The 72,089-nt window shown below is 43.1% G+C and overlaps 1 protein-coding gene across 1 annotated transcript; it reads right to left on the minus strand.

Annotated features, from left to right (window-relative positions):
* Positions 1-3,745: 3,745 nt before the first annotated feature.
* Positions 3,746-39,158, minus strand: BARX2 (BARX homeobox 2). The gene is made up of 4 exons (XM_049800252.1): positions 38,927-39,158; positions 7,913-8,210; positions 5,316-5,400; positions 3,746-4,052 (listed from the first exon to the last, which is right to left on the minus strand). The coding sequence occupies exons 1-4, from the start codon at positions 39,123-39,125 to the stop codon at positions 3,801-3,803; spliced, it is 834 nt and encodes a 277-aa protein (XP_049656209.1). The 5' UTR covers positions 39,126-39,158; the 3' UTR covers positions 3,746-3,800.
* Positions 39,159-72,089: the final 32,931 nt, after the last annotated feature.

The raw sequence follows: 72,089 nt of genomic DNA on the forward strand, positions 1-72,089 counted from the left end.
AAGATTAAGTTTGTTTGTGCAGGCTTCCTCAATACTGACTCCAGGTTGCAGTACACTTCAGCTACACTTCTGAACAAGGGTGCCTAAAATGAGACTTGCAATGTTCTTTTTGGGTCTCAGGAGCACGAACCAAATACAACTCACAGCCCCAAGAGCTGGGCATCACCACAGCCCCCTTTTAAAGGCTAAACTCAAACAGCCAGGCTTTCCCCAGCCCAGCCCTGAAGCCTATCTCAGCTCAGCCCAAAGCAAAGGGGAAGAGCTGCTCAATTCTTTGCATTTCAGTGACAAGACCAAAAATAAACCCAACGGAAGAAAACCTTAAAACAAGAGGAAAAGGAGCACTTGCCTACCAAAGGCTGGGATCAGTACGTTCAATTCTACTAGAATCTGTAGAAGTTTTTCTCCAGCTGCAGATGTAACACAGAACAGACGACAAGTATGAAAAGATTTAGCCAAGAAATAATTCAATGCTTTTACCCTTTCTCCCCTGCTGTTTTCTTTCTATCCAAACACATGCATTCTGAATGTGCTTTCCATGAATATTCAAGAGATTTATCAGGAAAGTCAGTGAAAGTAATTCAGTGTGTGCAAGTATCAGAGAACATTTCAAGAGCTAATTTTGCACTTAAAGAATCACATTGAAAAATACGATGCTAAGATTGCTACTCATCCAAAAGAAGAACAAAAACATCTTCAGTGTCTTACGGACTCATTAAAAACTAGCCCAGACAGCTAGAGTATTGCATTTTTACCCAGATTGACTCATAAGTGATTAGAATGGGATTAAAAAAAAAAAAAAGTCACTGGAACTGTTCCCACTGTAAAGTGGGGTTGAATCAGAAACAATTATTTTCATTTGGGAAGTGGGAAATGTCATTTTGTAAAATTTATTTCATTCTTTGCAGGAAAATGGCCAAATTTGCTTTGCTTGTGATTTAGAAACATATCTTTAAAATTTTTTGAGATCTTGTATTTTCATACATTCATTATCCGTTTCATTGGATAGCACAGAACCACCACACACCGCTTCCTGTTTCAGAGCAAGAAAGTAATTTTTTTTTCCTGTTTCTACTTTTCCTTCCCCCCCCCGCCATGTAAATCTATGAAAATTCCTCAAATTAGACAAATCCACTGGGTGCCAAATGCAAAAAAATCCCCCACAAAACCCACATGCATTATCCATTTTATGGAACACACATAGGTTAAAAGCAAGGCTATACAGTGAAATTTCCAAAAGCTATGTTTAAAATACACCTCTGAAATTTTTTTGAAAAATTCACTAGAAGGTATTTCCACTTTGAACTCAGAGAAGTTAAAATATCTTTGATGCTTTCCCCGACGGTCAGCTTTTTATGTTGCTGGAATGATCTGCACAGACAATTTGATTTAATGAACTATTCAGGCTTCCAAATAAACCTAGTTGAGACTCTTGCAGACTTTTTTGCAATCTGATGGTGAAACTCATTAGACAAATTATTTCCAGTAAATTGCTCTCTTCACCCTCACCGAGTACTACTGCATTTAAGACTTGTGGAAACATTTTATTTTGAGATAACAGTGCTGCTGCTACTATCCAAGAACAATAGAGGACGATTATAGATTTCATAGACCATCTAATTTAATTCCTGTATAAACAGGCCATAGGCCTTTTTTAAATTAAATGCCATTTCAAGTCTGATAGATATGGCTGAACTAAAGCACAGTTCTGGAAAGAAAAAGAACAACAAAAAAAAAGAAGACATCCACAGATAAAGAATGTGCAACAACATACTGCATCATAACTCCGGCCAAGCGCCAAAATCCTGCTCCACCACCCTTGCCTCTCACTGTGCCTGTCATGAGTACGTCAGGGCTCAGGGGAAAGAACAATGGTTCCGAGACAAAGAAATTTTGATGCATTTTAATGGCAGAAGAAAGACTTTGTAGCTCACAGCCCCCGTTTTCAACACAACAGGCAAGAGGGAAATCTTTTATCCCATTTCCATCTCTTGGTGCCATAAAAACCAGCTAAATGGCATCGAATGCCTGGGATTTTCAAAGTTTCTTGCAAACGAGCACTGCCCAACTCTGGTAAATTTGTTTTAGGTTTAGGTGCAAACCTGTAGATGCCTTTTCAAAGCTGATTACTATGTATTAAAGACATATTGAGAGGAGCAATGTCCCACCCTGGCTTCGCTGAAGTCGTCTGGAGTTTCGCCATGTATTACCTGATGCAGATGCACGTGCCATTGCAGAGCTAATGAGGAGGTGGTATTAAAGCCTTCCAAACACCACTGAGCAAGAAACCGGGGTGGGGAGGGGGTGGGGGGAATAAAAGAAAGTATTTCTCCCCACTCAACACTCCGTGGATAAGTCACTTGAAATCTATGCGTGTGAATCGTCACCACCGCCCCCAAAAAAGGGATATGAAGAAATCATCTTCACAGGGTCACAAAGACCCATTTATTAGCCGTCCAGATGTAACTGCGGGAGGGGAGGTGACAGAAAATAGCTGTAACGCAAGTGCTTTCATTCTGACACATTCATCAGGACCCAGTGACAAGGTGGCATTTAACAACACCCCTCACCTACCTTAGCAAGGTGCTACAAGGAAGTTTGCAGAGTGCTTGCTGCACAGTAGTGTTACGGAAAGTCTGATGACTCCCGCTTTCTCCGGGATTTGTCAGAATAGAAAAACCTAGCCCAGAAAAGTCTCTGTCTAGCATTCTGAAAGAGAAACAACAACAACTGTTTTATTTATATATTTGATTTTTAATTAAAAAATAAAGGTTATCTTAATACATCTCTTGCAGCCTTTGGGCAAAATGCATCCTTAACAAGACTTTATGAAACATGATGCACATCTATTCTTGGCACACATCTTAAACAAACGTGAACTTTCTGCAGCAACTTCTTAAATCCGTCATTCTCCCAAAACCCTGAAAACATTTAAATGTTCTTTAAAAAACCCTAAAAAATTAGAAGTGGGCCCAAAGCAAAAATCCCAGATCCAAGCATCCCAAAGCTTTTGGAACAGACTCAAATCCAAACTCTCATCTCATTCGAAGTTTTATCCTGGATCACTGCAAATTCACAGACACGGCACCCAAACAACCAAGAGAGATGAAATCTGAATGCTGACCCGGGTATGAATCTCGCTTCGGAAGCTTTGATCTTTACACTGGGCCAAAGCAAACCTATGGGTCTGAACTCCTTCCTAAAATTGTTTAAGTTGGGCCCATCCCTAACAGAAATAAGTGCTGGTTACACGATGAAATGGTGCTGTCAGAGCTCCCCATTTCTTAGCTGTCCCTGATCTGAGACCAGACCAAGTCCTCCATCCATTTGCACTACTTTAAAAGGCAAGGATAAAGTCAAGCGAACACACTGAACCCTCCAACACAGTCATATCACTACATATTTGCCTTCCGCAGCGTGAAAGGAGCCCTGGACTTCTCCATTACTTGCCAGGAGCTGTCTCAGGTTTCTAGACGTGGTTTTCTCTGGAAACACGTTCAGGCCTCCGTCACTATCTGTGGGAAGGCTTACGCACACCGCCGGAGGGACGGGTCGTCACCACTCACATGGGATGTCTTTGTTCCAACCGTGGCCCGTGATGGCTGATTCCCAAAGGCACAAAGTGACCAATCTTTAGACTTATACACAAGGTCTACATATATATATATATATTTATATATATATGTACACACACACAATTACATACATATTTAAATATATATATATACATATATATATTTGGTTTTGGTTTTTCTCTTTTATCTTTTTTTGCTTTTCTTTTTCCCTCCTTTCTTTCCCTTCTAACTTATTGGTGTAGTCTCCTCTGAGGAGGGCTCTGGTATATGTTCTGGAGGCTTCTCTGTCTCCAAAGAGACTTCTGGCTTCTCCTCTGTCAGTTTAGGCTCCTCGGGGGCTTGAGGTCCCTCCAGCTCCTGACTCTGCGCCTGGCTGTTCATTTTCTCTTCTGCTTCGATTTCCTCTGAGGTGGGAATGGAGTTTTTCTTTGGACGGCCTTTGGGCTTTGTTGGAGCTTCCTGTCCACCCTTCAGCACCTGGAGCAAAGAGATGAACCGTCAGGATCAATCTGAACTCCGCTGCTGGGAGACATCCTTTAGAGAAGGATGAAACTTGGCTTTGACCTCAAAGTTAATCCATGACTTGGTCACCATTTCAGCCTCATAGAAATGTCCTGCATTCATGGAGTGAGTTCACCCATTTTCTCATGTAAATAAAATGAAATGCAAACATTACCAGCAAGGACACCCAGAACTCTGGAGGTCTCTAAGTCAGTTCCGACAGGAGGCCCAAAAGCAACCTAGGTACACAGTCTTCAACACTACAGATAAGATTTTATGCAGAATTCAGTTCCTTTCCTAAGCGTGTGCTTTATTCAAAGCCCAAGTAAGAACAGTCATAAACCTTAGCCAGGATTTTCTCTGACTGCCTTTCCTCCAGTCTTTTCGCTTTCTGAAATAGCCTTTTTTTTTTTTTTTTTTTTTTTTTTTGTAACACCTGTATTAAAATGCATGAGACCCCTCTCATCTGAGTAAAGGGTGGGAGTCAGCAAGACAGGTCTGTTCTCATGTTTAATTCCCTCTCCCTTCACACCATCACTGCAGCAACAAGACACTTCCAACCAAAGATCTGTACCCAAGCTAATCCCAAATTTGTCTTAAGTGGCAGTAACTTCTGCAGCTATCACATACATTCAAAGATACAGTCTAGAACCGTGTCTCCTCTCCCAGATCGGAATACACAAACATCTCCACTGCAGAGTGTCACAGCATCATGGCTCCCACCAGGATTTATCGGACAGTTGTCCTTTCTAAAAGCATTTTAACTGGAAAAAGGCCATGAAGCTGAGAATAAGTGAACGAGGTGAAAGGAAGATCTGAAAAGCAAGTATTAATGATACTAGCTCTCAAAACTGCATTGGTCTCCATGGAGCAGCACAATCTTTTTTGTCTATACACATAACCAGTCCCACAAGCATTAAGATCACAGGAATGCCAAAAATGCAGGGGAGGTATTTTGGTTCTTCCCTCTGTTAGGTTATCATTTCTTTCATCCTTTTGCTTTGTATTCTTCCTACTGCCTATGGTCCCCTCTAGCCCACCACCACATATGCTGCAGTATGAACATTTAAAAAAAGAAAGAATACGTCTCTTAAGAAAAGTGATCAAGAATAAAACAAAATTTGGTATAAATAGACACAGGTCACTATAGACACTAATAGACACTATGCTCAGCTTCCAAATCTGTTCTTCTGAAATCAGTTTTTAAGGACCATGGAGAAATGGTAACAAACCACTTACCATTTTCTTCCACTTCATCCTACGGTTCTGGTACCACGTCTTCACCTGGAGCTGAGTCAGCCCCAACGACTGGGCTAAGTCAAGCCTGGGAGACAAAACAGACATTGAAAGGAGTTTACAGAGGCCAAGAAGAGCTCAGATGCCAGGTGCAGCCACTCCAACACTGTAAGAGCATCCAACAGTGGCACCACCAGAAAAGATGGCTATGTGTCTCTCTAATGTGTTGTTTCAAGAAAAGGTCAGATAGAAGTGGTAAATACTGTGAATTTAGGATGTGAAGATAGATGTTCTTACAGAAGAAGCAAGAATATTTAGGAGTTTGCAAGCCATCTGTTCTCCTTCCTCCTCTGTGACCGCTGGGCAGAGGAGCAAGCCTAGAAGTTGCAGAAGTTTGCCTGCCCTCTTTGAAACACAAGCCTGCTGTACTCCGACTGCTGACGCTCCACGTTTGTATGTGAAGCAGGAAGCTACTGGTACACCGCATCCCCAAAAAACAGGTCTATGGTGTCTGAAGCAAACACATAAGAACCAAGACACCCAACGTCAGTCTGCCTTTGAAAGTGCTGCTCTTTGGATCATATTTCTTCTTCACTACTTACATAATGGGGGTAATAATACTATCGCATTTCTCACAGAGTAGTAGTACATCTAAATTTATTAATTTCTTATGCTTTCTGCTATTATAGGCAATTTAGGCTTATAAATGAATATGCTATTTGCGTGTTTAGCTTAAGGGTATATGTGGCAGACAGCCCATAATCCTGATTCATCCTCCACAAATCTCCAACCTATGCAAGTTCATCTGAAACCACTCATTATTTCTATATTAAAACCCAGGATATGAAGCAAATGCAGCTCAGAGTAACTCTTTACCCTTTCCCACAGGTGATAGCACCACACATCTGGCAGTTTTGTAATGGAGTTGCACAACGGACGGAGTTGGAAATCCTCAACCATGCCAGGCAAGTGCCTCACAGAGTCACGCAAGTCCCACAGGTGGGACAGCTCAAACTCAGAGTCACATTCCGAGGTGTTCTGGATTGTGTGAACTTTTTGGCAAATGTTTCCCTGCCTTTGGATGTGGAAACACATTTGTCAAGGCCAAGTTTTTCATAATAAAACTTCTGTTTCAGCTGGGTTCCTAGGGCAATCAGACTCACTCTTATATTGACAAACACCTATGTACCCCACACCAGCGCTCTGTGCTCAAACTCACACTCATGGATTCATGCTTTTCCCCACTTTGGATTCACTCTAGACCTACAAGCTTGATTTGCCTGCTGCCTATGCCACTACATAACATCTGTGAGATAGCCCATTGACTTAAAGATACCATTACTGTTATTTGAAAAGCAGAATCTAGCAGAGGCATTATCCTGTCGTACTGCACTCCCTTACTACTAATAAACCAGGTGCTTCAGTTGCCCTCCCAGCCATACAGTCTTGTGCCCAGGCCAAAAGCTGCAGGAATGAATGCCGATCACAATCCACTGCTTCACCATCACGTTTCCAGCCATGAGTTAACAGAGAGAAACACTGCTTGACTAACTCTTCTTGCCTTAGTGCACATGTTTTATCACACTTTGAATACCTTCAACCAGTTACCACCTCTTGCCACGCACATTAGCGTAACCACCATTGCCTAGAAACCCGAGGAAACAAACAGAGGGGAAGTGGTACACGGACAGGAATTGCTCATCAGCCTCAAATTTATACAAAGCCGAGGAACAGACATACGATAAAATTAATTAACAGCCTTGAGTGCTTCGTCAATGGTGTCAACCATCTGGTTATGTGAAGCTGCGAGGGGTCAGTACAGGCGCATTAGGAACTCTGAAACTGTATGAGACAGGCTGGCCGTGCCCATGAAATTTGGTCTAGGTGCAATCCTTGGCTTTGGTGACAGGCAGTACGAGCAGAGAATGCTGATCTTCAAAACCAATTTAAATATTGGGAAACTGCCATCTGTGTCGCTCAAGGTCTGGTGTACTTTTCAAACTCTCTCTAGGTTTACAAACTTCATAGGAATTGGACAGGTCTTTTTCCTGCAATTTAAATTTGCAGAGTATGATTCAAAGCCTTTAAAAAAGCTAAAGCCTCTCCTTAGTTTGGTTTGTCCATTTGGTACCAAGTAGTCCCTAAGAACTTGCTTTTTCCTTCACAAAGATGAGGTACTTGCCTGTGCCTTCACAAGGGCAAGGTAGCCTTCAATGCTATGCAACCCTGGCTCTGTTTTCCAAGCTGATGGACAGGCCACCGCCTTCTCGCTGAATCGCTACCCAAGTTTGCCAGACGAAAGCTAGTTCAGCAGACAGCTGAAGTTACGGCCAACCTCTCAGCTGCCACGACAGAGAGCCTTCTGCTCTGTACCTTGCCTGTCTCTGAGCTTGGATGTCTGCTAGCAAGCACACATATCACCATGTGACACTTCCATTGATCTAATCTATTTGTGTCACCTTTGATCCCAGGACAAATTCAATCTGGTCATCTGCCCAATGGCAGAGGCATCCCCACAGAGCTAGAAGGCAGCACACTACAGCCAGGAAGCGTGCAGCCCTTTTGCTCATTCCTTCTCCTAGTCCAACAGATTGACCTACCTGTCAGGGGTAGAGAGATACTTCTGCTTCTGGAATTTCTTCTCCAAGCCCATCAGCTGGAGCTCCGTGAAGATGGTCCTACTCCGGCGTGGCTTTTTTAACCGAGGCGTGGGCTGCTCTGCCTCTGACTCACTGCTGGCATGGGTCTCGCTGGCAGGTGTCTCTGAGCTCGTGGTCCCCAAGGAGGTCTGGGCTGGCAGCACGCGGGAGCTGGTGGCAGCTGGGACGAGGTGAGGGACCACAGAGGGCTGCCTGGTGATGACGGAGATGAGAGGATATGCCCGCAGAGAAGGAGACCCTGGCAGGGATGGAAGCAGAGGTGGATAAAGGCCAGTTCAGTGGCAAGAAGGTTAAGTAATGGGAGCACTGGAGAGAGTAAGGGGCGAGGAATACCTTTCCTGACTTTGCCATTCTCTTGTTAAATGACCACCAGCAGTCAATTACCCTCTCTGGACCTGTTCCTTCTCCCAGATTGCATGTGTTTAGCTTTCCTTGGGCTGGGAGTCTTGATGTGCATTTCCCTAGCACAGGGAAAGGAGGGCCTGTGTTTCCAATGCTGCCTTTTTTTTTTTTCAGGTTTTTTTTTTTTTAGGAGCTATTACAACACACACCATTGAAGTCATCTGTCTAATTGCCACAAGAGATTAAACTCAACAAACGATGAAATCTGTCCCCATTCATGCAACTCTGCTTCTCTATGGACACGGGGACAGGGTTCACTTGAGATAGTTACCTAATCTCCCTTTACAGGCGACAGGCAATGGAGTTCAAGTCACAATTCATCTCATCCTCTAGTAGGTAACTGAAAGAGTCAGATGAATCACACTTTCATCCTCCACTGTCTACACTGACCCCATTGACTATGCAGGCAGATGAGGATGAATAGATCGGAAGCAGAGTTCTTCACTGACTTTTAACTCCACATCTTGTATCAACCAGTAGATACCAGCCCTAAAAAACAAACCAGCAGTTCCGCTCCTACCCTTTCAGGTCAGGGCCAGTCTGGGATGACAAATCTAAATGTTCCCAAACACTAGAGGAAGTCCTGATTCACATCAGACCTTCTGGATTTACGGCTATAGACAGATTTCTGCTCAGCCTTAGCCCCAGGAAATCAAATGTTCCTTTAAAACTCGGGCAGGGGAATAGGGCCACGTATGAGAAACGTACAGTCATTGCGAGATGGCACTCTATACAACTTTGCAACCAAACTGCACAGTCTTGGGCAAGTCACTTTCTTGCTCCGTACCTCAGTTTACCTCATTTGCAAAATGGAAACAATCCTCCTTACCTACTTCACTGGTGGTAAAACATGGATTAAATTTTAATGTACATAAAGTATTCTGAGATCTTTAGATAAATGGTACTGTGGAAAGGAACATATTACACCAGCAGGCCTGATTGTGAAACTCTTAATATGAATCACCACTAATGAAAATAACGAGCTGTAGACCTCAGTGAGTCTATTTCGGTGAGTAACTCATCACAGTGGAAGAAAGGAGTTGCCAGCCTGGCCTGCTGATGACCTGTATTCCTTACCCTCCTCCCCGGAGCGAAGGGTTGTGATCGCATAAATCAGGTCCCAGGTAAGCTACAGTGCACAGGGTACATCAAAGTATCGCCCAGCTTGTTGATGGTCACTTCTCTTCACGGCTGCTGCAAGCTGTGCAAAATCCAGCCACTTACAAAGCAAGCTTGGAAAACTATTGCCAAAACACCGTAAATCCCAACAGACTGGGACTTAAGCAAGACTGGGACTACAGACTGGGGTTTAGGCAGACTGGAACCTAAGCCTTGCTTTCTCCTCCACATCTCCGCAACACTAAAAATCAAAATATTGCCATTAAATTTAAATTATTCTACTTAAACCACCAAGGAAGTACCTGAGAGATGAGATCAGAATTGCTAAGCCAACCTTTGGCTTGTCTAAAGTGTTATCTACCGTTTCTTTCTGTGGATTTTTTTCAGCTGAAGACTGTGCTGATCTACAGCATCACCAAGTAACCTGGCAGAAATTCTGCCTTGATTCACAATGTCAGTGGCTGTTCAAAGATCATAAATTCGGATAGAGCTCGCTGTCCTTTGCTTTACACTACTAATTCTGCCCTCGCTGATATTTATGCACCCGCTGACACCAGCCAGCCACACAGAGGGTAAACCAGATCCTGCTCCCATAGTCTATGCCCTCCTCGCCAGCACCCACTACAGTTAGTTTCTGCCATCGTGGGAGAGCAAAAGCAATGCCGACCCACCAATGGAACAGGTGACTTCCTCTGTTTCAGCCAAATTTGCCGAAGAGAATCAGCCCCTCTTCCCTTCCTGAAGGGCACCTCCGTTGTGAGAGTCCTGTGCAGGAACCCTGAAGCCACCTCCACCGTAAGAGATAATCCTGGGTGAGCGATGAGGTGTGTTGATGGTTTTCATCTGGCGGCAGTCCTGGGACTTAGCCCTTCTGCACTACTGGTCTCGTTCACAGAGGCTCTAAGAGAAGAGGCTTCACGGATCCCAGTTCCAACCTGCTCTCAATAAGGAGACTGAAAACTGATGCCCTAGCTTACACAGCATAAAGGAGTGGATCCAGTCTTATTATAGACCCTTATCCTGCTGTTAGGGGGTCCTGGTTCAAGCCTTCCCATCACAGAGCTCCTGCTCCCCTGCAGGTTCATTCTCCAAGCCTTATCTCATAGCCTGAAACCCCATTCCTGCCCTTGCACATGGGCGGCTTCTGGCACCAGATCACTGGTTAATTGATACTTTTACCCTTGTACCCCTGTATATTTCCAGCAGGGCTCTCCATAAACCACAAGATTACTACGGAGTAATAAATCACCAGAGCTCAGAAATCCCTGCAAGGCTCCAAGTGACTGAAACCTCTGGACGAAAGCATTTGTACAGGAACTCTCTTCAAGGGAGGTCAGCAAAAGGTATTTGGTATCAGAGCAATCAGGGATATTTGCTTTCCCGTATGGCATGGTAGCAGCATCTGGGACTGCTTGGAGGTGGGGGAGGCTAGCTACAGTGGTCCAAGAGCTTAAGATCTGCCTCCATCAAACAGAGGAAAGTCTCTTCAGGCTATTTTTCCTAATAATCAGGTAGGATCAGGAATAAAAGAACTGCTTTCCTCCTTCCAAGATCAGCAGTGAGAACTTGGCTATTTTTGCAGGGTAAAACAGCAGTTGGTTATTAGAGAAGCAGATGACATTGGAGTTGTTCAGGTCTATGTTTTCAAGTGCTGAGCACCTGAATGAGGGGATACGTTTTCCAAAATGTTCAGCATCCAGCAGCTGTGACCTGGCCAAATGCTCAGAAAAGCTCAGCACATGCTTATTTTTGGTGCCCACGTCAGGACACTTATTTACTTACGGCACTTCTGAAACTGCTGTTCTACTTTGGTGCAAGTAGTGGTTTGCAACTGCTGAGTTGCTCCGAGCTCCAGGTGGTGAACAGATTTGTGAGGCTGTTGACACCGAGTGTCTTAGATTTGTTTATCATTTGTGCTCATAAGAGAAGCCTTTGCTTACAGTTTGACACCAACAGTTGCAACAGTGCTTTTAGAAACCATCGTAAATAATGAAAGCATCTGCTGATGTTCAGCCCAGCCATATACAAGACTTCTCAGCTTTCTGCCCTCAGCCTGATGAGGACACAGGATGGTTAGGGCATAGAGTAAGGACAGCATTTAGAGAAAGACATGGGGTTCAAGGCTGCAGATATTATCTGGGGCACCAGTTGCTGGCCAGAAAGGGGGCAATGCTTTAGCAGCTAACTCTCCTTGCAGACAGAGTAAACCAGAAATAGCTAGCCTCTACATTGCGCTAACTAGCTTCTAGATCACAAAGAAAAAAAGCTAAGTTCAGTGTCCTGTTCTGGATCTAGTTATCCCAAAGTTCAAAGGCAGCTGAAGTTGAGCCAGTCCATTGTCTCTAAGTACACTATTAACATGACTCCCCTTAAACCATCCGTACAGTTCTTACTCTGATAAAGCTTTGGCTTCCAAACACTATGAAATCTGAGGCTAGATCTAAATTTCACATCCCCCAGAGTTCAAAGGTATTTCTAGACTGACATGGTATTGTAAGAATGGAATAATTTCTTAATCTTCAACAAATTAAATGCTGGCAAGCAGCTCTTGTCTGCTCAGCACTGTTGTGACATGCTCTGTCTCCCAAAATGGGAAGGAATGGAAATGAAGCACTCTTCCTTTCTGTACCTGCCTTTCAGAACAGTTTCAGCTGAATGCATACAGTCCTGCATTGTCGTCTGAGCACATTTTCCAATCTTGACCCACTGCTCTTCTGCACTTGAAAACCAAAAAGCAGCCCCCACAAGCCAGAAAATGAGGAATTAGTTTGCTACCCTAGCAACGTACCTCAGGTGTTTTAGTGTTTCCATCTAAAACAATCAAGAGGCAGCACAGTCCAATGGTGAAGCAACCAGCGGTTTAGGACTCAGGAGGTCTCAATGCTCTTCATAGGGACAGCAGTCTCTTACTATGTGGGTTTTATACAGAAAAGTCCCAGTTTTATCTATTAGAACAGTCTTAATGACCCCAAAGTCTAGGGTAGTCTCAGGCTCACTTTGCTGCTGAATACTTCTCAAATACTTGGCAAGTATTAGTATAATCCATACTTCATACCATGCACAACTGAGGGAGTGGTGCTTAAGCAACAGAAGTTTTCCTGTAGTTATTTTTTAAGCATTTGAATAGTCTCAATGTCAAACAGCACAAAAGTTCTTATTTCTGTCCATCTCCACAAAGCTAACATCTGGCCACTCAGTTGCTAAAACTAACCAAGAGCTAAAAATAAAAAGGACATTGGATCTGCAGAGTGTTTTCTAAGGATCCGAAAACATTCTTCTTTGCTATTTAGATCAGGCCATGCTGGCAGCCGCTGTACAGTAAATAACAGATCTGCCCCTTGCACAATGCACTGACTACACCACCTTGAAATGAATCGGCTTGCTCAAGCCACACAGGTCTCAGAGAACCCTGGACTCCCGTTTCCTAATTATATGTAAAATATTTGCCCTAGAAAGGTATCATGATGTAACGTATCCAAACATTTTTTTCTCACTTGTTTTGCTTTTCAGCAGTAACACGAAGAAGAAGGACAGAGAATTAATCCCATTTTTCTCCAGAAGGTTTCCGTCAGGAATGTCAATTTTTACTAGCCAAAACAAGCCGATATCCCAGGCGTAAATTTGCAGCGTTGTCAGCCTTTTACTCCCTCTTCCCCCAGGTGTGAACACAAGAGGTAAACCAGCAAAGAGTCAGGCCTCACCACGCTGGCTCCAGCTACGGGAGCAGGAATTGGGAACACTGGCGTTTCATCACACCAGCCTGAAGTCACCTCTACTCATCTGCTGGGATGCTTCTATGAAACTTCTTAGGACCACTTGATAGGATGCAGTAGGTACACCACCAATACACCAGATCGTCTTGCAAAAGTTTTAATTAAAAATACTTCAAACAAATCTTTTCCCCTTCTTTTTCCTCGTCCCCCTCCTTCCTGGCTTACTTTCAACCCCAGCAGACACAAACTAGAGGGAAGAGAAAAGGGAAAGCACTAATTAATTGCACTGTTTGACTGCCGGCAATGGCAGAACAGTTTTCCTCCTAGGCAAACTCAGCTAGTTCTGTTTTGGAAAGAAAGAAAAAGGAAGGAAAGATTTATGGATCAGCTCCTCTTGGCAGGTCAGCCCTGCTCGAAGGCAGAATAAAATCTCACTCAGAATGGGCTGCAGTGAAAGGTAAATAATAAAAGAAAATGAACTTACGACTCAGGAAGGTCTATAAATCTGCAGTCTCCTGAGTGTCAAAACAAAAGGGAACCAAGAAGGAGTGAGTTCATTTAGGAAAGAGCGTCATTTTGCTGAAGGAGCAGGCAGCCTACTGAAAGGAAGAAGCAAGCCCCGAGTGAAGCAAAGGAGGCAAAAGAAGCAAGGAAACGTCGAGAATAAGTTGAACAATACACAGTTTGTTTAGCAGGGAGGGTGTTACATCTACTTTTTCCACCACAGATCCCCAAAAGCTGAGATTTCCCAGCCATGCCATTCCAATGGATCTTCGCTAAACTTTACCACCAGCCTCCACGGGAGTGGAGGCAAGCCAGAGCTGAGCATAGACCTGATATAATCCAGAAAATCAACATGGCCCAGGAGTCAACTGGTTAAAGACAACAGCCCAATACCCACTGCGTACCCCAGGACACAGGATGTCCTCTCAGGTCAGCGTGGGCTCCTTTGCCTTGTAGCCACTAGAGCTAGACAAAGGCTGGTTAGGAACCTAGCACGGCTCTTACACATGCTTACCTTCCTCAGCCAGCACACACCACGCGGACCTGCGGCATCTCTCCTGTCCATCAGAAACCCCGCTGAGGGTAGCACAGCAACTCTTGCTTTCAGGTTAGGCCTCACCCCATCTACTTTTGCTGACATTGGATTTAAGCCTTCTCTGCTCCATCTGTACCAGGCTCAGGCCCTGAGCAGCCCCCAGACGTGGAGGCCTCATCCTGCATGTCCTTGCTTCCCCTTTGCTACCTCCCAGCACCCTGAGCGCTGACAGGCGTGGGATCAGTATCTCCCCAGGCACTGCTGCCTGTCTTTCCTGGAAAGGTGACTTTCCCTCACCTGGCAGGGCTTGTCTCAGCCTACATCCAGCATTGCATCGTTGCATAGCCAGGCTGTCGGCTCTCTTGCTGAGTGCACCTGTCAGGAAAGCAATCGCAGAGTTGGTGAAGGCAAGGCAGCAGGCAAGAGGTGGTGGGACGAGGAGCATGCCCTTGCCAGCAGAGCTGTACCCTCGAGCTGCCTAGTTTACCACTGACGAAGCACCTCCCCAGCGAGATGCCTTCTCGTCTCTTCCCCGTGCTTACGTTGTGTTTTTACAGGCACTGCCACCAGGATACCTCGCTTATTTGCAATTGCATGATATTATCCAATAACACACAGAAAACTTAAGCCACTGTGTAAGTACAACAACTGCGCTCATCTACTCTTCATGTTTTCCTTAAGCTCCGCTTTATGATTATTAACTATAAGAAGGCAGCTCGCATCAGGTGCTTCCTGAGATCAATGCTGTGCTCCACCAAGTGCCCTGATAAGGATGTAAAGGCAAAAGGAACGAGAACAGCAGCAATGGGCTGTGCATATACCAGGCAAATTAATTTCCCCTTAGGAACAAGAGCTTGGGAGAGGGTTGAAGGGAAATAACCAGGTCCCCCAGCCTCCTTGCAACAGCCCAAGATACAGTCTTTTCCTAGATGCCCTGCCCACTGGAGTGTTGTCATTAACAAACACTTGAATTCCAAGTTAAAAAAATGACCTGGGTGATTTTTATGCTATGCGGCATGGTGCTGTGCACAGATCCCTCAGCTCTCTCTAGAATGGGAAGAAGCGTAGCTATGCCAGGGTATGATTGCACCTGAGCTAATTATGGCCTGAAGAGAGGTGGGCTAATTAGGTTGTGAACACTGTGTTGACAGCTTGACAGTTTCCAAGACACGAGTCGGTACATTTGCACGGTGCAGCCCTTGCAACATGCTGACACAGATGGTCTTTCAGAGCTAGCTGCCCCTCTTGTGTCCCCTCGTAATGGGCTGGAAGTCCGAGCATAGCCACAAAATCTTCCTGAAGCTGTGTCCTGCACAACTCAACTGAGCCTCGAGCCCAGAGGTGGTACCTAAGTATGGACTCAAATGTTTTTAGGCATCCCTGTCAAACAAAGCTTGGCCAGAGAGGTGGTGACAGATCATTTGTCACGAATCCTTCATATCAACCAATTCAGACATTGATTCTCTTCTCATTCCTTCCAGTCATACTGTAAGACAACCCTAGAGAGCTTACCCCTCTTTGAATATTGAAATAATAGCTAGAAAACCTGCATGTGATGCTCAGACTCGTGCCATATCTCAACCCTATAATCAGATCATTCTGTGGCTATTACATACTAAATAGGAATTCTGGAAATGGGAATGCTTGAGAACGCTCTTTACTGCCATTCTTCTTCTCCAGCATCTCAGCACCTAAGAGCTTGGTCACTTAACTGAGAGTTATAACTGGTTTGGGAGAGGAGATTTTTCTTCATTTGTTTTTGTTGGTTTTTTTTTCTACTAGCTCTCTTTTTCTTTGGTTACATGTGGAAACCAGTTGTAGCTAAGCAAGAGCCAAAGTCTCTGCACACAAGCAGAGGTGAAGGCCACTTCTGGGACATTTTGAAAGCTTTCAAAAATAGTCCCAAGATTCAGCCCAAATGCAGAGAGCCAAAATTTCCATGGGAAATCATGAGTGTCACAGAGGCTACAGGAAAGCAGAGCAGCCAACCCTGAATATCCACCCTGAAATCTAAGTGCAGAACTGGAGCACGAAGAGACACTGGTGGTGCTCCAAAATAGCATTCAGCAAGGTTCCTCAGAGCTATCTGTTCATCATCAAAGGTTGCAGGTACAGTTCACACCATATTCTATTTCCACTTCACTTCAATAAATCCTATTAGCCTGATAAGGACCAGGAGTCTTGCAAAAATTAAATGCAACTCAGCTACACAGCAAAAAGTCTGCTTGGTAGCAAATGGCTTCTCTCCTTTGTGGAAGAATCCAGACCCAACTGATGCCTGTGGCAAAATGCCCATCAGCTCTGGTGGAGCCAGGATTTCACCTGCATGTGTCCACAGGAGAAAAAGAAAACAGAAGTTAAAATTAGCGCAGCTAATTTTAGCACAGCTAAAATGATCCTTTTGAGGGCATTCTACTGAAGGCCAATTCTTCAGGAGTCTATACCTTCTGTGATGAGCCAAGTGGGGGGAAAAAGTGGCACCTTATCAAATGGTAATTTTTGACAACAGCTTCTTAGGTGGGGGAAAGTTAGGGCTCAGCCAGGAGCCCTGTTCTACCTTCCCTAGGCACATTAGAGAACAACCACTTTTCTGTTCAATCAGATTTTTTTGGAGGGAGTGGGCTTTCAGCTAAGTCAGCTGCAAACAAAACCACTGATGTTTATAAACGTTAACTTTTATAATAATGACTATAACGTATTGCAGCTAGAAGGTGCTCCTTCTCAAAGCATCTCTCATCATGCAACTCCCCGTCCAGCTACCCAGGGCTGAGCAGAGCTGGACATGAGCTGCAGCTGCCGTTCCCCAATCTGTGGGCCACTTAGAGTTGTGGTTGAGTTTAGCCCAGTTTCAAAGCCACAAGTGAAATTTCCTCAGTGCTTGGAGCTGAGATCCAGGTTTTCTCTTTCAAGCCTGTCCTCATTAGCAATTTATCAACATAATGTTTCAGTGTAACTTCTACATAATAACAGTGATTAATAATTTGAATGCATCTGAGGCATGCATGCCGGAGGCCTTCACAAAAAACTAACCAGAAAGATAATTAATCCTTACTTAATAATGACATTTGATATTTATATTGTGCTTTTTTACATGTTTAAGGCACCGTATACAGAGTAAGTAATTGGCCTTGAACAAATTATGAGCCTGAGAGCCTCCCTGAACGAGAGCTTGTCTCACTCCCTGCTGCCACAGGCAGATGTATAATACCTTGCCTTAGACAGGACTGGATGTGGGGCAATTATCTATCTTATCAACACAATCCAAAAACCCACCTACAGCATCGGTGTCTCCAGGGATGCCAGATCCCTGAAGGACGGCACCAGGATTCTTCTGGCAGGGTTGGCGATAACCATTATAACAAGCTGGCTTTGTTCGAGGGCAATACTGGTGGGGGAGGAGATAGGAATGCAAGTTGAACCTGGAGTGGAAAGACCTGGTTGTGCTGCTGTCCTGGGGCTAGTCACTCTGCCACGGTTTCCTGTTATCACAGCATAGCAATGCTTAGCTGCCGAGTTTCTCCTCAACTGCCGGAAAGATATAAGCAAGCACCACTAGGATGCTATAGGTTGTTCTCCCTGCACACAGCGGCCTTTCTTCCAGGCTGTCTGTCAAACGGGGGAGTGTGCCAGGACCTTGTCAGATCCTCAATGAAAAAGAAAATTTATATATAAAGGTTGTTTTGTTTTGGTTTTTTTTAAAGAAGCATTTAAAGAATCCATTTGGCCAGCACTCAAGAAATCCTTTGTAGCAAATGTAATAGCACTCTGGCTTAATCAGTGGAAAATGAATCAGAAGGACTACTTTTCTATTTTGAATTATTCTGCTTCATGTATGCAAACGGCAACCTGCCTTTTGGAAGGGAGCCCCCCTTGACCCAAATCCACAATCTTCAGGCGAACTGAGCATGGCTTAGAGAGATCCTGCTCTTCGAGGCTACAGAAAAGTGATTCTGTCTGGGATTCCTCATCTTTAGCAGATGATCCCTTTAAATCCTGTTCGGTGGGAAAGGAGGTGCTCTGAACCCAAGGAGATCTGTCTTAGTAACTCCTATTAAGATATATGGGCCCAAGGCCATCGCGACTGGAAAGAGCTTCAAATGGATGGTGGGTTTGGACATGAACCTCCATTCCAGGCCCTTACTGTTTGGGCTCCGAGGGAGTTTTAAGACCAGGCCACATTAGTCCCAGAGAAATAAACACGAGCACATCTCCATAAACGACAGCGCTCAGATGGTGCAGGAAAGTTACTGGGATACAAGCCACCAGCACATTTACCATGTCTGTATCGAGGGACAGTTTGGCTCCATCAAGCCAACTTCAATTTGAAGCTCGCTTTTTTGAACTAAGTCATGTTAAACACTTCAGCCAAGTGTTTCCTCCATTACTGAGGATAAGACTCAACTCTAGAGCTCATCACCCAGATTTAGCAAGCAAAGTAGCCAAAAGATTACAGAATCAAATAGCTAGAAGGAACGGATTTACAGGCAGTCTCTGGTCTTGTCTATTGGGGCTGGAGGAGAACCAGGGCACCAAGAAGACGCAACTCGCAGGGTGTCTAAGCTTACGCTGCAACAAGTTTCTGTCTCTACTGATGACAGCCAGATGACTAGACATCTTGGGACACTGGGGAGAAACGTAGGAGGCCAAATCCAATCCTCTGTCCAGATGGTGTCACCGGTCAAGGAGCAAGATTTGGACTTAGACTGAGAAACAGATCATCAGAGCTGAGAGGGTACAGTTTAAGGGGAGGATAAGTCACGTTCTGTTCTTTAGACTGCTCCCTAAGCATCTCTTACTGGCCACTGTCCAAGATACGAGTCTACATGGACTTTGGACTGACACATTATGACCATTCTTACATCCTTACACATGCGATAAATAAATCTGCCTTCTCTCAGGATTTCACAGTTTCTGTCCAAGTTCAAACACATAATGCCATGCGTGCATAAATCAATCAGTCCTTTACTTCCTGCTCTGTTAATTATTATCACAACAGCTATAAGCAAACACTAGCCTTGGACAGCTGACTAGCTGTGCACACAAAAGCACTCTTCAGGTTTCTCAAGCCCACCCTTGTGTGAGCTCCAGCAAAAAGCTTGCCATAAATATCACTACCTCTTCCTGCTTTGAGCCTCTAAAACACTCTGGTGAGTGACACATGGGAAGAAAGAGAGTTCAATTGTTTCTAAACACCAGACTGTGTAAATTTTGCCTGATGGATCTTTTGGAAAATGCTTTTTTCTTCTTAGGAGAATAGTAGATCAGTGTTTAAAACACACAGACACCCCCCTCTTTTCGTCCACACTGAAATGAAAGGGGGACTTCAGCAAGTACCAGTGTTAACCTGAAAGAGACCTGCCACATCTTGGCAAAGCCTTTGCCTAATAATCGTGGCTTATCATCTCAAGGGTTGCTTTATTAATAATCTTGCCCCTATCAGGACACGTTTAGCAGAGAGGTTGGTCTCTCTGAGCTGCATATATGAATCTTTGATCTTGCATCTGCCCTAACAGAGAGAAGACTCATCTCTGTTTCCTCTATGGACAGAAATAAACTCTGTGGACGATTTGGCCGAACAGCTGCACAAACAATGCAATTTAGAAGGATGCAAATGATACACGAGCAGGTTTTGTTCACAGCCTGTCTATCCTTTGTGTTTGCCAATTAGATCAGTGATCTTAACCCTGCTCTTGTGGCTGGGGTAAGGAGGAGAGACACATACAGGGAATAAAGCTAAGCATAATGCACATCACGGTATTACTTCAGGAAGCTGAAACCCTATTATAAGAATCTAGAGCACCCTGGAATAAGAATTTCCTCCAAACTGATTTCTTTGGTTGAATAAGCTGACAAAGACTACACCATAGCTTCCACTGGCACAGGGCATGGCTATTTTTATTCCCTCCACATCAAGTAACAGCACACCCATGTCACCCCATGGATTGAATCTTAACCAAACCAGAATGAATCAAGGACAGCTAACCTTTCACTTTTTGGATGGGGAAAAAAATATAGCTGAATTCCCGGTTTATAGAAACCTTTCACTGCAAACCATTCTGCAACACTGCCAAAAATCAGTGCCGGCAACTTCATTCCCAAAGCAGCTTACTTGACTTCAGGACTGTCTACATCATAAAAAGTTAGTCAGGAGTTGAAGATGTTGCAAGAACCCTTAGTCATGTGGCTTTATCACTGCCTCTACCTGCAGCTGTGACTATCCAGTATGGACATGGGGAGGCGGGATGCTCACATCAGTTACATGCCCAGTCTCCAGGCAAACTGATATTCCACTCACTTCAACATCTGTACTTAATTAGCCTGCCCTGTGGCCCAGGAGTGAGTGAAGAGGACAAGGAAAGCTGCACTCACTACTATGGACACCATGGAAAGAGCATGTCAGACTGCAGCATTACACTTGTATTTTCACTGCAGAGTACAGCCAGCGGATGAAAACACAAGCAGAGCAGACGAGGCAGCTATGGGCTTGATCTGTAGCAGGGAAACAGGTAAGCAACAAGCAGAATAGCCAGTTGCTTGGTGGAGAAGGACCAAGAGGACTGCACACAACAGCTCACTCCACCCTACACCAGGGTGTACCGTCTGCACCAGATCTTCAGCCCGTGCAAACATACATAACCCCCAACATCAAATGCAGTCTGATTTATAGTAGCTGAGACCCAGCCCATTCATTTCGGGGTGGGTGGTGTTTTGGTTTTTTTTCTGCTGAAGCACAAAAAAGTTTCACCCCTACTGAAATTCATCTAATCTCAAAAAGCAAGGTGAAAAATGTCTCAAGGATGGGCAGTCTCAAAATGCACACACCCAGAATAAGCAGTTCCATGAGAAAAATGTCAACCTGAGAGTTGCAAAGCACTTTGGAGGTATGCAACCACTTATATGTCAGAAAAGCGACGACAAGGTTTTCCCAGCTAGCAGGCTGTCTGTACCACAGCACTGGTAGAAGGATAAGCCAGAAATTCCAGTTGGTGAGCTCTAGCTGTCCCAATCTCCAAGGAATATGAGCCCTCACTCATGTCAGACATCAGTGTGCTGGGTTTTTTTTCTGTTCTGATAGGAAGTCAGCCAAGCAGACACTGTTGTCACATCTCCAGACAAATACAGATTAGACTTAGGGTGGAGATAGGACCTAATTAATAATAAGGGATTGAATTAGGTTTCTACAGTGCTCAAATTCTGCTAGCTTTAGTTGTGAATGAACGCCATTATGGACAGAAATGTTAGAAAGACACCTGTTTCTGACAGCTCCAATCTAGAACTACAAACATGCCCCTAGAAATGCTCTGATTTAGGGATCCAGATGGGAGACCCTCCCTCACCCTAAGGTTTGGAGGGCTCTGAATCAAAGCTTTGGTTATGACCCATCTCTGGTTGTCATCAGCACATCTATTTACCTCCGATTCTCCTACAGCACCTGTCACTGAGGAATGCAGCATCGCCGTGTTCCACAGGTACGTCTGTGACTTGATAATCTCATTTAAATAGCAATCGTAAAAGTCAATACACAAAAACAATGCAGCCCTTTCTTCCCCCCGCACATGTGTGGGTATACAGTTCCCACTAGCATTAGAAACAACTCCAGGTTGATGGGAATATTGTCTCATTCCCACAGACTTTATTTACTCTCACTTGCCCCATAAAGGACCAAAAGAACAAAGTTCTGTTCACTTAGATGTAGATTTTGGGGAAAAGAGGACATTAGGCATAGTGCTTCCAACCCTGACACTGCCTCAATGTACAATCTCAGCCAAGTCCCTGAATCTCACTGGACTTCTGTTTTCCCCACAGGCAAAATGAGAATGGTAATACCTACCACACAAGGTTGTTGTATGGTCTGGAGAGTACTCAACCAGAAGGAAGCCACGAGGGGAGGCAGAGGTGTTACTATCTCACATGAATAGACTGCACGAGCACTGCATTGAGACCTCTCTTTTGTGCCATACCATTACAAAATTCCTTCATGTGTCATTAATATATATGTTAATATCAAAGCAATACATGCATCCTTTTATTGTGCAACCAGCAATGTTTCCACGGGAACCCCTCCAATAACAAGCTCATAATATGCAGCACATGGTTTTTCAAACCAAAATAACTTTTTTCACCCTTTTTTTTTTTTTTTTTTAAATCTTCTAAACCAAGAAAGATATTCTGCCAAAGATCAGCTGTGGCTGCCAATTTTTACATGATGGTGACCTAAATAAGTCTTCAGGGAATATTTTTTATTTCCCAAATACCACCATTACTAGACTCTCTTATGTGGCACTGCTGGGATGAAACTCATCTTAGGTCTGGCATTTCCATGCTCTCCCCACAGACAGCATGACAGACTCTTTACATTGCCAGGGTTTTCATTAAGCTTTGAAATGGGGGCCATATCCCACCTGGAATGTTATTACATAATCTGTCCAGAGAACTTAGGCAATTCCTGGAATTTACTGCTATACGATGAAAAGCAACCAACACTACCAGTCCATCAAGCTGAATTGGTTTGCTTTGCTCAGCAATACCATAATAGTTATGAGGGATCTTTTAGATTCTGAGAGCTAAATGAGCCTTTAATTTATGTTTGGTGAACCACATACGAAAAAGCGTTTCAATTCTACCATTTTAAAAAAATAATCCTTATCATCTTTTTCTCTCTCTTGAAGTATCAATGTCATGCCTACAGCTGTCTCTGTTTCCATCCCTGAAGATCTGCTGGGAAACCAGATCCAAGGTCTTTCAGTTTATGCAGAGCTTTAGAAAGACTTGCTTGGACGATGCCACCCATTTCACTGCCTTGAAAGAGATTTTCTCCAATTGATTCGAGAGTGTTTTTTAAAGTCTTTTTCCTCCTTCCTTTATTAAGCCATTCTATACAAATGAAAATCTCGAAGGTAGATGGATGCAGTGTTGAATGCATACAGATATAGATACACAGCTGTTTTAATAAAAAGATGACTTCTCTTCTGTGCCTCGCCTGTGTGCTCGGACCATCACAAACACTCCACCACCACCCCCTTTACACATACAAAATGCCATGGTGGGGGAAAAAAGTGCAACTGAAACTACAGCAAAATCAGAAACTTATAAACTGATACAGGAATTGGCTCAAAATAACTACAGATCTCGCATTTTTTTTAGTCCTTTATTAAAAATAAATTAATAAAACTGAGTTTAAAGACTGAGTTTAAAGCATTTGAATAGCTTGCCCCTCCCAAATTTTATAAAGTTTCAGACTGACAACACATTCCTACTCCTTTCCAACTTGGAGGGAACAAAATAAGAATCTCTAAAGAAAAAGAAAAATCCCACATGGAAAAAAAATAAAATCTGTGTGAGTTGTCTTTGCACACATTACAGAGAGGCTAAAAAAAAGGCATCATTTAAATTATTTTCTCCTCTTTGCGGGTCACCTTCCATTAAATTGTTGAGAATAAAACATACTCCCACCAAGACATTAACATCTCATTTCCAGTACTGCTTGGGTGAGGAGACCAAATAAAAATAAATGGCTTCTACAATAAGACACATCATCCATCGTCAGCATGTAAAACACAGTCATTAATCACAGAAGCAACCTACTTATTACGGGTATTCAAGCACTGGCAATACAAACGCTTATAAAACAGGGGCTCCTTTCATAATTCCCTGCCCTTGCCTCTCAATAGTTTAGAGGATTAACCCTTTTACAACGAGGGATGGGCAAACTGGTTTTGCCTAATTCCAAACCAACTTGACGTCATGGGTTCGAAAGTTCGACTTGGAACTCAAACATTATCGGATGCGGTTTGTGCTGAGGGGAGACAGCAAGAAAGAGCTCAAGGGGAGAAAAAGGAAGGCAGAGAAAGAGCAAATCAAAAAACCCAGCAGGGCACGGACAGAATGTAAAAGTCCAGTAAAGGGTAAAAGGATGGATAAAAATTGCTAATGAATGAGTTGAAGCCCCTACAAAGTCATAAAAGCAGCTTTGTCTTTACACCTGTCTTAATGTGATTTGTGGGGAAGTCTGTTCCCTCCCACAGACTTCTCTCTGGTGGGAAAAGAAATACAGATTTTATTTGTACTTAATTAATCCTCATGAAGAGCGCAGTTAAACACATGCAATCCCCACTGACCGTATTACTTTGGGCTTCTCTTGTTTGCCTTTATCTAATGGGAAAGTTGAGGCGTGCAGCGAGCGTATAACTGGCTCTACATCATATAGTGAGTCAAGGACAAAGCTGAGTAGAGATCAAGCCACCGACCATCCAGTGCAAAGTTCTCAGCTATTCCATGGGCTCTGCAAAATCACAAACTCCATTCAGTTATCCCTGTTCCCAGCAGTGGCATGCCCCAAGCTGCCAGCTAAATGAATGCTCAGCAGAAAACGTTCACGTATTTGCGGTCTGATGCAATTCCTTTTCTTTTTCTACACACCCAAAACTTCCATTGACTTCAAGGAGTAAATAAGAAGTGGGGACGGGGGTGGAATCAAGAGGTACTGAGAAAAGCAATATTTGGACATAATCTGCAGCATGCAAAAGGGTTAAATTAGAGTTTAAAATACATAAGCCTCACTATTTACTGATTGTTGTAGAAAGTGAGACATCTGAATGAAGAAAATTCTTGTGGAGAGAAACTAGATGAGGTATGTATTTGAATTTTCTCACAATGTGCAAACTGGCCCCAGTTTAACCAGAGGCAATAACTTTTCAAACACTTAAATTAACTTTGTCATCAACTGGACAAACATTTCCAATGTCGGTATCAATTACTGGAGGCAAATGACCCATGATTGGCCCTGAGGAAAACAAACATTCTGAGATGACAAATTAAAAGAGTCCACCACATTTTAAGCCACGCTAAAGCTATGCGCCAGATACTGGAAACGAACACTTAAGTTTTTTCTGGATGGATTTTTCAGTTAATTAACATAGCAGCAATAGGCAGCAGCAGCTATTCCATTAGAACTTCCTTCAAAGGTAAGAAATATTCAGCAAAAACCTTGCAGGCGTGACTGGTTTCAGGGTGAAGTGGGCTACGTCCTGGCAAATCGTCACCAAGAAGGTCAAATCATTGCAGAGGTACTCAGAAATTCAGCACCAGCTCTGCTTCCTAAGAAATATTGTGTGTTTCCCCAAGATATTTCCCCTAAAGGAAATGTTTTTCTTCAAACCGAAGTTGCCATCAAGGCACCGTGATGAATGAAACTGTTTTCGGTATCCTTCACTGTCCAAAAGGATTTTCTATCCCCTCATTTACTAGAGGAAAAAGTACCATTTTTATTTTGCAGGCATACACTCAGAGATAGAGAAATACAATCAGCGGGTAAAAACATTATCGCTGGTTTTGCTTTTTGAAAGGTAATACCAAAGTTAAGATCACTGGTGAGTTAATACGAGTCAAACAAATCACGCCTAGGCTGTACTAAGCAGTCAGTATCTGTGAATAGATAATAGTAGCGCTCAGTTTTTAAATAGCTGTCAACTGACTTTAATGCATTTTTACAAGTTGTAACATGACTAATCGTGCTAATATTACGAAGGGAGAAATAAGGCATGGATCACAGATATCAGTTTTTTCAACCGTATTAAAGCCACAGATACATAGCTATCAAGTTGTTTGCATTGCTTTCAGGGTAGCGTCTTTGTTTACTGACGGGGAAGAAAACAGGCAGTATTTTTTCCTAAGTTGAGCATATGCCATAGAAGTCCTACATCAATGTTTATCATGGTTGTATCCCTTTTTCCTGATTGACGCTGCTGGATGGGTATCACTTTTACCCTTCTCTGAAGGACAGACATTTCTATTTCATAGTTGCAAGCTCTTTCAAAAGCGTTAGTGGAAGCTATTAATTGATCCTGCTATTAAAAGAAACGCACGGAAAACAGAAAAGGATACAAAAAAGGCAAAACGACCACGAAAACTCTGACAGCATGAAAGAAAAGGAAATAATTTGCCAAACTGAGTTTGCCAGACTAAAAACAAAGTCCATTTAGCCAGCCAAACAGCTCTGAAGACACTTCAACACTCCTGCGCTAGCTGTGCATGCAGTCAAATCGATCTTTTTCATTTGCACCCGTGTCCCGTTTTCTGTCCTTTCACTGCTCTGCGAACGTCCAGCATCTCCATCCACCGCAAAACCTTTCACAAAGCCAGAGCGATGTCGCGTCCTTAGTTCAAACAAGGATCAGGCCCTATCTTTCATTTTAAACACAGCTGCTTACGAAGACAGAAAACAAACCAGACCAATTTCAAACCCTGCAGAAGTCCTTTCAGCGCTTGGCATCGACCGGGAGATCATCTGTCTGTGGGGACGAATTTAGTTCAGTCGGAGAGAGAGGAATGACCCCAGTTAACAGCTATTCCCTGTTGTATACAGAGCTCGCCAGGTCTCAAGCTTTTGACCGTTCTTTAGGGATGGCACTTAGGATGCAGTGCTCTAAAACCTCCTGAGACAGCCTACCCCATCAGACAAAGGCAAGCCAGGAAACCCTACGCCTGCCAACTCTGAGCTGCTCCAAACAGCAGGAGATGCCTTCGCCCTGCTGGAAAAGGGACGGTGAGGAGAAATTCTGAGGACGTAACAAAAAGGATCAATCCTGAATCTATTAAACCCCCCCACACACATATATTGTCTTAAAGCAGGCTTGTGAATCATAATTTAAAAGATAACCTCCCTGATTTTCCAAAAACGCTGCCATGTGTTGTTAAACTTGAACGTCTTTATAAATCCATCTTTTTATCACGTAAGTTATTTCTTTTTAAATAACATTTTGGATGCTGTACTTTGTTCAGCTGAGACCAAGATGAATATTCGTAACCATTACAGTTTTGAGATTAGCTCATGCAAAAGTTTCAGTAGTCTATGAGCTGATACACTAGTAAACTCTCTAAATCTAGACAATTAGATGAAACAACACTGGGATTTCTCCAATCTCTTTTCAGTGATCTTTGCTGGTTTTTCTCATGCAATCGTTAGCCGGCTAGTCTCTGATGGACAGAAATACAGTATCAATTGCTGCGACATCTCTTCACAACAGACAGGTGCTCTAGGGGTCAGGCACCAGTCTAAGAGGTCTCTGTCTCTCAGCCTCAAGAAAAAGGGTTTCAACAGAGCTGTACAAATAAAACACTATCAGTCTGGGATTTCGTAAGTGCTTTCGTTTTACCGTAATTTAAGTGCTAAACTACCTTATAATAATGTGCTTTTAAATGTTTACAGTTAAAGCATAATTGAATTTGACTCATTTTGGCTCTGACCCAACTACGATTTAATTGACTTCAGTGGGAGTTGGATTGGGCTCTAAGTAATTTTAACTAAAATAATCCATCAATTGTTCCTCACCCACTTCATCAAACTCCTTCCCATCATTTACGATTGCTCTGTAATTTACTGCAACAAGGCGAAACTAACCCTTCTAACTTCTGGCATGGCTTCCTGGCCCTCGGTGGAGAATTTCACTACTATCCAGCAACCTAAACCAAATCTGCTTAAGGAAGGCAAAAGAGCACAACGAAGAGCAGACGGCAGAGATCCAAACTGCCTAGTACGGGGCTCTGCTGTTACAGAAAACTTCAAATATCAGCTCCTCCACTATTTAGTCACCGCAGGAACAAAATGAACCGTTAGTAAAGCTGTCAAGAGGAAGCTTTGAACAAAACAGACAGAAGGGTGAAGCGAGATGTATTCACAAACTCACGCAAATGTTTTGTGGCCAAAACAACCCCATTTGCTTCAGACTTCTCATCATTATATTGTATCAATGATTACGTTACCGGTTTCTATTTCAGGGGGACTTTTCGTATTTTTCCTCTTTGAGCCACATGAATAAATGCAAGCCAGAGCACTCGGCCTTCCTAAAGACATCTAACGTTACACAATTATACGTATGTGATACATACAGCACGCAAGCAGATACCTTCCGTAAGAAAGTACCACCACTGCTAATTTTGCTTCAAAGACGACAGGTTAATCTGTCGTAGAATACCCTGTTTAAGTAACCACAAGCATATCACATATATTTCTGTGTCTTGCAATAGAAAAGGAGATGCTTTTATTAAGGCTTCAACCCTTCTGTGCTTACACAACAGTGTTTTGGTTTTTAATGTATAAACAGGCTGTACGCTAGATGTGGCAATAGGTACCTGTACACTCGAAGTTACAGGGACTTGGTCTTGCTTCAACATTAGTTCTCAAGATGTCTGTTAAAATTTAATTCAGATGAAATCCAACCCCTCTAAGGTGAAATCCCAGGTAAAAAAAAAAAAAAAAAAAGAATTTGCATCAGCAGGAGAACTAGCCATTAACTATCCTGTAACTTGCAAGATAATCATTAGTAGAAATATCCAAAGCCAAATGGTGAGCCAAGTGTTTAAAGATGACTTGATGACTACATTGAAAACTCTCTTATTTTGAAGAAAATCCACAAAATGAGTAGCAAGATTATCTGAGTTACAGGGAAAATACAAAAGCTTCCAATTCAAATCCTTCTTTGCATCAGTAGTCCTGTTGAAGGTAGCCAGCCAACTGCATGAATAAAAAACACTGGCATGTTAAAGAATATACATGATAAGACCCGAATACCCACATACAAACACACTTTAAGGTCATTGTTAAAGTTGTTGCACCAAATCTCACAGAAAAAAAGAGCATATGTATTTGTAAATTTTCTGTCATCACACTTTCAAAGGGAATTTTATTTTTTTTATATAGGAAGTTTTGGAAAACTGTTTTTCTCCTTCCTTCAAAAAAAAAAAAAAAAAGAAGTGTGATTTTTTTTTTTTTTTTTTACAGAAAAATGAAAAAACAAAGGAGAGATTTTGCCTGGGAGCTGTGAAGGGTAGCATTCTTTCAGGTTTTGTGTTTTAGATAGAGCTCAAATATTCTGGAAATAAATACTGCCAAAACCATAGTTTTATAAAAATCTTGTACAGAGTAAAAACACTATTTTCCCACTCATCATGTATGCCAGGATATTCTACTAGAAAATGTCATCTTATTTTTACTGAAAGTCATTTCTTCTTACTGAACTATATATATTTATGCTCTACAAAAGTGCTAACTATGAAGAGGTATGCACAGACCAGTCAAAAAAAGGAAATTAATGGCGGGTGGTGGGGGGCTGTGTAATAAGGAAGAGATGCTGGACTGCCTTTCTGTGTGGCACACTTCAGAGAGAAATACAATGATATTGACCCCAAGAACAGTACCCCTCACGAATTCTCATCAGGTAGCTAGGAGCAGAATCAAATCTTCAGCATCCTCATGGCATATGGTCTACCAGCATCACCCAGACCCCACTGGGGGCCAGGATATGTTCAGAGGACACGTGAGGAGCAGCAAGCATACAACTTCATTTGCAACAGCAGGATGTGCTAACTGCAGTCACAAGAGATTTGAATACCAGTGCAGAGGTCCACGTTCAGGAAGATAGAGGATTTTGGGGGGAAAGGCTGTTCTTCCCCCTTCCCTTTAGTTACTGAAATGGGTCTCAGCGCCGAGTACCCGAACACCTGTCCAAAAATCAGCAACTGGTAACTTGGTGTTCTTCCGAGCTGTGTTCTGGCCAAGAGAAATGAGGGAGAGGATGCCAAGAATGTGTCAAACCGTAAAGTTGCAGGAGAGGAAAATGGAAAATATTAAGTATTTACTGTGTTAGCCAGGTCCTAACACCAAATCTCTCTATATTTTTAAAGATGTCATTAAAAGGTAGCTTTGGGAATTTCACATCACTCGACAAGGACTAGAAGTCTTTCAGCACGATTCTCCCCGAGTGCTAGGAACACAAGAAATAACAGATAACCTGGGGGGGAGGGGAGGAATCCATCTCCAATATTTCCCTGGACGGGAACATTAATACCACCTCACGATTTATTGCCGCTAAGCTACTCTGAAACTCTCACATTCATCTCACCCATACCATCCACGGTGGAGCAATCGGACACACCAAGGCACGGAAACTGTTCCTAGCAGAGCAAGAAACATGAGCAACGCAAAGAGGGCACGCTTTCCTGCGTAAGTCAGCGTGAGTGGACACTGTCGTGCCCATCAGGAGGAGGCATAACTTGGTCTGTCTCATCTGAGTGATGCAACACTGTGCTCCACTCCCTGCCGAGTAAAAGTGTACGTAGGACATCGACTGCTTGGCCCCCATGAGCTCGTTCTTGTGATCCTCTTCTGTTAGGGACTTTGTCTTGACTTACAGAAATACAGCTGAGATCACAAACCAGGTCCTAAACTTTCCAAGGAACTAGTACTTCCTAGCAAATGAAGCTCGTGTTAACGTGTTTTGGCTTCTGCAGTCCAGCTGGAGCAATTCTTAAACAGAACTGACTGAAAATGTTTGGTTGTAATTCCTTTCATCAGAAAAGAAAAAGAAAAAAAAAGAAAATTTTGCAATACACAAAGTAACTTCATTGCTTTGCCAAATGTCTCATAAAAAGGAAAGTGTTAGAAAGTTTTGTTTCAGCCCTGAGAAGATATGTTTTCAATATTTCATTCCAGATAGAGTATTTTCTCTGATCTGATTTCCACCCCCACCACACACTTTTTAAACCTTTAACTTGCCAAGATAAATCTAAACCATTTTGCTTCACTCTGAACTGAAAAGGGCAAGTGATCATTTTTTCTTCTATCTACCGACAAACCAAAACATGACGTTTTCTGACTACTCCTAGTATTTTCACTTTGATGTAATGAAACTTTGTACACGGTCTGCAAATGCAAAGCCCAACTTTCCAGTTCCTCCAAGCAGGGCTGCACAGTCTCCTCTAACTAGACAAGGTATCAAGGGAATGAGCATAAGAAATAGATCATCAGAATCAAGAAATTAAGATCACCTGAGCAACAGTGAGCAAGAGCAGAGCCTCCTTCTGAGCCAGTAAATGCCAGCAGTGGATTAAGAAGCAACTCTTAGAGAGTGTATTGAGCAAGTCATCTACAGAGATCAATTCCTGATGTGACGATCAATTCCAGATGATCAGCTCTGCCATCTATCGTGTGCAGTTGCATGCAAATCTTCCTTCCTCACAGGCCTGCACTGAGGGCATGGAAGCAACTTAAAGTCAGAAAGGCAGAGATATCTTTCAATCGTCCAAGCCTGCTTACAACAGTCTTATCAGCATTAAACCCTTTCTGAAGGTGGATCCACAACCTCCCCCAATCAACACACTGCCAAGATTATGATACTGCGAGCTGTCCTTCACCATGCTCTGTCACTGGAAAATAAATGTAGTGCTCAACAGAAGTAAACAGAAAAGAAAGAAAAAGCAAAAACAAAAAGTCTCCTTAGCTACTGCTCTGCTCTCTTCCCCGTAGCTTGGCGAGTTGACTGGGAGCTTCACACAACTTGTTGGCTCAAAACAGTCTCACTTCTTTTTCCCCAACTTCCTCAGTGAAGATTCCTGCCCTTGCTCACACCCAGCTGGTACTGAAGGCAGCAATGCTGGGGGACATTCATTCTCCCAGACAAGTCTGTCTTTTCCTGCATTTTACAGCAGCAGGTTGAATAAAAGTCATAAAAATAATAATCACAACAACGTGAGAGCTGTGGCACTAGGTCTGCATTGCACAGGCTCCGAGAGCAGTGTCCAAACTGAGGATACTTTTCACAAATCTACAGCATTTAAACCTAAACCAGCCTGTAAATGGATTTAAACCGTGCTTCAGTGCAAACCATGAGGCTTTAGAAAATAAGGTATAGGTGTCAATTTTCCCAGCGGAATCCCACATTCATTAATACCTCCTATTATAGCATTCCTCCGCAATGCTTATTCATGCTTAACCACAACCACAAAGCTGATTAGTTTCCACAGTAGGTTTTATTGCAATTGCTGGGGTGTGATTTTCTGCTTTGTTCCGTGTAGTTTTCCCTTTCATTAATTTCTTGTATTCGCTATTAACTGTACTGAGATACAGACAGCAAAACTCAAGTCTTGATTCCAGATTTTCTAATATCTAGCATTGAAACTTCTTTAGAGCCAGATTTCCCTGCTCAGCCTGTTTTCAAATTCAGATTCTGATCTGGCTTTGCTTCTGAAATACCACCTCTAATATTGGATATAATCTGACAGAGAAAATTGACCCTCTTCTCAGATGGTATAGTTATTATTAGCCAGGGCATTATTATTATTCCTCATATGCCACTTTTTGGCATTTCTGAACTATGTTCTCTACTAAAGACATCAAAACATGTAAAAACTAAGGCAGACATCCTGAAAAACACCAAGCTCTTTAAAATTAAATTTTGTGCCCAGTCTTCAGCAATTACAGATACATCTTACTTTCAAAGACTACACCAGTTGTTCAGTTTACCTCAGCTGATAAGCCGGTCTTCAGCATGATTGCTACATAAAGACTTCTTCTTATAGGGCTAACATGGACAGGGAGTTATTTGGCGGAGAGTTTTGAGAAAACTCAGACTTGCCTGAGACTGCAGCTGAATAAATCATGCTACAGGAGCGGGGAGACAGTCCCGACAGCAAATTCTGACTTTTCTAGGTTTTCAGGGGAGCACTCCGAGACATCAGTGTAAATGTGTCTGCATCTTCTAGGATCTGTATGCAGTAACATCATGTCCGAATTATCTTACATTTCTATTAAGAATACTCAATAGCTTCCTAATACTGGATCAGTGACACCTCCAGAAGCAAATTTTTCAGGATTAATAGATTCCCTTTGTCATTTCACCTTTACTTTTTGCTATTAAACTATAGAACTATACTGATCTTTGTAAGCTAAATCCAATAAACATAAGGAGTTTATAACAGCTTTTTTTTTCTTCTTATGTTTGCACAAATAATCACAAAAAAATCCCAAACAGCATCGCAGCAATGCAGATTTCCACACAGAGACACTTACAGCTTTGCAATTTATGTTGGCACCTATCAGTCCCTGCTGCCGCCGAATAAACGAGCAGATTCATTTTGGCCCGCTTCCCTCAACAAATACATTTTGGGACACAGGTCTTTAACGGACCTCGTGAGACATCGAGTCCCAGCTCCTGCCACCACAGGCACACATTTAAGACATCTAGGTCTCCTGAGCATCCACTTCACACACCGCAAGACCGAAACTCTTCCCAACACCTTGTAATAATGACTGGGATGCCACAGCAAACCCTTCCATCTGCAGCGGACTGGGGGATGGCGATTCAACCCCAGCTGAAGATGGGAGGGCTGACGGGAGGCTGGGCACGCTCAGGTTTGAGTTAGCCTGGTAGAAGGTATACCCACAACTTTGTATTAGCTTTATTTAACGGGATTAATCCAGCTGTTATGTTTCAGATAACGCACTTTGAACGGATGGCATCTCATTTTTCCCCACACTGGGACATACACTACATGGATTCCCCTTTCATTTCCCACAGTGCCCTGCTTTCCCCCAGGAACTCCGTAACAGTATCCATTCAATTTAAAGGAAAAAATTCTGCAAGTATTTGAGCAAAAGAAATGGCTTCCACTCCAATTTTAAATAATGTCCCAGAGCAAATTCAAACCTTGCCTATATCAAGGCCTTTTTGAAGAGAATCAGAAGGAATCTTGTTGTGAGGTCACACATAAAAACTGAGCTGTTTTAAGATGCAATAAATCTACTTTCTCACCATGGTTTCCTAAAACGGCTGACAAGACTGACTGAGAACCAGAAATATCAAAGCTCACACTTTATCGCACAAGCAATGATTCCCCGCAGGCCCCAGTGGTTGCAGGTATCGCTTAGTTTCATCCAGAAAACATAAAATATAGCAGGGAAATGACAGCTCAAAAAAACTTTGGGATAAGCAGTTCCCAATTTAATCCTAAAACAAAACAACAGAAGACAGACAAAAGAACTGGAAAAGAAGAAATCAAGTGATGGAACAATTCTATGCTAAATGCCTCTCTATGTTAAAACCCCAACTGCACGAATACTGAACAAGGTCTCATCCTCAAAAAAAACCCCAAACACCAACCAACCAACCCACCCACCACCAAACCAAAAATTTCAAGGAAGCAAACCATAATTATCAGTATTCTTTAAATGCAACTTGTTCTACAGACTAGGAAGCAGAGTAGCAAACTTTGAAAAAGATGTAAACAAACTAAGAAAATTAAGGTTATGACCACTTCCAGAAGTTGTGGCACTTTTAAATATACATAAAGCAGTACAATCCCCTTGAACACAACTCCCCTTACACAGGTGTAAATATTTTTATATCAAAGGAATTAATTCTCTCAGAAGACAAGTAAGGCCACACCGATATAATGCATCTTTGTGCCCCTAAACCTACATTCATGCAAGGTGTTGTTCTAGTATAGCGACTGTAGCAGACTAACGAGAAAGCAGCACAGTCCTACCTGAGATATGTACTAGTAAAAAGCCTTCGTGTAGAACGGAAATAAATCACACTGATGTTCACTGGGACAGGTCCTGATAGAAACCTGGTAGAATACCAGCTCTATGCCTGGCATACACGGCATAAACAATAAATAATCTGTACTCCTAACTTTGCTAAAATAAACTGAAGACTCTAAAAGCTCTCTCTTCAAAGAGACAATGCTATTCTTTTTCATCCAGCCGTCTCCAATTCATTTGGGTAGTTTACAAAGGGCACGCAAGACCAATATTGTTGATTATTAATACAGAACGTCACGAGTTCCACTATCGCCAGGGTCAGCACACAACTTCCCCCCCCCCCCAAGTCCTGGCCATGACCACCCTGGCTTTTATTTTTCAAGCGGTTTTAGTTACTTTGATAAATATAAAGCATTTCCACTTTGACCTCGTACCATCATCCTGACTGACAATGTCCTTTGATTCTTTATCATGCCCAGAACTACAAATCTGGCAATTGGATTTTGAATGCATCGCGAAACCAAGATTTTAAAAAATCCAGGAAACAAATCAGAATTGGTATAGACTCACCTACAAATATTTTTAAATGTAAAATTGAAAAATTATATAAAGACAATTTGAAAAGTGATTCCTATAGGACTCTGCTCAGTCGAAAAGCAACCTTCAGAAATCAGTATAACAAAGCAAGCACAGTATACATTAACACTATAATCATAACTTATACAAATTAATTAGGTATGACATAATATGAAAAGCCAATAAAAAAATAAGCATCATGAAACAAAATAAATAATGTTTTCACTAAGTCATCGCAATCCAAAAAGTCATAAATCAAGGAGTTATTAACCACCATCTGAAAATATTTTTGGTTTCTTTTTTTTTTCTTAATCATAACGGCTCTGAACCTGGGCTAGCATTTTGTTACAGATTCAGTATGAGTACAGCCTTGTTCATTAGGCTCAGCGAACACCACAATACATGTTCATACACCAAATTTTAAGCTGGTGACGGATCCTTTTTACAGGGAATTGCGTTTTTCTTTCCAAAGAAAAATTTGGCTGGGGCTCGTTCCAAGCTCTTCGCAATGGGAATCTCCCCAGTGAGATCTGGGAGCTTTGCATTAGACCTCCTGAATGCTCCTTACAACTAAAATGTCCATCTTCTACCTCACGATGCACAGGAAAAGTCCCAAACGTCCTTCTACCCCCCATCCCCCTCTACTTGACAAATTTGTTTTGTCCCAATTCAGCTGCACATGCTTAAATATTTAGCTTTTGATCATAGCCGAAAGAAAAAATATTTTCCATTTGGTTACCAATGTTTTACAGATCTCTTCACTTAACAAAGGATGTTGTTAAACACACATGCTGCACAACTGCAACATCTTACATCTTTCAGCTCCAAATAAATTATAGGCATATCAGACTGCTCTGACTTCACCCAAGATAAAAGAACTATTAACTCTTCAGCCCATGAAAATGCCTACAAATGTGACTCCTGACTTGAGAAAAAGCTGTGCCGCTGAAGAGAAGTTCAGCTGAAGTAAGTAATTACTCATTACTGTTTCAAACACGCCGAAGTCCCAGCTATGACTATACTGGCAAGGTAAATTTCTGTGATTTAGGTTAACTCATTTTTTTAGACCACAAAGAGACTAAGTGCTCACTCCCTTCTTGATTAACTCAAGAGACAAAGGAAATGCAGGCAATATGCATTTAAGCCATAGTGCTGTAATTCTGCAGTCTTTAGTCCCTAAGTGATTTGGGGGTATTTTTGTTTGTGTTTGTTTGTTTGTTGCGTTTTGGGGGTTTTTTAACAGATTTGTACTGGGTATTTTTCAACTTCTTTCACATTTAGTTATCCTTTGTGGTACTGTCCATTCCTTAGACAATGACGGAATTTCCTTTCTTTTATAATAAAAAAAATTCCCATTACCTAATACATATAGGACTTCAATCGTACCTATAAACCTTAGAAGGCTTACAATTTGGAAGCGTGGACTTTTGTAGCAGTTTCTTTTATGGTTTTAATCCTGCAAGCAAATCTCTGTCAGTCCTTCACTTCTCAAGCACTGCAACTCCACAAAGCTTATTCCATCAGAAGCAGATATTCACAATCCACCCTGACACAGGGACAGGCCAGAGCTTGGGCTTGGGCTAGAAACACAACCTCGAGGGAAAATTCATTAAAGATCCCAGGCACAAAGCGAAATAAGGCTTTAAGAGAACGGTAACCACAAGAGTCTTGCTAGCATCACTCAGAATCCACTGCTGAGTCATTTGAGGATTATTAATGATTTTTTAATGAATATATATTAGTCTTGCAAAGACAATGTTTGCTATACTTGACACAGATTAAAAAAATTTCTCTCTTTTTTCCCATGGGGGTGGTGAGAGTCAAAACAGCTGCTGGGGCGCACCCCACCCATCAAAAATACTATGGATCCCTTAGCCTAAAGGTGACATTCAACCCGTATTTTTTGATGCCGAGTTAGTCACACATGCTTCTGGGTGTTGGTAAATATTCAGGCTAATATTCCTTTTGGGTGCTAAAGGGAGCTTTCTTTTCTAATGCTTCCTTTCTGTACAGAGAGAGATAGAAATCTCTTTCCTTGTCCTGGCAGATTGAGGTCTGTGGAAGTCACGCCACTGACTCCAATGCGAGCAGAATCGGGCCCTCTCCACGTAACTGCAAGCTGCCACACACGGAGCCCATTTGGGACGTTCATGCCTATTTTGGCCAAGCACTCAATTTCACTGTCTACGCAGTAGCGAGGGATCAGCTCTGAAAAATTCCCTTGTCAGCAATATCTTGATTAACAACCAGCTCTTCTTGTATAAAAATATGTCAGCAATTAGTTAGAGAAGGCAAGGAACGTCACGCACAAATCGATCGGAAGAAATAAATGTTGAATGAGGATCACACCACTCATCTAACTTCTTCCCAGAAGCTGGTCATCATGGGTCTCAATTCTGACCCGGCCTCCTCATCACTTCTGGATCTTTAAGAATTAGTATTTACAAAATTAATATTGAGGTTGGAGGAAGACTTATGCTTGGACCAAGGATTTACTCTACTCGTCAAACCCTTAGATAACCTAACAGCAAGTTTTCTATTAGCACAGCTCCACTAAGACCCGAAAAGTTCCTTCTTATTTATATTCAGTGAAGCATTAAAAACAAAACACCAAACCTAAGCCAAAGTGCAGGCCTTGAAATTTTAAACACACCTTAATACAAACGCAGAATGGACATTCCCAGGAAAGAGAAAGGAAAACCGCAATTTTATGACCTCGAAATACACATTATTTTACCAGGAATTAGTCCTTTACAAATATTTTTCAACAGTCAAGATTTTTTGAAGAACGTATTTTTAAGTTTCAGTTCTATCATCTGCTTCTCTCAAGACATTAGGTGCCACCACTGGAAGCGCGGCCTTATGGGAAGAATATAAATCTGGAAAACTGCTTACTTCACCAGGAAAAAGAAGGATTTTCTTTTTCTTTTTTGTTTTTAATCTGGAATGCATTATAAGAATGATATTTTTACTTTTACCGTGGATTTTTAAAAGCTCACATTACACCAATCTGTTTGTGAAATTCAATAACGCCCACGGTCAAGACCCAATCGCTCATTTTTTTTGCCTTAAAATCAGCGGTGTCTGTCCAGGACAGAGATGCACTTGCATGGCTTTATTTGCGGTGTCTATGTCTGCAAAACCAGGAGGAGGAGTATTTTCACATCTGCTCTGTTACAAAGAGCCTAACTTCTTTCAAAGGAAGAGGGATTTTAGGGCAGAAAATCCTGCGCCTCGATAGCGGTTTTTCTCCTTTTTCAAATTTTCTATTCGTTTCTCTGCGCTCCCCCGCACGGCAATGAAAAACCCACGGACGGCAATGAGAAACCCACGGACGGTTTCAAGGAGCGCAAGATCACGGCCGCTTCCGAAAGGACCTGCGCTCCCGTGAACCGATTATCATTTCCACCGGTTATTTATTCGCGAACAGCCCGAGGGAGACGAAAGCCGAATCCCACCGCCGCACACCGAGATGAGCAACGGCGGCCCTCGAGCTTTAACACATGCCATCTTCCCCCTTCCCTGGAAAACAGCGGGAGCAAACGCAAACCCGTCGGGGCCGGGGCGTGAAAAACCTGGGGGTCGCGGCAATGAGAGCGTTTGACGGGAGGGTCTCCTCCGCTTCGGAGGAGCGGGACGCGCAGGACTTGGCTGGCCCCACCGAGGCAAGAGAGGCTTGGCTCGCAAACCGGCCGCCCCGACGCATCGGCAAGGGGGCTGCTCCGCTCCCCTTCCCCTGGGAAGACCCCCACCCCGGGGCAGGGTGCGGGGCGACTTGCGGTGCTTACCGGCGCAGGAGTGCAGCGGTTTGGGCCGGACCAGGAGAGACGGACAGACGGAGTAAAGAGAAAGTTTCTCGAAGTAATCGCAGGTCTCCTTGGAGAGGATCTCGTCGATCATGAAGGTCTTGTAGCGCCGCCTGCCTGCCTTGGGGCGCCCGGCCGAGGCCAGCCGGGGCTGCGCTTGGGGTTGGGGCTGGCAGTGCATTGCGGGGCGGCCCGCCGGCCCCGGGGCTGGGGGGCTGCGGGGGGCTGCCAGACCCGCGGCCGGTCTCGCATGGGCCGCCCGGCGCCTCCGAGCGCTGCCACCCCCCCCCCCCGGCTCCTACCGCCGCCGCCGCTCGGTTGTGCTGTCTTGTCCGCTTCGCTTCGCTCCGCTCCCCCCCTGCGCTCGGCGGCGCCGGGCTCCCCCGCTATATAAACCTTCCGATAAGCATCTCTCCACGGCCTTTTTAGGACGCTCCGGCTGTCAATCAGGGAGCCCGCTGCTCCCCGCCGAGCACCATTGTTACCCTGCGCCGGGCTGGGAGGATCCCGCCGATCCTCTCCCCTCCCTGCTCTCTATTTTAAGATACTGGGGTGTGTGTCTGTTTCTTTCTTCCTCCCCCCCCCCCCCCCCTTTTTTTTTTCTTGGTGAGGTTCCAATTTGGGGCTGGCTTGTCTCTTTTTTTTTTTTTTTATTCTCCCCTCCCCTTTCTTCTTTCTTCCCCCCCTCTAGCCTGTAATTAGTTTAAAAAATTAAAAGCGCACAGCCCGCAAATGCTGCTGGCTGCAGAGCAGCTCTTCCCGAGCCCTTACAGCTTTCGCCGACCGGCATCAACCCTATTCCCCAGCCGCCCAGTGCTGCTGGAGAGCGGCAGGGGAAAAAAAAAAAAACAAACAAAAAAATAATAATACTATTTATAGGTGCCTTGCTGAAGCAAACGCCTGCCTTCTCCCGAACGGCGTTACTCAGTCCCCGGGCTGAGGTGATTTACTGGCAGATCGCTGCTTATCTCAGCCGGATTTTTGTCAAGCTGAGCTTTGAGCCCCTTCTGCTGAGGACAGGCCCCATGCAGCCCACGGGGTGCCGCGGTCTCCCCGCTCCGCCAAAAGGCGTTTTTCCTGGCAGGCCGAGCCCTCGCTTTTATTTCTCTGCTCTGCGGCAACTCCCCTGATTTGCCCCCAAACAGGGATTTTTAGCCCGCGGAGAAATGACACCGCGCCCCGTTTGGAGTCGGTGTGGTTTAGCGCAGGAATCACCAGGACACCTTCTGCAGGGAAGGCGGATCAGGAGGAGTCTTCCCGATTAACCAGTTGCCGCATGGTTTTCCAGAAACCACAGCCGGCTCGCAACTACTTGTGGCTGCAAACTTGAAACGGGTAAGGAGAGGCTCATTAAGGAGATGTGCCTTCCCCCCCCCCCCCCCCCCAAACCAAACCAAACCAAACCAGAAAACCAAAAAACTTTGCAGGCTTCATACAAGGATTTAAGTATAATCTGCAAGATGTTATCAGCCACCCTTTAGGTTTCATGCTTTGGCGATCCAAATGGTAGCAAACTCTTATTTTACTCTTAGAAAACTCCATCTGTTTTTGCAGAAGGCAACAACCATCTCAAAGTCTCATAAACGATTTGAGCAACTTTTATTTTGTTGGTCTCTATTTTTAAAAGCCCTCAAAAATCTATAAACTATCTTTAATCTCTTTTGTAAAAGCGCTATTTCTTTTTCAATTGCAAGTATCATTTGGATTTAACTTCAGAGATACATTTGCTGATTTGTAGAGCCCTAAACCCAAAAAAAAGATACTCGTGTTGTCCACAGACTCTCAAAACCGGAAGGCAGACGCAAGGAAATACTATACTTTTGATATATTCTTTGAACTTTTTTTTCTTAAAAACTTGGTTTTAAAAAACACAGCACAGCAAATTATATTAAAGATAAAACAAAGCATTTTGCTCATTAAACCACTGGAAGGGCATTCTCATTTAAAATAAATTGGTTCTAAATGGTTTTGTTTCTTTTTATTTTGAGAAACTAAAGCAATCTTACAAACAGGAATTTAACTAGAATGGTAACAACGACTAAGGAGTTCAAGGACTTTTTCTCCTTGATGATACAACTCTTTAAATTACTTAAACTCTTGCTTTAATTCCTAAGCAAAGTACAGATATTTAAGGAGATTTGCTGACTTCATTATCAATGTAGCTTTATGAATACTCACTTGTAAATTCAGACATAAAACATTTTAGGAGCACACTTTCTTTACCTCTCTTTCAGATTTTTTTTTTTAAGGAAACAAAATAATTACTAATCACATTAACTTAAGCAATTAGTGCTTGCTGGTAACTATTCCAAAGAATATTTCTGAAGCAATGTCCTGAGCAAGCTACTGATTTAAATCCTGAAGCAGCAGCAAACAGCAGCAAATGGCATTTTGCTCCACCGTTTTTCCTTGGTGTCTGGGCAGTAGCTGCAGCCCCCCTACCCCCACTCCAAATTCATTTTGCATTTACTGGCTTCGCAAAACCCGACAAGACGCAGCAGAGGAACGTTTCCTAAATTGAGAGCACAATACAAGCACTGGAAATCAAAGAGTCTTCCATGAGCCTGACTAGATCCAGCCCAGAAATCAAGAAGGGAAGAAAACCGTCAGCTCGCCTAACTCGCACACAACTGACCGCAAGACGAGAGTCTCCGCGCATCTTTAAACGTTTCTTTCTCACATCGGAAGGGCTGGATATCCAGAGATGTGGGGCTGGCACCTCTGCCCGTGCTCTAGAAACAAACACCTATGCCCTCACCGGAGCCCAGGGAGATGAACTGGCAGGTGGGATTAGCACACCCTGACATGTCTCTGGGAACTATATTTCTTTTATTAATGAATTTAAAAAAAAAAAAAAAATAAAAAAGGTGGCCAGAGCAATACAGTGGGTTATGTCGTATGAAACACACACTGGCTGTCAATCAAAAAGGGGGTGCTTTGGTGAGGAATAATCAGGGGTTTTGTTTCCGAAATTAATGAAGTGGCTGGAATAGCAAACATCTGCCAAGGGGACTCAAACCCCGAGCAGCTGTTGGAGCCCCCAGTACTCTTCCCATGTAGGACAGCCTTGCTGATAAGTACTTCTCCCCAAGGTTTCTCTAGCGGTTGAGAAATGGGGCCGTATGGGAGGGTGGAAAGCAAAAGGCATGTTAGGAAAGGTTTGGAGGGCAAAAGACTTGACGCAGTTTGTGTGCGTGAGCCCAGCACCTGCACTCCACAAATGGCAGTGTGACAACAAGTTACCAGGATTTCTACACATGGCCTTTTCCAAGAGGGAAAGGGGAGTTAATCCAAGGGGCACGATCCTGCAATTCAGTGACTGAAGCAATTTTTTGTGCGTGTAAAACCAGTATCGGAATTGAGGAGGAAAATAGCACTGCTCTGAGCTTGTCAGTCAGCAACGGGTTGTTACTGATGAAGAACAGGGCGTTCGGCCCTCCACCAGGGAACTGAAAGTAGATCCTCCAGGACGGCAAACATGTTCAATCAGGAAAGGTAATGGCAGGAGACTTTCTGAACTAGGGTTTCTGGAGACAACTTGTTTTAATTTGAAGACAATTTGCACTACCAGGCACTTTTTGTGCGGTACTGGAACCCCACTGGTGCAGTGCACCTCGGGAAAATGATTAAGCACCTTACAGTAGACTTGTTTAGTCCCAGCACAAACATTATCATAAGAAGGTGATTAAGGCCATAGGAATTAAGCTGCTGCTGTATTACTAAATTTGTTATGTAGGTAGTACCCAAGTACTTGGCTCCGCTCAGGGAAGAGTTAGCTGGTTGTGATTACTTGCTTCTGTATTTGTACACTGCCTAGCACGCTCGGATCGTTTACCTAAGGAGAGAAATTGTCTGGTGGGTTTTAAGCTCACTAGTTTTCACATTCCAAAAAGAATTTAAAAGGCAACCCCCTTATTTTTTCCTGCCCGTTCTGTCAAAAAAAGTGCCAAAGCCTTGAAGTGCATCGGTTCTTCTTCCGAATTCTTTTTTCCTTATCAAAAGAGCAAAGGTACCTTTGCAAGCCCCTAACATTACCATGTTTAATCACTAGAAAAGTCCCTTTTCCAGTGAAATCCAACCACCTTTGAAAATAGATACATACTGACCTAACCAATCCCATTAAACACCGACACTCTGATCTTAAGCATATGCCTTTTTTCAGCATTATATTGGGCTTGATATCTGATCCAGAATAGAAAAATCAAACAGGGAGGCACAGTTTGAGCCAGTGTCTTGCTCAAGGGAATACAGAGGCTTTGTCCTGTCAGCGTGAAAACTCTCAGTGCATGGAAGTCCCTCTGAGTAAACGATCTCAGCATCCAACTCACATAAGTTTCTAGGATATGCCCGATGCCAGAGGAAATGGCACTGCCCAGGACATTTTAATTTTTTTTTTCAAACCAGGAAGAGTATAAAATCTCCCCACACATGCACACATAAGGTAAACCCCATGATCCCCTTAATCCTCTAAGTTCCCCTGATGGAAATGCTTTTTTGAGAGAAAGACAGACAATCAGGCACCTCTGAGCAGGGTCTTTCCCCCATCTCCTGGAGGGCCTCTGTTAAAGCAGGATCCCATCATAGGATGGAAGAGAAACTGAAGTGTTTGTTGACTCTGAACTTTACCTTGGCCCCTTTGCAGATGGCACTGGGCACCAAAGTGTGCGATGTAATAGAAATCGCAGCGCAGAGAGGTAATTGCACGTGCTCACACGCTCCATTGGCTTCAGGGAGGCTGTTGCTTCCAGCTTATCTTTACGAGCAAAGTTCACTCCTGGCCCAAGTGACTGCAGAATAGGACTGCTCCAAGTTGAGCAGTTTCATTGGAATTTTCTTCCAGCTCCCAAAGCTCCGGAGCCTGTCTCAAGTCCTCACCATTACATTACTTCTCCTGTCACCTTTAAATTGGTCTGCAGCCTCTTTGAGTGCCAACAGACCTCACTCTGAGCCCAACTGATTCTGCTTCTATTCCCCCCACCCCACTGTGATGCTGCGGCATTTGTGCGGTCCAAACCAGCCCTTCCTTCGCTAGCGGGTTTTGTCCCTTAACGGACAGACCTGGGCTTATGGTAGCAACACTACAAAATAGCCCTTGATGTGGTCAGAATAAAACAAGGCTTGAGTTACTTTCTTCAGTAGAATTATACTGAAAGCTGAACTATCAATTGGGACATCTTTGTTTCATTTCTTGCTCTGCTACAAGCCTTAAACCTCATCTCCCCTGCTTAGATCTATCTTTGAATCATCTAGAAATAGAGTATAATGGTATTTATCATGTGAATGAAGCCATTGGCTAATCCCCAGATTAGTTAAAATGCTCTGCTCTAAAGTACTAGTACAGCTAATAATAATTTTTATCAGTGCTGAGAGCAGGCTCAGAACACACAAGCCAGAAAGCTCATCACACAGACTGTGAAGTCCCTTAGAAAGGAGATATAGATATGGTTTCAGATCTGCATGCAAAGAAACTGAGGCAGAGGCTCCTTCTGTTGACCCTCAGGGCAGAAGCCAGATCTTACTCAACATCATGCACTCTCCAGGCGCAGAGCATAATCTAAATCCCATTATTTTCCTCCTGTGACCTCATTTTTTCCCCACAACAGCACTGGGGCCTGTGAGACAGTGTCTTGATATTTTTCCAGTTACCTCTTTGCAGGGGCACACAACACCTGAGCAGCTTCTCCTTTCCTAGGCTCTGTTGCTACCAAAATCAAACCAGATCCTGCCATTGGCAGTGCTGGTGGTTGGAGTGGTTTCCATGAGCTCACTGGGGGCATTGCCTTGCCGCTATGCACGGCACCAAAGAACATACCAAACCGGATAGAATAAATCATTATGAATCCTGAGACAGACTCACTGGCAGAACTGAAAGCATTTAGAGAGATATTTATGGGGTGGCTCTGATTTTCTGGGTGTTGTATAGATACCACGTACACCTGAGTTTATGCCAAGAAACATATGCCATCTTTCACCAAGTGGGGATTTGTTTTTTCATGCTATAGCTAAGAGGCTAGAATCTGGACTTGTAAACTAGGGCTAAGGAGTTTGGGAGCGGCAGCCAGGAATGTGAAGGAGCATTCTGTGTCATCCTGAGCAGTAAAACACAACAGTGGGACTTGCTGTGGAGCAGAGGTAGCAGAGAGTACTGGTCATAGACAGGCCCACTGCTGAGGAAGAAAAAAAATTGCTGGAGAATATCAAAGGTGGCAACTGTTCCCGCTGCTGTCCTAACCCCAACACCCGAGGCTCCAGTTTGGGCTAAACAGATGTGCCTGGTCCCCTACTATTCATCCCAAATATTAATGGGACAATAAATAGTGTTTTCGCCAAGCATCCATTTCTCCAGGGTACTCCACGCTGCATAACCATCTCTTCTTCATCATCCCACCCGCCCTGCTGTCCTCTCCAGGATGCCAGTGAAAACCAAGACACCTATTTTAATATGGCCAAGGTAACAAAGTCTCAATTAACCCACTTTCCTAGAGGGACTGGAGCCAACGGTAAGGGAAAGCATCTGGTCTCATGAGAATGAGAGTGTTTGGGATTGGAACATCTTATAAAAGCTCCCCCAATTTTTGGCATGGAAAGCTTCCCAAATCTAACACTGCTTTACTCTTTAATCCATACTCCAGCCTAATTTGGATGAGGATCCACATGCGAATGCTCACTGCTTCATCCAGCTTTGCCTAAGGCCAATTATTTTTTGCACAAGGCTTGCTAAATCTCTGCCAAGCTGGATGGTAGCATGTTAAAAAAGGAAAAATCAAAATATTTCCAACTCCTATAAAAGGGGCCAGGATGTTTTGGTATTCTGTGACTGATGCTTTATTCATTATTCACAAGGATTATATCTGTTTGTTTTCTTTTTTCCTACAAGGCAGTTTACCTGAAAGCAGAGAAGAAAAAAGATCCCAAACCAATAGACCAGAAGAATGTCTCCAGTCTCCATAGAGACACCAGAAAAACACCATGGTCATGTGAGTTGTACACAAGAAGCCTATTCATACTGGAATGGGTGGTGTTCCAGGACGTTAAGTAATTTTGACAATCTGCCACTATCTCAGCCTGCAAGAAGCCCAGAGGGAGTTATTGATGCCATCAAGTACTGATCTTTATAAATCGTTTCTAGACAGCCTTCATCATTCAGGGCTCTGCAGGACCCCAAATCCAAACCTGCAGATGGATCTTAGCACAGCCGTTCAGAAGACACCAAGACCACCATCCGCAGAGAAAGCCCAGATGCTGTGTGTGCTGTACGAACCGCTCAGGCTTCCCCTCCCAAGCAGGCTGCAGAGAGTCAGGAATTGCGTGCAAGAAGCCCAGCTATCACAGCGTGCTAGAAGAGCCCATGTCTCCCCCTTCACCTACCCAGGCACCGTGCTGCTGCAATTCACTGGTGTAGATAGACTTGTACTTAATTAATACAAGGACAAACAAGGAGAGACAGGGACTCTGGGAGTCAATAAATAACAGAGCGTACTAGAATTTACTGTAGCACTGCTGGGTCCCTAGGGTTCACAGGTAAGGCTAGGACTTTCATTGCCTAACACTAAGAGGAGGCCAGAGAGATTTCCAAGAAGCAGAGCATGATCATACCTATAAATAGATTCATTCCTTCTAAACAAGGAAAGAGCAAAACCTCAGCTACAGTGAAAAACCCCTTTCAGAAGTCCTGGCCAAATTTACTCTTCTGAGGTAGCCTGCTCACAGCAAAAAGGGCTTGCTGTATGCATGGAAGCCAGCCAAGGCAGGGTTTGGTGCTTGAAACACAGAGGAGAGTCTCTCTCCTATTTAAAGCGCCTGATTTGACTACCTGTGATGCTCAGTGTCCTTCCTCGACCTGCCACAAAGTCTGCATGAAGTTCCTACCTGTGGAACAGCTCAGGAATCAATTTTGTGGCCAGCGTTGAAGAACAATGCCATTCCCAGAAGGATTTGTTGCCTGGGTTGGAGCAGTTGGGTATTTCAACATCAGCTAGGAACCAGCACACAGCTCCAAGGGTTCAGGAGCGCTGTATCTGGGGCACTCTGCACAGACGGCTGGGCTGCTTGCCGTAGGCTCAGATTCATCAGCCCCAGCTCACTCAAAATGACTTGTAACACTGAATCCCTCAGAGTAGCCTTGGACTAAAAGATTGGGCCCTGAAGAATGACCTGTCTGCACCAGTGCTGTTCTGGAAGCCAATCTGTCACACTCTGGATTGTTTAACAACAGCCAAGGCACCCACAGGAATCCGCAATCAATCAGGTTGTGCCACTGCTCACCTCCACAATAACAGGCTCTGCGTTGCTTCCCTTCTGTTTGCTGCAACATGTTTTCAGATAGAACTTTTTGGATGATCCCAGCTCCCTGTGGGGACAAGCCCTGCCCCCAGCCTAGGGTTCAAACAAAACAGCTAGTACCCATGAGGAGCAGGGAGAAATCAACTGTAATTCAATTGCCATTCAGTATAATTAGGACATTAAAATACACATAGCTGTTAAGACCATGGTGCCAATGGTTAAGCCAGAGAGCTTTTACTGTGTTATCAATATAAGTGGGGGAGTAGGACATCAAACAACTGGTACACGTGTCCAATCCCCTTGCATTTAAGGAGCACCTCCAAGGTCCTTGACGCAGATGTCCCACTTTTCTGCCCATAATCTCAGCTTTATGCTTGACACCGTGCTGTTTGTCTTCTCTCAAAAATGTTCTCAACAGTCCTTTTCCAATGGTTTTCTGAAAGGCCTTAATCCCTGCTACCACTGTCCTTACCACTTCTGAGAGCCTCAAACCTGGTATTAGCTGTGAACTGATCATAGGTATAGTGTCTTTTATTCAGGGCTTAACTCAGACTGAACAAATCTTGATCACGTCTGTTTGCAAGCAAGAAATGTTCTCATTTGCCTTCCACCTATGTCAAAGATTTCCTAGGGCAGGTAAAGTTCCCCTCTCCAGCTTGCTGTAGACAGCAGCAATTGAAGAGCATCTTTAGCACAGAGAAGATTGCTCTCTGGTCTTGACCTGAAAGCTTGTTCCTGCTATCCATCTACCACTTTGCTACCAATCTGCCATTTCTTCCTACTCCAGAGGCATGTCTGCTTACTACACTAATATTTTATATTCAAAATTCCACACCCCACCCCAAAAAAACCAACCACCAACAACACAGAAAGGAAGCTCATCTTCCCCTTTCCCCATTTATAAGAAAGGAAGGGTGCCCCCCACCCCTGCATTTCCACCTGCAAGCACTGAGTAGGGGTCACTGTGCTAAGTGCCTTCTGCACTATAAAAAGGGGACAGGGCAATTTTAGAGAGATCTGTAATAGTTATAGTTGCTGGTTTTACTGTGGTAATAACTCAATCTCTGAAACTCAAACCAAAGTGTTCTAGCTATTAAAATAAGTAAGGTCAATATAAAATGAGTCTATATAGGCTATGATTGTACAACATTGGTCTAAAGGATACCATGAAGACAAAAAGTCTCAGATCTTGCGGTAAGAACATTTTATTATAGGCCATGCTTTATTATATAGAGCTCTTCCTTTTCTTCTCAATTCCAAATTTCAAGCAAATGTAGCACTGAAAGAAGACTGTTCTAAGACTTAGTTTCTGAAGGCTTACAACTCACATGAAATCTTCCTTTCATCAGCTGTGGATCCCTGTTGTAGGTAAGAAGGCTCCTTATGAGCTACAAGGGGTCAGGGAGCACTCTGAGACTCCTTTGTCTTGATTCTTCTCTGCGTCCTATTCTGTGCTTTTCATATTAAAGAAAATTATTTACCACAGTTGTAGCTCTGAAGTCTAGAAGAATACTAAATGCTTAGGAAAATAGAAGCATTAAAGTAGGTATGTAGATTGGCATATGGAAGAATAGTCAAGGCTTATAGCAAGTCTTCTATTAAGTGAGCAGAAAGAGACAATTCAGCTGCAGCTAGAGAATAAACCAAGATACAAAAATTCTCATAGTAAAACAAGCTTCTTTTCAAGTTACTACTACTACTTCATAGCCTGTTAGTGATTATTAGTAATGAAACAGCTTACTTCAGCCTGTTCTTTCACAGTGAGATGTCTGCTCCTAGAATGACAGAAATAGGCTTTTTTCCCTTATATAATAGAGTAGAATAACAAATAACATATAAAGGAAACATACAGCATCTCTGCTACTCTTTCAGAAAAAAATTCTGGGCAGGCATGTATGGGCAGCTGGGGTGAGAAGGATGGGGCTGACTAAATGGTAATAGCATCACTAGCTGGAAAGCTCGACAGTAAGCTAGCAGGTGCTTCTGTCTCGGTGTAATGCCTGAACATGGACATTTGATGTGCTACTAATTCCAAACTCAAGGGCATGCTTTAGACACCAATAAGCAGAGCTAGCCTTGCTGATCTGGGTAGAGGAGAGCAAGTTATCAACTTCATGTACATCAGCCAGCTTACAGGAGCTCTTGGTCTGTTCCAGCATGACAGTCTCCTGTCTTAGCTTTGCCTATAATCAAAGCAGCTCGTGGATGCTGTAACAGAAAGCAAGATGGGAGAGCTGTGGGCGCTGGGGCATTGGAAGCATGAAGGGAGGTGTGAGAGCTGAGAAGCAAATAGAGCTCTTAGAAGGAAGGAGAGCAGGTTTGAATGACACTGCATGGATGGGCCTGGCTAGGGAAAATGGGGCAGGAGGCAGATGGCTAACTCCAGTAGCTGGTCTGCATCCCTCTTTTTTTGTGCTGCTTCTTTGACCTGCATTGGCGAAAGTAATCTATGGCGCACTACCTTCACTTCAGTCTTCCACTTAACGCTTGCCGTTAGCTGCTATGTTTCCACCAACATGAGTGGGAAAACTCCCAGGGTCTTCCAGACTATTAGGATTGTGAACAGGATCCAGTTTCACAGATTAATCCTGTTCCATTGCTTGCAATAGGACTATACTGATACTGGATAAAGATCTGTCTTGTGATCCAGATGAGGCAAAGCTTGAGAATAATTACCAGCTAATTAGGTCTCCATGGTCCAACTGTTCTCTTGGTTGAATCAGGATAAGTGGTTAACAAGAAAGACCTGCTCTGAGCTTAGAGCAGCATCCTTGAGAAAAGTTGCTCCTTTAAGCTTCCAATGTGATTTTTTTTTCCCCCTATATATAGTAAAGGCTCAACAATGACAATCTCAATCAGGCAAAGGATGGTGACTTACGGTGTACCAGTAAGCCACAAATTATTGTTGGGAAAGGCAAAGGGCAGGTAAAGGGTTTTCTGTTCCTAATTGTTTTAAGCAGAACTGGTATGGCCACATTGCTACAAGATGCTCCTGTACAGGCGTACAAACAACTCTGCCATGTTGCAAAGGGCTCTCCTGATATGAGGCACTACTTCAAGCAGAGAGCAGTTCTGTTCATCTAGTGCCCAGTTGTCACTTTGTACACTGTACATATAAGTAAGTGTAGATATGCAGCCCGGATCGTGGGCTGGGATAAATTAGGCTGGTTCTGTTTGCTTCCGCAGGGCTTAGCCAACTTATATTAGGAGATACAGGTCTCTTGGGCAAAGGTACGTGTTGTCAGCTGCTGCTTTCTGTCTCCTCTGCAGGGGATTTTTGAGGTCTTGGTGACTAGCACCCAAGCAATCTGCAAAGTGGGTAAAGGTGGAGTGTTCCTGGGCTGGTGGTATTTGTGAATGTTACCCCATTGCACTTTACAAACAAATAAATGCTCTCAGCTCTAAAATGAGCACTTACAACTGTTGTAAATACGTGCAAATAGAAGAGGATGACAATGTTATCCAAAGACAGACTGACTGGAAGTCCTGCACTTTTTCTGACCTTTTCACACTCCACTGCAAACTTGAAGAGCAGCTTGCAGGTCAGAGTAACAATCTGTCTTCCGTGACAGACTTCAGTGGGCTCTCCAGAGCCTTGCTTCCATTGAATATGGAGTCACTGTATTGCTGGTAGGTAGAGGAAGGTCAGCACAGCTTCACTAATTTTTCAATAAAGTTATCAATATCCATCAGCTGAGAATCCCCATTTTGCATATCCTGCTGCTCAATCTTGCTAGTATTGTTGTGGTGGGTGCTGACGGTCTGTCTGAGGCACTAATGAAGCAGTCATTAAAACGCTGAGTTTGAGAAGACCGTTTGTCAAACACAGGGTAGTGTGTGTGGTTAGAATAGATAGCACCATAGAAACCCAGATGCTGGCTAAAGAGTCGAGAAAACAAATGTCCCTTTGGTCTGCTTCAGCCTCAGATGCCATCCAACCCATGTTCAAACATCCAGACAGGGCTGCTGTGTTCTTATAACCAATTGACTCTCCCTTTTGCAAGTGTTGGGTCACAGACATGTGGGTTATTCATGTTAAAAGGCAGGCAACACAACTCTTCCATAAAAGTCCAACAGACAGACACATTAACCCCTGTAATCCCTTCCTGTGGTGTATATGACGCCACCTAGATTTATTAATTAAACCCTGTTATCCGGTGGCCACTGTCAATTAAGTGTTTCCTTGTAACGTGTATAACGAGGGCTCATTCATTAGCAAATGTTTCCATTACATTTAAGGCTGTGAGTCTCTCTGAAGACTTCTTTTCCCCCAAAAGAGGTACAGAATTTGTTGTGGTTTGAGATTCTGGGTGAAGGGAGGGGATGGAGAAGTAAAAAAGAGGGGAGACAGATAATGGATCTCTTGCTAAAATGAACAATTCATAAATGATCTTTGCTGTGCCCTGGAAAGGCACGGTGCTATCTGCAAACAACTCAGGAGAGTTTCAGGAGATGGATGCAATTCCGGGCTCTGCCACTTGCCAGCCCTGTGACCCCAGAGAAGTTGTAGCGATCCCCTACCTTTTTTTATTGCTGTTCTCTGCTTAGACAGTTCTCTGGAGAACTGCATGTACAACTGAAAAGAAGCAGCCTTATGTGTGGGGCCTGCATCCTGATCAATGTCTCTGAAATGTAGCCTCACTGAATAGTCTCTTCAGGTGCCCAACAGTGTTGAGGTCTGACGTGTTTCTGACTCGGTAATTCATGGCAAGATTTGTGGTGTTGACACTCTTAAAGTACCAGCTTCCTAAGTTATGTTACTAGAGATATAATCACATCTCTGTCAGATAAACTCTGACTCACTGAAAGACTGAATAAAAAAGCACAAGAAGCTTCTTTCAAGCAGCAACTGTAATAATAAAAACTTCATGATTTTAAATGAGTACTTAAAATCCCATCAGACTTGATGTGATTTTTAGATCATTGGGTTTTGGTAAAACCGATCTAATAGAATAATTAATCCACTCTGAATGTTACCAAGAGTTCTTTCCAGCAGCTGCCTCAAGAGAAAGAGGGAAGGGACTAACTGAAACCAAAGTTTTTAGTAGGTACATGCCTGCCAGTTGTGCTACAGCAGCTGTTGGGAGATGGAGCTACAGTTCCCCCTTCTGGCAAAACTTGCAGTTGCAAGTCCTTTTTAAAAACGGGATTTAAATTTAAAAAAAAATAATATATTCAATTAATCTAAGGCTGGGTTAGGGCTGCTTGTGAATAAAGTTCAAAGCTAAGTATGTCAGACAAATCACAAAGTCTGCCTGTCAGGGAAAAAAAATAACCAAATCCTATCTGGAGATAACTGACAAATAGCTGAAGAAATTAAACTCAGCCAGTAACTTGTTGGCTAACTTAACCCTAGTAATGATATTGTTAGTGCTGCAGTGGTGTTATGTCTTTGTACAATGATCTCGAACCTTTAAATTTACTGCACTGGCAAGAGGAAGCGAAGCTGCTTCTAGAGCTTCTTTAGTTGCCAGAGGCCAATTGCAGAGCCTGGAAATAGATGGTAGTGGAAATTTGGATATCTGTCTGAAAAGTTACCGGGTGGTGTCCCTGTGTTGTTCCCTGCTTGTTGGAGTGCTGCAGTAGGCTGTTGCAAGCCAGCACTGAGGAACGGGGTCAGCAGCAAATCCTGAAAGAATCCTGCAGAAAAGATTTGAGTTAGATGTTCCCCCTCTCCCAGGTCCTCTGCACCCAGGCTGAGTGAATGAGCTGTTACCATTGAGCACATGGAAAAGACAACCTTATCGAATCAAAATCACTGGGAAAAAAAGACAATACCATCTGGCTCCTTCTGAGAGAGCTAGAGACCATGCTGGCACTATCGAAGGCAGACTGTACACTCATCCTTCCCCACGCATTCCTGGGACATTTCTAATCATAACTGTGAATGGCATCCTGCGGTGCCTTTCTGGGATCAGGTTCCTCTCTATAAATGCCCAATCCTGTGTTTGGAGGCAGCAGAGCTCCGACTGAAGTCCGTTGCCTCACTAGTCTCAGAGCTGCTATTTCAGAGAGGGCCCATTAATAAAGTTTTTAATAGAATGTAATTTAGATTTTTAGGGTATTGTTGTATATATTCAAAGTTGCATTTTTTTAAGGAAGCCAGCAAAAGACAGCAAGTATAAAATGATGTATTTGTTGTCCCTTCTTCTGAATCATTCTACAGTAACATATGCATATAATCAATTATGGAGAGCAAAAAATAGGATTATTTTTAAGAAGCCCGCTTTACTTTTCCCCCTTTTTAGTGTCGGCATGTTCACACAATTCAAAGTGGATCGAAGTGATAACGAGTAACTCAGCACATGGCCCTGTCTGCTCAGTTTATTATCATGCATTCCTATCTGACTATCTAATCTAAGATGCTTTTAAAGGACCCATCATCAAAATATCTAAGTGCTGCCACAGGATCTAATTACTAATCTTCAGGAAGAAACACTGGCTTTGCTGCAAAGTTGGAATAAACCCCACTTAAATCTTTATGAAGCAGAGGGGCAGAAGGCTGCAAAGCATACGTGTATAAAACATAAAACTGTCTTTCTTGTGCATAAGTCTGTGAGCACTCGATGCATGACGCAATATAAAACTATTGTTCTATCAGAAACGATGGTGTTATTTTACACTGCACGAGACCGTGAGTCATTAAAACTGTGTTGTACCATGTCCAAGAAATGGTTTATATTGGCCTGTGTTATTCATCACTTTCTTTATTGGTTGGCTTTTCTTTGAGCATGTTACCACAGAATTTGAGTGCCCTACAAGTACTAGTGGATTCGCTCTCACAGCATCCACAGATCATGCAACGCTATCGTTTTCTTTACATGTGGGGAATTGGAGGCAAAGATGAAGGATGAGATTTGTCTAGGGAAATAAGAGTGATTTTTCAGGGCAGCACTCTAAATGCAACCAGATGTCTTGTGTCATAGTCCTTCCCTGCAGGATCTTGACTCATCTAAATAGAGCATTTTCCCTTGTCTCCTGACAAGCCAAGGACAGGTTCACCAGCTGGACCGAATAAAATCATAGCCAACGTCTGTATCCTTCTGCTCAAAGAAGTTATTAAAACGCTAAAGGTGCAATAGGCTCACATTAACTGTGTTAGATACAGACTTTGTTGCTTGCGATATAAAAGGGAGGAACAGAAGACTAGGGAATGAGCCTGGGGTGAGTCTTTTATGCTTGTTATAGAAACCATCTTGCCTAATTCTAGGTCTCTCCTTTCTTCTGTTCCTGTGTCACTGCCAGCCTTATACTCGGTTCCTGCCTATCAGGAATATCCTGCGTATCCATATTCCTGGACAGTTCTTCATCACAGACAGGAATAGCCTCATGAATCACATCCATGTGTCCCAGAAAGAGAACCTAGCAGTCTTCACTCCAACTCAGTCCACACAGAGTTCCTCAGCTCCGTTTGATTTCCGTCAGTCAAAGCATGATCTTCCTAAAACCACTGTAAACCTGTGGGTAGGCACAGTCTGTTTTACAGTTTGTGTGGACTGGGTCAGTCTGTAGCAGTGCGTTTGCAGCTAAAAACTAAACCATTATTGCCAACTTGACTGTAACTGAAATTCCACTCTCACATCACACCGGTATAGCTATGTTTCTAAACAAATGTATATAGATAGGGCTATCCAGTCTCATCTTAGTAACTGCCATCCACTTTCTCCCATGGACAGAAGTATAACCCGCATAATCCGAACACCAGCCCAGCCTTCTCTTCCCATTATTCAAGTCACACTCCCTACCAAGCAATAGCAACACATTTATAGAGTTAAAGCACATACCATAATGTTATCCAGTCAGCTCAGTGCAGATGTCCTTGAACTGCTCTGGTTAGTAAGGTGGAGGAGAAACAGCATCTTCAGAAAGGCATCCACACAGCCTTCATTTGATGGCATCCTGAAAGAGAGAATTTACCCATCTGCTGAGATGTGCCGCTACAAAATAAAAGTTTTACATCTAATTTGAATGCATTCAGCTTTAGCATCTAAGTGCTGATTTAATAAGACTATTTGGAATTTGATTTCTAATGTTACAACTTCTACTAATTATTTTGCTTTTCAGTGCATTTATAAAAGTGGTTTTAAAAAAAATAAATTATAATTTTGCAAACTCTTACACAGAGCAGGATTAATCATCTGCAAGAAAGTACACTTGTCACCGGAAAGCCTTTTTAAAACGTCCAGCTTTGCTCCCTAGTCTTGGTGGCCTGGAGTTAGGAAAGGTGCTTCTACCCTGCCAGTCTACCAGAGGGAACACGGATGAGCCAAGCTGCACAGGTCAGCCATGCCTTTCCAACAGAAGACCACCAGATGGCAATCCTCCAGAGCAGAGCCTCAGAGCCAGCATACGAGCATAAACTCTTGCTGCTGCAACATGAGTCAAGAGCACTCTCAACCCAAGGAAAGCTGAGAAAATAAAAGACCAAAATGTGTCTGACCTTTGGTGATGAATTCTGGCTGAACTTCTGTACCATAATGGGCAAAATCATCACCACGTGCCCTCTTCTACCTCTCATTTGTCTGTCTTCCCCACTCTACTGTTACTACTATTATAGCTATTTTTATTTTGGAAAGCAATAGTTACTTTTAATAGGATGGCACCCAGCTGGGATGAGCACCCCTTGTGCTGGATGCTGAATCACCATTCAATAAAAACTGTCCCTTTCACCACGATTTTATAATCTAATGTTACTCCGTTTCCCTGGGGGCACCCCCACAGACAAAGTAGCGGCTCCTGTGCGGAAGTCAGAAGTAATACTGCCTACCTGTTTCATACCAGATGGTTTGCATAGTACAGGGAAGGGGCTTGAAGGAGCATGAATAACACTTTCCCTGCTACGCTTCTTCCTTCCTGTATTCTCCCATAATTGCATCATTACATTTGTTACTTTAAAAACACTACAATGTAAACCAATCTCAGCCTAGGAGTGTTCATGCTGGGAAGGTGTCCTGGTTTCAGCTGGGACAGAGTCAATTTTCTTCCTAGTAGCTGGTATAGTGTTGTGTTTTGGATTTAGTATGAGAACAATGTTGGTAACACACTGATGTTTCAGTTGTTGCGAAGTATCCCAAGTTAAGGATTTTTCAGTTTCCCATGGTCTGCCAGGGAGCAGGTGTACAAGAAGCTGGGAAGGAGCGTGGCCAGGACAGCTGACCCAAACTAGCCAAAGGGATATTCTGTATCATAGAACATTATGGTCAGTATATAAACTGGGGGGAGTTGGCCAGAAGGGGCGGATCACTGCTCGGGGACTGGCTGGGCATCAGTCAGCGGGTGGTGAGCAATTGCATTGTTCATCACTTGTCCTTTTTGGGTTGTATTTCACTCTCTTTTTATCTTCCTTTTCATCAACAACATTATTATTATTATATTTTAATTTTTATTTCAATTATTAAACTGTTCTTACCTCAACCCATGAGTTTTACTTATTTTTGATTCTCTTCCCCATCCCACCAGGGGCGGGGGGCAGGAGTGAGTGAGCGGCTGCGTGGTGCTCGTTGCTGGCTGGGGCTAAACCATGACAGAAGGACAAAAGTAGGCCTTTAATGACACTGGGACTGAGTGCATAAACTATCATTTTAAAAAAAAAAAAAATCAATGATGCAAAGCTTAGCAAATCAATCTCTTAAAACCCAGATGGAGAGGTGGTGTTACCCTGAAGATGGGGAAACTGAGAAAAGTGCCTGCAGTCAGTACCAGAAGGGCCTCTGGGCTCCTGAGTTCAGGGTTCCCAGAGCTTGAACCCCTCTGCCTTCTGAGTCCTTCCCCACACAGAGAGCTCATTCAGGATGCCAAGCCCACAGTCTCCATTTAAAGTCATCTTCCTGCTCTGTGGAGTCTTACTGCTGTAAATGCACTGTCTCGCCTCTGCTCTCTCGCCACCTGCATCATGCAAGGGTCTGACCTTAGCTTTGGAGTTATAAAATATTCAGCAGAAGAGAAGGAGAGCGGAGATGGAGCTGGATGCTGTGTCAAACAGACAAGGAACAGCAGGGGGAGGCATCAGGCCAGACATGAGAATAACCAAGAGAAATGCCCTGCCCTGTGCTGTTAGACAAGATAATCATTAAGGTCCCTGTGGGTCTATGGGTCTCCCACTCCCATCTTCCACCGTGGGAGACAGCGGGCCCTGAAAATAATTGTGCATTAGGAAAGAAATGGTTTTACAAACAATATACAGAGACAATCCTTTGTGCCCTTGTCAACTGCACAGCTGTGCACATCTGTGAGATCTTGAAAGGAGAGAGTTACTGGAGGGACATGTAGAAGTCTTTGCCCTTTGGGTGTACTTTGGAATGCTGCTGATCTCATCCCCACCATTCAAGTCTAAAGGAGAAAGACAGGGATGCCACATGCATCCCTGGAAGAGGATGTAGCTCTCACCCTCCCAATGCATGGATGCTCTCAGCAACCAGAGGTTCTGAAAAACACATCTGGAATCACTTATAGCAGCATCTGGAAGCTGTCATGAACTGCAATGAGACACAGTTGTTTAATTATTCTGGGTCCATATCCTTTGCCACTGTGAAGCTGTCAGTGGCCATTCAACCTCCTCGGCACGGATCCCAGCACACCATCCCTGCATGCTATTCATCACATATAACACTTGTGATGGTATGAAGGAAGCATCAACTTTATCTTCAGCCCTGCCCTGATGGCATCCAGCACAAGGAAACAACTATGGGAAGTTCACTGTTACAGCAAGAGGAATGAAATAAAAAGGAAAAAGTCTTAAATACTCAAACAACCTAGAACAATAGCCCTATAATATTCATAGCTTATCTCGCCACCAGACACAGATGAAGATTTCATTCCACAGCATCAGTCTGTTCTTTCATAAAGTCCATCACAAAATCTCTTTGCAGCAGCTGTATGGTTAACAGTATCTTATGAGATATCCTGGAAGAGGAAAGGAGTATGAAAGTACCCAGGACAGACTTCTACTTTACCATTGTATTCTCAGCACCTCGTGCTCTCTTACCAATATAGAATAGATGGACTTCTTGTGGAAGAAGTTTCTTTTTGTTTCCCTATCTCTTTACTGGCATCTTTGCTTGCTCCTGGAAGTGAAGGAGTTAAGCAGACTGTACTGTGCATTTTAATCATAGCGCAAAGGGAGAGAAGCTAAGGATTCTTGCTCATTATCCCAGTGCTGAACTTCACGGTTCAGCTTCCTCTGGAATCGTTTGCATCTTCCCTTTCCGTTTGCATCTTCCCTTTCCGCCTCCAGCAATGCCTCTGAGGTCAGTGTCTTGACCCAGGATGGATGGGATTAGAGCAGGAGGGAGGCTGATGCCTATGCTCAGTCAACTGTTTCAGAGTGGGATGGTGCTCCCTGTGCTAACAGGAAGCAGAGAAATGTGAGAAAAAATGGAATGAAAACAGTAGAAACCAAACAAGAATGTTGAGAAGTGCTGGGGAAAAGAGCAAACATGAAAGTACGTGGGATACAAAAGGACAGAGTGCACTCACGCAACAGTGGCTCCAGGGGTGCAAATGAGATGTACAGAAAATGCAAAGGAATGATAGAGAAATCATTAAACCAGGACCAAATTCCAAAGGATACATCTAAGAGTTCAGCTCATGCTGCAATAAACAGCCAGATGGCTGTGTATCCCAGAGAGACGCTGCTGGGAAAGGAAATGGAGAGGGAAAGAGGGGGAGAGCAGGGTCACTTACACATGACTCTTCCATTCCCAGTGAAAGAGGAAAAGGAAACGTAGATTAAGAGGTCTTCATGGCCCCAGCACTGCCTGAGCCAGGAGGCAGAAGAAGCCAAAGAATGTCTTTGAACCTCTTGTGCTCACATTTTTTTCTTGCCCTCTTCCTTTCTCATTCTCTCCCACCATTTCAGTTCCCTCTTTTCTTACTTGCACATCACCCCTCTCTCCATTTCTGACAGTCTCTCTGCACTTTTTCAGAGGCCCAGGCTTTATAGCACCCTAAGCCACGTGTCAAAGTCTAACGTCCTCTCTTCTTCTGGTGCTCCAGAGCGGGGTCCCTCACAGGTCATGGTCAAACAAAGGGGAAGCAGTGAGACAAGCCTTTACTCTTACCAAAAGTGCTCTCTGGCAGCCCCAGAGGTCCACAGGATCTCCTGGATTCATCCTCCCAGTGAAAAGTGGAAAAATCAAACACCCTACTAGGCATACAGGCTGGACTTCCCACACAGTTATGGCAAATACTGTGAATTTAGGATTGCATCAGTTAGCTCAAAATAGGATAGCTTCTTGTAGTTCTTGACACTCTCAGTGCTCATTATGTGATCTTGAATAAGTCATCTACTCATCTCGGTTTCCTCAGTTCTGAAACAGGGAAGAATGCTGACCTTACTTTGTACAGGACCCCCAAGATTGTGTGTTGAAAACACGAAAACATGAAGTTTAAAGAAACATTATTGGATGAATCAGCTGCTATTAGTGCCTTCTCTAACTAAGATTTTAAAAGCTTCAGTCCTTCAAGCAGCTGCAAAAGTAAGAAACATCAGTGAATTTCAAAGCAGGAGACTTTTGTTGTTGTTTGTGTTTTTTACAGGGCTGCTTCTGGCTTGAGCTGTAGGTGTTACGCACTGAATACGGATTCTTTTATCTTATTCAGCTAGGATGCATCAAAGACAAGCTCACACTGAAGGCAAGAGAGATGAGAGATTATTCTTTACACATCAGTTAGCCATTCACAGACAGACCTGACCCTGCAGGGTGAAGGGCAGCAGCAGGAAAGGCAAAATCACAACTACCTGGTGCCTCAGCCAGCTGGCAAACCAAAATCAAACTTAAAAAAAAAACAAAACAACCCGCAATATTGTTCTGTTTTGCTTTGATAAGCTCCTTTTCATTAAATAGTATTCTATTACCTGTACAGAGGCCCTGAGTCTTCAATTAAAATTAAATTACTATGGGAAATGAGGGACCTGTGTTATATAGAAAGTGGCTGTCTAAAAGGCACACAAAGTTTGGACATTGAATCAACATTAACCGAGTCCTTTTACTTTCTCCGTAGTTGTTAAAATTCTCATGTGGAATAAATCAACAGAAACTGAGCATCCCATGTACAGCTATAGATTCTAACCACTACTGCAAAGCTAGTGCATGGGTGTGCAGCATTAGACCTCCTCTCTGCTCCTGGACACACCGCTGGCTTGTGTGACATTATTCTGCCCGACTGCACGGTGCTCAGACAAAGGGGACTGGAGAAGCTAATGGAAAGTAAAATAGTAGGAGCAGTATGGTATTATCACTGGGAATGCCAGTGGGATTCTTGGAGAAAACAGTACCAGAAGCCATTACTCAGGACATATTCCCAGTCTGGCTGTAAATGGCTGACAAAGTTTGTTCCACCCAGGAATACAAAAACTTAAGAGATATTACCTACGAGCAAAGGGAGACGGCTGTCTAGCAGTGGGAGACACAAGAAGCAGGTTGCAGGTTACACTCCCTTCACCAACCGGGTTAATATAACAGGCTGATTTATCCAAGCTTTGAAAAAAAAATAATTCTATTCAGGTGTCCTGGTTTTGGCTGCGATAGAGTTAATTTTCTTCCTAGTAGCTGGTATGGTGTTATGTTTTGGGTTCAGTATGAGAAGAATGTTGATAACACACTGATGCTTTTAGTTGTTGCTCAGTAGTGTTTATACCAAGTCAAGGATTTTGCAGCTTCTCATGCCCAGCCAGCGAGAAGGCTGGAGGGGCACAACAAGTTGGGAGAGGACACAGCCAGGGCACCTGACCCAAACTGGCCAAAGGGGTATTCCATAGCATGTGACATCATGCCCAGTATATAAACTGGGGGAAGTTGGCCTGGAAGGGATTGCTACTCGGGAACTGACTGGGCGTTGGTCAGCACGTCATGAGCAATTGCACTGTGCATCACTTGTTTTGTATATTCTAATCCTTTTATTATTATTATTATTGCCATTTTATTATTGCTATTATTATCATTATTAGGTTCTTCCTTTCTGTTCTATTAAACTGTTCTTATCTCAAGCCACAAGTTGTCCTTTTTTTTTCCCAATTCTCTTCCTCATCCCATTGGGTGGGAAGAAGTGAATGGGCGGCTGCATCGTGCTTAGTTACCAGCTGGGGTTAAACAATGACATCAGGAAAGGGGAAAAAACACTAGTTTTGCTTTTTTCCTCTTTGTTCTTTATGCTGCCTACTTTAGGTGGAATAAGGTAGTCTTTCTTCTAAGCTTTTTATTTTTAGCATCACTGTTTGTAAATTATTTTCCCTTTTACACATGTCTACTTTTACAAGGAGATTAAAGTCTGCTCTTAGGAAGATGTTGGTAATACTTCTGTCCCTGGGTGCTTGAATGACAGGGTGCAGTACTTTGAGAAGTCAGCATTTTTAGGGCTGTTTGCTTTCATCCTTGCTTTGAATCTGTTTTAGAACCTGCTGACTAAGCAGGGAAAATAAAGAGACCAGGTGGGGGGGCTGGCTGAAGCAGGAGGAAGACAACAGACTACCATAACACCTTGCTAAAGGATCTCTTTTATACTGAGACTGCTAATAATGTTGCAGATGGTTTTACCATCACTTCAATCCCGTAAGCAGGAGCTGAATATTAAGAGAAAGAACGGTTTCATGGATAAAATAGTAAACCACATACTGCAAACTGTAAACCAGGTACTGCGACTTTTATATATCATCTTTAGTGAGTCACTATGTGATAACTCATGCATAGAAAAACATTTTTCTTTTCTGTCTTGCCTCTTCAAGATGCATGCTCTTCTGGTGTCTCACGAGCCACGCAGCATCTACCCAGTGGGACTGCTATGTCTCTAAACACCACCACAATGGGAAAAACAATGGCATGGGCTGAATCCTGGAACACAAAATTTGGCCATGACTGGATCATTTCCCCTCAGCAGACAGGCAGATTGCTTCTGGCACCTTTAAGAGCAGGAGGCCTGTTTTACTGACTGGCTCAGATTCCAGATCCCCTAGAGCAACAGAAATTGAAATGCACTGTCCAGAAAGATTTAATAAAATAGTCGTTCACCCACAAAGATGGGCACCAAGCCATTCTCACTTTGCCTCTGCCTAGCAGCATACCTTGGCTGACAGGTGATCAGAGTCCAAGAAAGCCAGAACACAGAAAGAAGAATAATTCTTCTGAATCAAAACAATTGCAGCATAGAAAACGTTTGCATTTCTGGGCTGTAGCAGTAACTGAGACAGATGCATTTCTCTCTGTCTGCCACAGCATTTGCAGTATTTCATACAAGACAGCTATGCAGGCTTTTCAATGGAATTTGCCCTAACTTTCTCCGCAGTCCTCCTTTTGAACAGAAGTCCCTACCTGCCTCATCAGGATATAAAAAGTTTTAACTGCATCTTTGTTGGAGTTCTCCCGGACTTGCTTAATGAGGTATGGGGTAGTTTTATTATCATCATCTGGTTTTGCAGAAGCATCTAGGATTGCCAGTCATAGCCCTGCAGTACCAGCTGCTGTACACATACAGAAAAATGGCAACAGACTTTTCCCAAGAAGTTTGTCTGATCAGACGTGCTGAATCCTCCTTGTGACCCATACACGGCTGGCTCCTATACCTTCAGAAAGTGGTTTCTGCTTACAATTATATTCGTTCTCTGGAAATATAGCCAGTTCATACGAAGTTAAGCTCCCCTAAACCATCAAGCTGGAAAACAGACCTAGATCTTTTCTCACTTTGAACAGGAACAGGTTTAGGTCCATTACAACTGGTGAAAACTTCCCAGGGGATAATGCCAGTTAATTGGGAGGAACCTTTCAGATGCTTTTTCATGCTTCTTAAAATTGTGTCATTTAGATGTCGCACTTCAGTCCTAAACTGGACACTGGACAGCACAGTGATGATGCAAAAAAAAACCCCTAACAACCAACCAACCAAAAACCCCAAAGCAGCTTGCTAAAATCCATGCTTTTATCTAGGGCTCTCGGATACATGGGATTTTTGTTGTTGTTGTTCCTTCCAGGAAATTTTATCTGAGTAGAACTGAAGAACTCATACACTTTCCCGGGCTTCTGGATGTCCAGCAGCAGCTTAGATCAGGTAGTTCTGTGTCCATGACTCCTGAACATATCCTTTGCGTATGTTAAGCTCATCCCTACAGCACCTGCAGAGCAAGACTAATGCTTCCAGGAAACTTTGGAGCTATTAAGCATGCAGCTCACAATTGGCGTATGTAGAGCGAATCCGTGGTGTTCATGATGTACTATACAGAATGCCTGAACAAAAACACGGCAGTCCCACACCTCTTCAGCAAGACAACCACCATCGTTGTGAGATGGAGTTTGATAAAAGGCTACACATCTAGAAACCAAGCACATTAGCTTTGCAGACATGTTATTCTGGGGCTGGGATGCTCCAGCTGTCTCTGTAGGGTGGCTTATATTGTTCTATGCTGGGACAAGCCCCAACAATTAGAAATATGTTGCATGGGTTCCAGTCTACCCTTTGGCAGCTGTTTGGGTCCTCTCCTAGATCCAACAGTCCTCAGTTTGAGCAGCCTCTTCAGTGTGAGTCAGCAGGAGCTGTGGGCATTCACCACCTCGCAGAACTTCACACGCTGCCCTTGCCAGCCCCACTGCCCAGATTCTCCATCTCAGGGGAAGTTTTACAGCAGTTGTAGTCACACCTTGCTTCTGTAGACATGCCTGATCCCCACCTTTGCGATGCATCAACACCCTGAAGAACTGCTACAGTTATCCGTTTCAATAATCATTTTCTAAAAATAGAAAGGACCAGTCTTTTCAGCTGATTTTAATGATGTTAGTCATCTTTGGCTTGGCACAGGGTTCAGAGACCTTTCTTTGTGTTTCCCTCCTTCCCCTTTCAGGCACTGCAGAACCTTCGCACAAACTCTCACAGTAAGTGGGCTCCTCTCTGGGATGGAGACAACTACTGAACATCCAAGTATTGGAAAAAGCCTTATAAGGCACTTTGTGCTTATTCATGGAAAGCAACAAGAGGACAAAAGTCTCTCTCTTCCTCCTCTCTCATCAGTAAATACGTTTATTCCTCCATACAAGAAAGAGTAAGTGGGGCAAGGAGCAAAGGGAACAGAGAGATCTCTGAAATGAGTAAAGACATCCCAGTAATTGAACAGCTCATATTTTGACACACTGAGTTATTAAATTTTGAGAACTGATGAAATATCTCTCTAGACATAGCACTGCTTCCTGAGTGCCAGGATAAATACCAGAGCTTAGGCAGCCTGATTTTCAACACAGATACATTGTCCATGCCCACAGGCAAGCCTACAGCTGCTGCTGACTGAGAAAATGTTTAGGAAAAAGCCTAAGAAGGAGAAGGTGGCTCTGAAGGTAATAGAACCGCACTTGCTGCACACATGTCGATGGACGCTGTTCAACCGTGGCTTAAAGATCATTAAATTAGAGCCTGTACCTCAACATTCCTGTGAGCTCTTCCATTTCGTACTGATTTTACTGAAAGCTAAAGAACCTCCTCCCACGCAATCCCCTCCTCCGGTTTCTATAACCTGCTGCATTTCTAGCTCTTTTCTGTTCCAAGGGAAACTGAAGGGACCACTCCCACAAGCCAAATTTGGCACTGTGCATCACTACCTAAGTATACACTTGGATTTTGGCTTGCAACCTGAAATATGCCATGGATCTGACTAGACTGCAAATTTAATATTTCACAATGTAACTGTTTCTACCCTGCAGATAGCTGGGAGCATCACTGTTAATAACTAATAATCATCCCTTGCACTACGTAGCATCTTTCATTCAAGAGTCTCAAAGCACTTAATAAGGAACAATTAATTAACCCCGTAACATCTCACTGCTGTAATTAAAGCATCTATATAAGGAACAATTGCACCACCAGTGATTCTGGTTCCAGTAATTTTATCAAACTGCAGCAGATACATCACAGAAGTTTGTCGTGCAATGCAACAAACAGTAGCAGCCTTAGAAAGATCCTAAAGAGTTCTGTATTAGGCTCCAGAGAGGGATTCAGGAAAGGAGAATGCATATAGTTAATTCATCAATGTTACAGGATTTCTGGACAACACGCTTTAATACTTCTCATTTATAGTTACATTAATCACCAGTATAATTTTGTTCATCACATTCACGTTAGGTTAAAAGTACCCTGTAGAATCCCCATAGAAGCCTCAATCTACAATTCCCATAGCAAGGGTCAAGTTTATGGATCAGATAGGCAAGACTGCCACAAAGGTGGCAAATGAGTTGGGGTGTCTAGCTGATGCCTCATAAAATACCTTTGAGACTTTCAGGTTAAAAAAGAAATAGCATCAACGAGCATGTAAAGTGCTATTATCTCAGACTCCTGGATATTACATTTGCATTCCAGAGCCCAGGACATTAAGCGAACAACAGCCATTGCTTCACAGCCCTAAAGGCCCCTTAATGTCCAAGTGTTTATTAGACACTCTCAACAGGCTGGATTGGGGATACTTCATGTTCCATTATCAGTTTGGATGAAGAGCTGTGCCCCATCTCTTCTTTTGCTAGTGCTGCATTAGCTTCTTTCCTACCCTTTTATACCTCCTTTTCAGTAATAGCTGTCCTATCTTCCCATATAAATTATGACATTTTATTCCAAGATGAAGGAAAAGGAAATTTGTTCCTTTAGAGAGCTTTCCTCTGCACACAATGCTTTAAGGCATCTGCCTAGATTTATGTAATCCGACGGTTTAAAGATGAAACAGTAATAATAATCATAATGGCAAGACATGCCATTTTTTCCAGCAGCTCTCAAAGCAATGCAGTGCTCTTCAACATTAAGTCTTAAACCATTGCCGGTGGTCTTGTAAACAGGAAATCTTAAGCACACAGTGGTTGTTAAAAGGACTTTCAGGGCGTCACAGGAGTCAGTAGCACACTTAGGAACAGTGTCCAAATATCCAGACAATTATGGTAAGGCCTAATTTTTCCTTATTCCTTTCCACTATGTGATTGAAGTACGTTTCCAGTGTGCTGGTTTATAAGAAGCGGCTGTACTTCATGCCTTGCTGCTCTCTCTCTCTTTCCAAGCCCACATACCATAAGACTGGATCAATACCCAACGCCGCAAGGATACTTTAAAGCAGCGCTTGAAATGCTAAACCTTGCGATGTCACACCCAAGATTTTCACAGGGTGCTGGACCACAGCAATAGAAGACTACTGATATTGAGTTATCTTGTATTGTTAGGCAAAAACCACACAGCAATAAGAGACCAAAATCTTACCAGGTATAATTTAGCATAGTTTTATTGAACCCAGAAACTCTAGACCAACTTAAACCAGTCAAAGCTATGGTAGCAAGGCTCCAAGGAAGTATTTAATATGCATAAAACCATCAAGATCTGGAATTTCATCCAAATAGACAGACAAGTATCTTGCTTCAACACTTAAGACAATCTTTGGAAAAGGTCCAAAACAAGACTGGGGGTGAGATTTTCCCCACACACTCACTCTATTGCCTAAACAAAGGAGAGCCAGGTTATTTCCATCAAAGCTCTGCCTTGTGCTGTACAAAGAGCAGAGTGAGTTCTGGCAGTGCTTGGACCTGAAAGGCAACATTGTTAGAGTGACAATGTGACAGCCAGTCAGCAATAAAAGCATTAACCCAAGTCTGGGTTTGTATTGCCCCAGATCGCTGCAAAGGCAGCAGAAAAGAACAGTGACTTCTGGGCTTGGAAGGCTGAGAACACACCAGCTGTAACTTCAGCTGTATGGGTAACCACTACTTTAAAGTTTTAGAATGCTTCATAGACCAATTCCTTCTGAATAGGAAACTAATGAGTGGCATAAAATGTGCTGTTAATCAAAAGCTTCTAAAATGCCAAACCTTCTACATGCTTCGGCTCAAGTCAGCAGTTCTGCAGGGCTTGGTTTAGGCTGCAAACCAGCCCGCAGCCTCTGGCAGCAGTGTTCAGCTATTTAGAAAGATGTTCAGCCAGTATTTAACCCACTGTTAAGAGACATCCACATCTTGTTTAAATTTATCAGACAGCTTGCTCCTGCTAAGAAACATTTGACATGGCAGAGCTCTGTCAAACAGCTCAGAGGTTGTGGTTTCTGTCTAGAGGACCCAAGCCAATGTTAAAAACATATAAGGAAGGAGCACTCTAGCTCAGTGTGAAGTCAAAGAAAATGCAGCTAATCTATCTCAAGAAAAGAAGCAGCCTGCAGTGCTGTGCCGAAACAGGCCCCAAGTTCCCAGGTCATAACAGAATCCATAAAGCACAGGGTCTGTCTTACAAAAGGACACGTGCCTTTTGCAGATCAAGGGGCATTGCCTACATTTACCATCAAGGTCCACTGTTCAGTACGTCAAAAAAACATGCTGGAAGAGAAGAATGTTGTTCTGTTTTACAGAGCTAAAGCTTTCGGTATTCATTTCTGCCTTGATGCAAACGAAGCAAGCAAACCCCATCCAAAGCAAAATCAACTTCCTTGCTGTTATGGCACATGGGACAAAGCAGCGAGTCAAAACTAGAAAGACAAAGGGCAGAAAAGGAGACCAAGTAAGCCACAGCACGCTCGTCAGAACTCTCAGACTTCTAGCTGCCCAAAAGTTAAGAAAAGCAAGAATAATCTACTTGTCATTGCAAAGTTTCTTAACTTCCTCAGATGAAATAACTTCACACTTATAAATTGTCTTTTATGTGAAATCTTTGAGACAAGAATCTCCTTATTTTATGTAAAGCACCTAATGTGCTGAAGAAGTAATTGATTGACTGCTGTCAGCAAGGACTACTATTACACTGGGTGCATTCTTCACCTAGAGACCTAACTGGATAATTATAGCTTTAAAAATGAAAAATCTAAAAGAACTTGAGCAAGGGAGGGTGGGTAACAGTTTCTGCAGCATTTGTTCCTCATGACAATTAAGAAAAGGTTTCTTCAAGAACTCATAGATTAAGATACAGAAGACTAGATATTAAATTAAATACATAGCATGGGACATTCTCCTCTCATTTTGCTCCAAATTGGTGTACGGTATGGAGAACTTGCCTTGCAAGGAATGCTCTTGTTTAAATGGCTTGATAAATTGGATTCCTTTGATGCTGTTTGCTCTTGCCTTCCTTAATCTCTCCTAATCATAATAATGATTTTTTTTTTGTCTGCAATGCATCTGACCTACTTCCACATTCCCCCTGCCCGCCATCCTGCTGTTCTTTTCTGTCTATATTCTTTGTCAAGTATCTGTATTCCCCCCCTTTTTCCATTACATTTCTTCAAAAAAAAATTTAAGATCCTTAGGCAAATCAGGAGATGTTTTGATTCTCACCACACAGTAAATGCTGGAAACCACATGCTAGGATTCTTCCCCTTTAACCAGTCCAGGCATCAACCTTTATCAGTCAGTCCCAGGATACTGTTAGACTACACGGAATTTGTTAAAGTATTTGAACCATAAGACTCTGACAGAGACCTACAAAATGCAAGCAATTCAATTTTTAATCACTCCAGCAAAAAAAGAATTTGGCAATCAAAAAAAAAAAAAAAAAGAAAAAGAAAAAGCAATTTTTACACAGGGAAAGAAGAAAAATAACTAGCTTTAAATAGTGGCAGGTGCATCACTTCAGACAAATTATACACCATCCATCTTGAACTCTGTCTGAAGCAGAAGGATAGCCCAGGGATTAGGGTTTTAATAGAGAATTTAGAATTAGGGATTACAGTCCCTGCTCCACTACAGCCGGTCTATGCGGCTTTGGCCATTTACAAAACAGGGTTAACAATTTTTCTCCTCTCTCAGCGATATTAAGAGACCAGCAACACTGAATATTGTCAGGCTGTTATGGCTAAGTACAGTCTAAAAAAAAATAATTCTTGGATGGGATCTTGAGCACCTAACACGGGAGCTTCATGGGCAATCAAACAGAAAGCCACACCCCCTCTGCCGAATACCCATGTATTGCTGGAATTGTGCTAATTCAAGACTCTTTTATTAACCTAGAAGTTTCCTGGGTAGCTGTAGTTTTTCACAGACCTAGACAGGCCCTGATCTGAGCAGAAACACTTCAACTCATGTGTAAACGCTGGTATAATCCAGGAGAGAAAAACAATGCTTTTTTACATCTCAAACTCAGCAGTCACCTTAGTTTCTACTGCAGCTACCTCTCTTTTGCTGTTGCTGATTTTTTTTTGCTTTGGTTTGGTTTGGGTTTTTTTATCTGAGACTGAGATACTGGTGCAATAGGTGCCATAAAAATGAGGAAAGAGCAGCTGGTTGCATGCAAACCACTTCCAAACACAGGTAGGTGCTGATGTGGACCAGAGTGACACAGCACAGAGGAACTGAAAGCAGCAGGACAGGGAAGTTTAGACCAAATCTCAATTTGTGAGGCTGTACCTCTTGACACAGCATGGAGTGATAAGATGGGAGAGGGACTGAGTCTGAAGAAATCAGCTGTGACAGAATAACACTGAAGACCTTGGGACAGTTACTATTTCTGCTCAGACCTTAATTGTTTTCCCCCCTTTTTTTTTTTACCAACTCCACTCTTCCCTGGAGATCAGGAGAGGTAATAGAAATGCAGCTTTTGCACCAACGCAATAATTTCTTTCCTCATTTCTGGCATATGCCACTAGGAAACCATTAGCAGAGGTCTTGCCTGCAGATTCTCATTTGAGAGTCAGCACTCCTGCAGACTTTGCACCATTCTGTATCGGCAACGCTCCAGTCTTCACTTAATGTTTTGAGTGTCTTGTGACCAACTAAGTGAGTTTGCTATCTGCCTTGACAATATGACTGTCTGGATATACCTGGCTTTTGAGATACCCATCCAGCCGAGTTAGGCAGGAGTCAGGAACTGCACACACAAACTCCATTGGTGGTGCAGCTTGTACTGTGACTACAAAGCAGTGAAGCTGAATCAGGTAACTGGAAATACAGTGTGGATTACCACCAGGCAAAGTGCAGTCACTCAGTCTTGGAACTGGTCTGCACATTGGAAGTAATACTGGAAGATTTGGGAAGAGCAGTACAGAATCCTTGACAAAACTTGAAAAAAACCCAAACAAACAAGAGTCCTAATTCCCCTCATATGTGTCAATGCTTCTTAACTAATTGCTTCAGAAGCAGTATTCCTGATTTAGCTGCAGCATGGGGGAGAGAAGAACCTGGGCCCACGTTCAGGGAACAAAATGTTTAGAGCCAAGCAAGCAAAGACAAAAGGACAACAGGAATTAAAGGCTGTTGTTATCTGATCCAAGAACACAAGGCAGTTAGAAAAACAGTCTCAGAAGCAAATTGCAATAAATGGCAGGTACTATAGTAGCTAGAGAGCTAAGAAACAAAGATATTTCCTGTGCAATAAACCAAGTAGTGATAAAAGAACAACTTAATTTAAAGGGACAACCATCTTCACTCGGCGCTTTCCACCACTTTCAACACTTTTGTGACAAACCAACAAGACACCCTAATGTTGCAGCATCCAAGGGCATCTCACTTTACCACAAAATCTCTGAAGTTATTTTGATGGATGCCAAGCCAAAGTACAATGAAGACACATGACCAAATTCACACAGCTTGTCTCTGCCAATGCAAGAGCCGAATCTGGACCTCTCACAGTTCAGGCCAATGCTCTCAATGCTGGACTCCCTTTTAATATGCCACACCACCACCCCCACACGCATGCACACCTACAAGAAGGGGTGGGAAACTGGACTCAAGCTTACTTTATTTTCTTTACTAGAAACCCAGTGAATCAGCTCTTGATGAGAGTGCAGAACCATGCACATGCGACTGTTCAAAATTCAGGGGAATGCTAAAGGATGTAATTTTCTCCTTCCTGTCCTCAGTACCTTATATTAAATGAATTTGCTGGGTGCCATTCCTAGCACCAATGTCACAAAACCCACCACTCTAACTAACAGTATTTGCCACCTTGTCAGATATCTTACAGAGGCTGAAGAGCTTTTTCATCCAAGAGCTGTCCTGCTTGCACTGTGCATTCAGTGGATTAATTACAGGTCTCATTCCCACTGGCTATCTTGCACTTGTCAGAAGAACTGTGTAAAACTCCCCTATAAATGAGAAAAGAAAGACTTGTAGAATAAGCAGGCTTAAAAAAAAAAAAAAGGAAAAAAAAAAGCAGCTCTTGACTGGAGTATTTATGTGTAATAGCTAATTACGATGCTAAGTCATGGAATCTGATGATAAAAAAAAAATTAGCTATCCCCAGAAGACACACAATCTAATAAATGTTCATTGCAAATCTAGCTCCTAAATCTGCTGCCCGCTGAGATAATGAAGAATGATTCAGTCAGACCCAGGCATCTTTTTAATTTCAGATGCAAAACTGCTCAGTGTTGTGTGAGGCTGCTACAGACAGCAGCAAGGTAACTGTGGGGGACAATCAGCACGTAACAGGCTGATACAGCCCAGACTGCCAGACAGGAGGAGCTCCCTGTACAATTCCTTGGAGGCTGGAGACGAAGAAAGAAATAGGGCCGTAATGAAGGCTCGGGGGCAACAATTGCCAGTAGGATTCCTGGCTTAATTTTTGGTTTGGTAACACTGTAGAGATGCACATGTGTTTACATCCAGCCCATTTATGGAACAGAGACAGATTCTGCTCTGAAGATTTGCTCCTTGTTAGCTATTCTTCTACCACAGCAATCTTCACATGTAACCTGAGTCCCTGGGAGGTATTTTTATTTATTAATGCCACTGAAAAACCTGTACCTGCCCTTTGGATAGCAATACCTGGTGACCCTCCTTAATCCCTGAGTTCACAACAAAGCCATTATTAATATCACCTTCAAAAAATGATCAGCAGCTCCAGTGATATTAGGCTATGGAACTCTCCTATATTAAAAAAATAGGGATGTGTTTTCTGTTTTCTGACCTACATATTTAATCAACTTGTATTTTCAAGGGGGTGATAG

The sequence above is a fragment of the Accipiter gentilis genome, chromosome 5, assembly GCF_929443795.1.
Source record: "Accipiter gentilis chromosome 5, bAccGen1.1, whole genome shotgun sequence".
NCBI lineage: Eukaryota > Metazoa > Chordata > Aves > Accipitriformes > Accipitridae > Astur > Astur gentilis.

What these genes read in the sequence shown, in the direction of transcription:
- BARX2 (XM_049800252.1), bottom strand. Translation starts at nt 39,125, where the DNA reads ATGCACTGCCAGCCCCAACCCCAAGCGCAGCCCCGGCTGGCCTCGGCC. An exon ending in TATCTCTCTACCCCTGACAG is followed by an intron (nt 5,401 to 7,912) that starts GTAGGTCAATCT and finishes TTTGTCTCCCAG; the next exon opens with GCTTGACTTAGCCCAGTCGT. An exon ending in GGATGAAGTGGAAGAAAATG is followed by an intron (nt 4,053 to 5,315) that starts GTAAGTGGTTTG and finishes TCTTTGCTCCAG; the next exon opens with GTGCTGAAGGGTGGACAGGA.